The sequence below is a fragment of the Schistocerca americana genome, chromosome 2, assembly GCF_021461395.2.
Source record: "Schistocerca americana isolate TAMUIC-IGC-003095 chromosome 2, iqSchAmer2.1, whole genome shotgun sequence".
Taxonomy (NCBI): Eukaryota; Metazoa; Arthropoda; class Insecta; order Orthoptera; family Acrididae; genus Schistocerca; species Schistocerca americana.
Window position 1 is genome coordinate 878,877,902 of NC_060120.1, and position 72,089 is coordinate 878,949,990.

Consider the following 72,089-nt stretch of genomic DNA (forward strand, 5'->3'; position numbering starts at 1 on the left):
TCAGAATCCCCTCTTTGTCTCCTCTGCCAGCAACTGGACACTGATGAACACCGTCTGACATGCGCCTCATCGCAAGATGTATGGCGCTTCGTGCAGCAAATCATTGCCTGCTATCTCCGGGTGCCACCAGACACAGTCGAGCCTCGAATGTTTCTATACCCGGAGGACCAACATTTTCCCGCCGCCAAATGTCATGCTATTACGTGGGTCAAAGGGTGGGCGGTCGCTTATCTCTTTCATGAGGGACCTAAATCCCGCCTCGACTTCTGGACCTATTTACGAACAGCCCATGCAGCTCTCGAAAACACGCCACGTTACCGAACATTATTTGCTAACTATCTTCGAGCGGTCCTTGTTAGACCTCCACTGAGTTGGGAGGTGCCTGGCACAGAGGGCACCCTCCCCTCCTCCCCCGGCGGTGTCAGAGTTTCAACCGCCTACGATCTATTCTACTTCTGACCTCCGCGGATGGGAGAGCGCGTCGCAGATTGCGCGGATCTTATTTCCTTTTGCTTTTCCTTTCTTTTTCTTTACCTAGAATTTATATTTCTTTATCTTTCGCATATGTGTTCCCATAATTTCATGCTATTAGTGAATATTACAAAAACACATGCAAATAAATAAATAACAACGCCTTCCACTACTGTTGATTCCTGTTTCCCCCACTTCCCTAAGCACCACAGGCTCAGTGGTGGTGCGGGGGACACTGTGGCCAGGCCTCAGGTTTCGACCCCTGCCCACTTTGCCCCCCGAGCCCCCACCGGTCCACTAAAAAAAAAAAAAAAAAATAAAAAAAAAGAGGAGTCTTGGGCGACCAGGTTAGCTAAGGAGGGGTGCACCGGGCCAGGCAGGAAACTGAGCAGCCAAAAGTCCCCGTGGCGGTTAGCAGAGGGATAGCGTCAGAGAGTGGGAACTGTGTAGCAGCCTGTCCAATACGACCAGACCTACACCGAACTCTTTTTAGTCTCACTTGCTCTTACTTTCGGTATTCGCTCATATTCCTACGATTTCTTCCTAGATCAAACAATTACGCACACATTATTTGCTAGAGAGTGTCATCCTCTCTTCGAATTCCGCATTCGTCCTTTACAAAGTTCAGACACATACCTCATGACTGGACTACCTGTTTTTCCATGAATTGTATTTGCACTTGCTAACTGAGATGAACTGCTTCACTAGTGACTTCAAAAAATAAGGAAGGCTGGATTTGACACACTTTAAAACTGTCATCTCTCAGTATATATGTCTGTCGAAATTTATTTCCAAGTATTGGACATGTGTGTTTCTTGCACGCAAGTGGTCAGTATAAAGGCACAAAGGAGAAAACCTTCTGGAGTGATTGCTTCTCAAAGTAATAGATAATTCGTGACTCACAGGCGGTGCTTGACGTCCTGTCATCCGCATCAAGAACATGGATAATACTGACGAGGCACGTCACTCTCCTTGAAGGGCTAAGATTTAAACATGCGCTGTGTAGCGTTTGAGACATCTCTGTTTCACAGTTGAAGGCAGAGAGGACGAGGGAGATTACGAATGGTAGACATAAACCACGACGTGAGTGTAAGAAATTATCGTTGCGCAGCCTGTAATCGAAATTATGTTAGAAAATGTGGCACACAGGAGATGTAAATGCAAAATTTTCGGCATTCGTTATAAATATAATAATGACACATGCAGATTTGAATACTTACTTTAGATGATTCCACATTTTCGACAAAATAAAATGGTACTCAATGAGCATACTAGATGTGTTTCTAAAGGCCTAATTTCCTTATTCAATGTAAAATAACTGCAGTAAAGAATAGAGTAATGTGTTGACGTTATCGAGTGCATTATTTTCTTCGCACCTCTACCAAGAGAGGGTACATCTGACTGCTAGAGACGTTACCATTAGTTACCAAAGTGGTTTTTTCTTTCTCTAAGTGATGGAAGGAATTGCATTCGTCATTGAAACTGCAACGTGGATCCACAAGGTAACAACAGTTCGTCTCATATTCGGCAGTGTACTTTCTCGTCGAAACGGAAAGTAAGAAATAAATAAGTACACTATACACATCAGATTTCGTTTAAAATCGGCGAGTAAGCTGTGAGTATGGAAAAAAAATAGTTCGCTGACATCGCAGATTGTAGGTAAAGTAGCTGTAGAATGGATTACACTGGCGGCTGGGAGTGGTGGCGTGCTCCTGTAATCCAGCGACCTGGAGGCCGGGTGTAGTGGATAGTCTGAGGATGGGAGTAATGTTTCGCAGCGTCCTGTGTTGATCTGGCGTCCGCACTGAGATCGCCATCAATATGGTCGCTTAAGAGTAGTCTTGGGCGACCAGGTTAGCTAAGGAGGGGTGCACCGGGCCAGGCAGGAAACTGAGCAGCCAAAAGTCCCCGTGGCGGTTAGCAGAGGGATAGCGTCAGAGAGTGGGAACTGTGTAGCAGCCTGTCCGATACGACCAGACCTACACCCAACTCTTTTTAGTCTCACTTGCTCTTACTTTCGGTATTCGCTCATATTCCTACGATTTCTTCCTAGATCAAACAATTACGCACACATTATTTGCTAGAGAGTGTCATCCTTTCTTCGAATTCCGCATTCGTCCTTTACAAAGTTCAGACACATACCTCATGACTGGACTACCTGTTTTTCCATGAATTGTATTTGCACTTGCTAACTGAGCTGAACTGCTTCACTAGTGACTTCAAAAAATAAGGAAGGCTAGATTTGACACACTTTACAACTGTCATCTCTCAGTGTATATGTCTGTCGAAATTTATTTCCAAGTATTGGACATGTGTGTTTCTTGCACGCAAGTGGTCAGTATAAAGGCACAAATGAGAAAACCTTCTGGAGTGATTGCTTCTCAAAGTAAGAGATAATTCGTGACTCACAGGCGGTGCTTGACGTCCTGTCATCCGCATCAAGAACATGGATAATACTGACGAGGCACGTCACTCTCCTTGAAGGGCTAAGATTTAAACATGCGCTGTGTAGCGTTTGAGACATCTCTGTTTCACAGTTGAAGGCAGAGAGGACGAGGGAGATTACGAATGGTAGACATAAACCACGACGTGAGTGTAAGAAATTATCGTTGCGCAGCCTGTAATCGAAATTATGTTAGAAAATGTGGCACACAGGAGATGTAAATGCAAAATTTTCGGCATTCGTTATAAATATAATAATGACACATGCAGATTTGAATACTTACTTTACATGATTCCACATTTTCGACAAAATAAAATGGTACTCAATGAGCATACTAGATGTGTTTCTAAAGGATGAATTTCCTTATTCAATGTAAAATAACTGCATTAAAGAATAGAATAATGTGTTGACGTTATCGAGTGCATTATTTTCTTCGCACCTCTACCAAGAGAGGGTACATCTGACTGCTAGAGACGTTACCATTAGTTACCAAAGTGGTTTTTTCTTTCTCTAAGTGATGGAAGGAATTGCATTCGTGATTGAAACTGCAACGTGGATCCACAAGGTAACAACAGTTCGTCTCATATTCGGCAGTGTACTTTCTCGTCGAAACGGAAAGTAAGAAATAAATAAGTACACTATACACATTAGTTTTCGTGTTAAATCGGCGAGTAAGCTGTGAGTATGGAAAAAAAATAGTTCGCTGACATCGCAGATTGTAGGTAAAGTAGCTGTAGAATGGATTACACTGGCGGCTGCGAGTGGTGGCGTGCTCCTGTAATCCAGCGACCTGGAGGCCGGGTGTAGTGGATAGTCTGAGGATGGGAGTAATGTTTCGCAGCGTCCTGTGTTGATCTGGCGTCCGCACTGAGATCGCCATCAATATGGTCGCTTAAGAGTAGTCTTGGGCGACCAGGTTAGCTAAGGAGGGGTGCACCGGGCCAGGCAGGAAACTGAGCAGCCAAAAGTCCCCGTGGCGGTTAGCAGAGGGATAGCGTCAGAGAGTGGGAACTGTGTAGCAGCCTGTCCGATACGACCAGACCTACACCCAACTCTTTTTAGTCTCACTTGCTCTTACTTTCGGTATTCGCTCATATTCCTACGATTTCTTCCTAGATCAAACAATTACGCACACATTATTTGCTAGAGAGTGTCATCCTTTCTTCGAATTCCGCATTCGTCCTTTACAAAGTTCAGACACATACCTCATGACTGGACTACCTGTTTTTCCATGAATTGTATTTGCACTTGCTAACTGAGCTGAACTGCTTCACTAGTGACTTCAAAAAATAAGGAAGGCTAGATTTGACACACTTTACAACTGTCATCTCTCAGTGTATATGTCTGTCGAAATTTATTTCCAAGTATTGGACATGTGTGTTTCTTGCACGCAAGTGGTCAGTATAAAGGCACAAATGAGAAAACCTTCTGGAGTGATTGCTTCTCAAAGTAAGAGATAATTCGTGACTCACAGGCGGTGCTTGACGTCCTGTCATCCGCATCAAGAACATGGATAATACTGACGAGGCACGTCACTCTCCTTGAAGGGCTAAGATTTAAACATGCGCTGTGTAGCGTTTGAGACATCTCTGTTTCACAGTTGAAGGCAGAGAGGACGAGGGAGATTACGAATGGTAGACATAAACCACGACGTGAGTGTAAGAAATTATCGTTGCGCAGCCTGTAATCGAAATTATGTTAGAAAATGTGGCACACAGGAGATGTAAATGCAAAATTTTCGGCATTCGTTATAAATATAATAATGACACATGCAGATTTGAATACTTACTTTACATGATTCCACATTTTCGACAAAATAAAATGGTACTCAATGAGCATACTAGATGTGTTTCTAAAGGATGAATTTCCTTATTCAATGTAAAATAACTGCATTAAAGAATAGAATAATGTGTTGACGTTATCGAGTGCAGAGTGCATTATCATCTTCGCACCTCTACCAAAAGAGGGTACATCTGACTGCTAGAGACGTTACCATTAGTTACCAAAGTGGTTTTTTCTTTCTCTAAGTGATGGAAGGAATTGCATTCGTGATTGAAACTGCAACGTGGATCCACAAGGTAACAACAGTTCGTCTCATATTCGGCAGTGTACTTTCTCGTCGATACGGAAAGTACGAAATAAATAAGTACACTATACACATTAGTTTTCGTGTTAAATCGGCGAGTAAGCTGTGAGTATGGAAAAAAAATAGTTCGCTGACATCGCAGATTGTAGGTAAAGTAGCGGTAGAATGGATGACACTGGCGGCTGGGAGTGGTGGCGTGCTCCTGTAATCCAGCGACCTGGAGGCTGGGTGTAGTGGATAGTCTGAGAATGGGAGTACTGTTTCGCAGCATCCTGTGTTGATCTGGCGTCCGCACTGCGATCGCCACCAATATGGTCGCTTAAGGGGAGTCTTGGGCGACCAGGTTAGCTAAGGAGGGGTGCATCGGGCCAGGCAGGAAACTGAGCAGCCAAAAGTCCCCGTGGCGGTTAGCAGAGGGATAGCGTCAGAGAGTGGGAACTGTGTAGCAGCCTGTCCGATACGACCAGACCTACACCCAACTCATTTTAGTCTCACTTGCTCTTACTTTCGGTATTCGCTCATATTCCTACGATTTCTTCCTAGATCAAACAATTACGCACACATTATTTGCTAGAGAGTGTCATCCTTTCTTCGAATTCCGCATTCGTCCTTTACAAAGTTCAGACACATACCTCATGACTGGACTACTTGTATTTCCATGAATTGTATTTACACTTGCTAACTGAGATGAACTGCTTCACTAGTGACTTCAAATAATAAGGAAGGCTAGATTTGACACACTTTAAAACTGTCATCTCTCAGTATATATGTCTGTCGAAATTTATTTCCAAGTATTGGACATGTGTGTTTCTTGCACGCAAGTGGTCAGTATAAAGGCACAAAGGAGAAAACCTTCTGGAGTGATTGCTTCTTAAAGTAAGAGATAATTCGTCACTCACAGGCGCTGCTTGACGTCCTGTCATCCGCATCAAGAACATGGATAATACTGACGAGGCACGTCACTCTCCTTGAAGGGCTAAGATTTAAACGTGCGCTGTGTAGCGTTTGAGACATCTCTGTTTCACAGTTGAAGGCAGAGAGGACGAGGGAGATTACGAGTGGTAGACATAAACCACGACGTGAGTGTAAGAAATTATCGTTGCGCAGCCTGTAATCGAAATTATGTTAGAAAATGTGGCACACAGGAGATGTAAATGCAAAATTTTCGGCATTCGTTATAAATATAATAATGACACATGCACATTTGAATACTTACTTTACATGATTCCACATTTTCGACAAAATAAAATGGTACTCAATGAGCATACTAGATGAGTTTCTAAAGGATGAATTTCCTTATTCAATGTAAAATAACTGCATTAAAGAATAGAATAATGTGTTGACGTTATCGAGTGCATTATTTTCTTCGCACCTCTACCAAGAGAGGGTACATCTGACTGCTAGAGACGTTACCATTAGTTACCAAAGTGGTTTTTTCTTTCTCTAAGTGATGGAAGGAATTGCATTCGTGATTGAAACTGCAACGTGGATCCACAAGGTAACAACAGTTCGTCTCATATTCGGCAGTGTACTTTCTCGTCGAAACGGAAAGTAAGAAATAAATAAGTACACTATACACATTAGTTTTCGTGTTAAATCGGCGAGTAAGCTGTGAGTATGGAAAAAAAATAGTTCGCTGACATCGCAGATTGTAGGTAAAGTAGCGGTAGAATGGATTACACTGGCGGCTGGGAGTGGTGGCGTGCTCCTGTAATCCAGCGACCTGGAGACCGGGTGTAGTGGATAGTCTGAGGATGGGAGTAATGTTTCGCAGCATCCTGTGTTGATCTGGCGTCCGCACTGAGATCGCCATCAATATGGTCGCTTAAGTGGAGTCTTGGGCGACCAGGTTAGTTAAGGAGGGGTGCACCGGGCCAGGCAGGAAACTGAGCAGCCAAAAGTCCTCGTGGCGGTTAGCAGAGGGATAGCGTCAGAGAGTGGGAACTGTGTAGCAGCCTGTCCGATACGACCGGACCTACCCCAACTCTTTTTAGTCTCACTTGCTCTTACTTTCGGTATTCGCTCATATTCCTACGATTTCTTCCTAGATCAAACAATTACGCACACATTATTTGCTAGAGAGTGTCATCCTTTCTTCGAATTCCGCATTCGTCCTTTACAAAGTTCAGACACATACCTCATGACTGGACTACTTGTATTTCCATGAATTGTATTTGCACTTGCTAACTGAGATGAACTGCTTCACTAGTGACTTCAAATAATAAGGAAGGCTAGATTTGACACACTTTAAAACTGTCATCTCTCAGTATATATGTCTGTCGAAATTTATTTCCAAGTATTGGACATGTGTGTTTCTTGCACGCAAGTGGTCAGTATAAAGGCACAAAGGAGAAAACCTTCTGGAGTGATTGCTTCTCAAAGTAAGAGATAATTCGTGACTCACAGGCGCTGCTTGACGTCCTGTCATCCGCATCAAGAACATGGATAATACTGACGAGGCACGTCACTCTCCTTGAAGGGCTAAGATTTAAACGTGCGCTGTGTAGCGTTTGAGACATCTCTGTTTCACAGTTGAAGGCAGAGAGGACGAGGGAGATTACGAATGGTAGACATAAACCACGACGTGAGTGTAAGAAATTATCGTTGCGCAGCCTGTAATCGAAATTATGTTAGAAAATGTGGCACACAGGAGATGTAAATGCAAAATTTTCGGCATTCGTTATAAATATAATAATGACACATGCAGATTTGAATACTTACTTTACATGATTCCACATTTTCGACAAAATAAAATGGTACTCAATGAGCATACTAGATGTGTTTCTAAAGGATGAATTTCCTTATCAATGTAAAATAACTGCATTAAAGAATAGAATAATGTGTTGACGTTATCGAGTGCATTATTTTCTTCGCACCTCTACCAAGAGAGGGTACATCTGACTGCTAGAGACGTTACCATTAGTTACCAAACTGGTTTTTTCTTTCTCTAAGTGATGGAAGGAATCGCATTCGTGATTGAAACTGCAACGTGGATCCACAAGGTAACAACAGTTCGTCTCATATTCGGCAGTGTACTTTCTCGAGGAAACGGAAAGTAAGAAATAAATAAGTACACTATACACATTAGTTTTCGTGATAAATCGGCGAGTAAGCTGTGAGCATGGAAAAAAAAATAGTTCGCTGACATCGCAGATTGTAGATAAAGTAGCGGTAGAATAGATTACACTGGCGGCTGGGAGTGGTGTCGTGCTCCTGTAATCCAGCGACCTGGAGGCCGGTGTAGTGGATAGTCTGAGGATGGGAGTACTGTTTCGCAGCATCACTGAGATCGCCATCAATATGGTCGCTTACAGTCTGCCTTCGGCAGGGCAACAGAGCGGACGCGTACGTGTTGACTTCGTGCGGCGCGCGAGCTCGCCTTGTTTACTTTATGACGGCCGTTGCTTAAGTGCCGGCTTACCTTGTACGATCCATGGCGAACCGTTACCGTAAATCAACACTCCGATTTACTTTCTGCAACGATTATGCCCGACCCAAAGCACTTGAGGTGGAGCGTTTTCTGCGAGAGGAAGTGAAGATCCCGGCGACCGATATTATAGGTATACATTTGTCCATCGTGAGCAGCACGGTCTATGTGAAAATCATTAACGACGCGGCGTGCGAACGCATACTACGTGAGACCAAACAGGGGCTCCGCTTCTGTCACGCTGATGGCAATGTGGGAGAGGTAACCGTCGACCACGCAGGCTTAGGTATGCGAACGATACGCATTTTCGAATTGCCATTCGAACTTCCAGCTGAGGAAGTCGTCGCGGCACTACGCCCATACGGCACAGTCCACGGCCACACTGCGGAGAAGTGGACACAGTTTCGGACGTATCCTGTCCTAAACGGGGTCCGACAGGTCACCATTGATCTCCGAAGCCACGTCCCGTCCTACTTAGAGATCGGCGGATGCCGTGCCATAATTATATACGATGGCCAGCCTCGGACCTGTTCCGGGTGCGGCAAAGAAGGCCACCTTAGATCCGAATGCCTACAACGGCGTATTACGCAACTTCCAGCTGCCGAAAAACCACCCACGTCGCAACCTACAGTGCTACCGGTGACCTATGCCGCTGCTCTGGCTTCTCCTACCACTTTGCAACGTCGCCCGGTCACCACAAACGACGCCACCAACGAGCCCGACCAGACACTGACGGAGAGCGCCTCGGACGACCCGCCGCCTCGGCCGGCCATTGACGCCGCTCCGAAGATGTCGACGCAACCAGACGCTGACCCTGATCTCGGACACACGATGGAGATCGACTCGCTCATCGTTCCTACAGCGGCCTTTCTGCCAGAACGACGTGACTCCCTTCCGTCGTCGGACACGGAGGGTCGCACAAGGAAACAACGTTCCCCGAAACGTCGCAAGCGAAGACGTCGCACCGTTTCCGGCCAAGAGGAGACGTTACAAGTCGAGGAGGACGTACCCGTCGACCAGCACGAAGCCTCAGAACCCGCTACTGCTGACGAAGACGTCATGAGCGCGGAGACATCTATCGGTGTGCCTGCACCCCGTGCTGACGCTGAACTAAATCATGAACGTCTCACAGGCGACACGACACCACGCACAATTACAACATCTTCTGACGACAAAATGGACGATACACCAGTTTCCGCTTCCACGGCGTGGCACGAGGAGGAGGTCACGGAGCAGGAGCCGTTACGGGACCCTGCGCCGTCACGGCCGCACCACTAATCATACTCTCCCCAGACTCCCCTGCGGCCCAGCGGGATAACGTTCCGCTGCGACGCCCACACCCTTGCGCGGACGGCGGAGTGGACCAGCCACCAGCAATCCGACACCAGGCCTACCGGATAGCAACCATCAACACCAACAACATCCGTTCCAGGGTGAAAATCCGCCTTATGCAGGAGATGTTCTGGGCTTCGGATATTGATTTCGCCCTTCTGCAGGAAGTTCACTTGGCTAGTCTCCCGGATAATAATGGCTATACCGCCCACGCCTCTGCGAGTGATCCTATGGGCCGCGGGATTTCTGTGACCGATGTCGCCTTCCTTCCATCAGCTAGGGGCATGGCACTCACTGCCATGGGGACACGCATCATTAATGTCTACGCTCCCTCAGGCACCGAACGACGGCGTGAAAGAGCCCAGTTTTATTCCGAGGAAATCGCTCCCCTGTTTTTAGGGCGTTATGACCATTGCCTACTAGGAGGTGACTTTAACAGCGTTCTGCATCCTAAAGATCAGATTCCCCACTATACTACATGCCAGGAGCTACGTATAGTGGTGCGAGACCTCCTGCTTCACGATACCTGGGAAGTACAACACGGCGACCTTTCTGGCCATACCTTTCTTACAAGTCATTCCGCGAGCCGACTAGACAGGATATATGTCTCACAAACTCTTAGATCTGCGATACGGGGCGCCGAACGCTGGCCGCTGGCCTTTTCCGACCATTGCGCTTACATCTGTACGGTCCTCCTTCCGCCGCAATCAGTATGGCGCAGCCGTGCGCCATGGAAACTCAATACCTCACACTTGCATGACCAGGCGTGTCGCCAACAAGTCACTGACACGTGGACAGCCTGCGAACGACGCCTTCGCCGCTACCGCTCGACATTGACATGGTGGTTGGACTGCGCCAAGCCGGCAATCCGGAGGACACTGATGAGATACGGGAAGGACATGGCCGACTGGCATCGCACCACTGTTGACTTCTATTACGCGATTCTCCGAGATCTGGATGCTCAACCGCCAACCCCGGACAACCAGTTGGAACGGCAAAGAACTAAGGCGAAGATAATTGCGCTGGCACGCCGGAAATTGCAAGGGGTCGTGATACGGACGCGGCGCCACGATCACGCGGATTTAGAAATTCCATCCATGCATGATATAGTGTCCGACAACCGAAGGCGTCGTCGGCAGATCATCAGCACGTTGACAACGCCTCATGGAACGCAGGTGACCACTCAAAATGACATCGTCCGCGCATTCGTCGAGCACTGCCGTCGTACTTATAGTGATGACGACTCTGAAACTGCAGCAGACGACTCCATTTTGAATTACGTCACGCTCACCCTCCCCCACACGGAGGCGGATGCTTTGACAGTGGCGGTCACGCTAGACGAAGTCAACAACGCAATCGCCAAAGGTGCAGTCAACAGATTGACCGGCATTGACGGCTTACCGATTGAGTTTTACCGTACCTTTCGGGACCTCATGGCCCCACGGTGGACGACTATGTATCAAGAACTGATAACATCTGACCAAGCAATCCCACCCGCCTTTGCTGAGGGCATCATTATACCAGTCCACAAACCAGCCCGTGGTTCGATGGTCACGAGTTACAGACCGCTCACCCTCCTCAATGCCGATTACAAGATTTTCGCGCGCTTACTGGCAATGCGGCTCCGAACTACACTCCCTCATATCCTCTCGCCAGAACAAACGACGCCTGGCGGACAGATTAACATACAGACTGCCACAGGGGAATGCCGCGACTTAATTGCGATAGCGGCGGCCTGCAGGCTCCGGGCAGCGGTCGTCGCTATAGACTTCGACAGCGCCTTCGATAAAGTGCGTCATCGTTTCCTGTTTTCGGTGGCAGCCCGAATGGGCATCCCCCCTCCGTTTCTCGATGTCATCCCGCGTCTTTACGACAGTGCCGTTTCACGTGTCCAAGTCAATGGACGTATAGCAGGGCCGGTACCTATCTGCCGTTCGATACGGCAGGGGTGCCCCCTCTCTACCCTCCTGTATGCTATTGCCCTTGAGCCCCTTATTGGGGGCTTGACGACCAAGCTTTCTGGCCTCACCCTACGCCAACACACTTTTCGCTGTCGGGCATATGCTGATGACCTCCTCCTCCTCATTCGCTCCGGCTCTGAGATTCGGGATGTCCTCGACTTGATTACCCGTTATGGGGCTGCCGCTGGCAGTGCCATGAATGTCGCCAAATCTTCTGCAATGCACATTGGACGAGGCCTCCAGGAGGGTGAAGTGGCACCACTGCCGCTTGTGCGGACTTTCCGGTACCTGGGCATTACCTTTACCCCCACGGTCACACGCACGGCGGCAACGAATTTCCGTCGCCTGTTACACGTCATCCGCAACGACGTCCGCCAGAACCTCTTGCGCCGCCAGGACACACTTCAAAGGGTTGCGTTTATTAATCTTTATGTGGCATCAAAATTGGTTCACATCGCGCAAGTTCTCCCTCTGCCAACTGCAATTGGGCGCAACCTTCAGGCGGCTTTTGGCTATTACCTCACGGCTGGTTCAATGTTTAAAGTCCGTTATGAGACACTTACCCTGCCCACACGGTATGGTGGCGTTGGGCTCGTCAATGTCCGTATGCGATCTGCAGCCTTGTACATGAGTACCATGAGAAAACAGTGGATGGGCCAGGGTACATCTCTAACACGCAGCTTGCTTGAGGTCCTCCTACCAGCTTCCACCTCACCACCAGTGTCTGTCGGCCATATCGTGCCTCATTTGTCCCATCTTTCGACCTTTTTCGTCGACTACAGTTATATACATACCAGTCTCCCAGATACACGCCCACCTAGGACTAAGGATTTTTACAGCCTGTTGCTGCGCTGTGTTCCCCGGAATGTGATGGAGACCAAACACCCCTCCATCCAGTGGCCCATAGTATGGACTACCGTCCACCAGCCCTCCCTCCCTACGAACGTCCGGGCGCTGTGGTATCACATAGTCAACAGGAAATTTGCCACGAAGCAGCGCCTGCACAACATTGGCTTGTCAGAATCCCCTCTTTGTCTCCTCTGCCAGCAACTGGACACTGATGAACACCGTCTGACATGCGCCTCATCGCAAGATGTATGGCGCTTCGTGCAGCAAATCATTGCCTGCTATCTCCGGGTGCCACCAGACACAGTCGAGCCTCGAATGTTTCTATACCCGGAGGACCGACATTTTCCCGCCGCCAAATGTCATGCTATTACGTGGGTCAAAGGGTGGGCGGTCGCTTATCTCTTTCATGAGGGACCTAAATCCCGCCTCGACTTCTGGACCTATTTACGAACAGCCCATGCAGCTCTCGAAAACACGCCACGTTACCGAACATTATTTGCTAACTATCTTCGAGCGGTCCTTGTTAGACCTCCACTGAGTTGGGAGGTGCCTGGCACAGAGGGCACCCTCCCCTCCTCCCCCGGCGGTGTCAGAGTTTCAACCGCCTACGATCTATTCTACTTCTGACCTCCGCGGATGGGAGAGCGCGTCGCAGATTGCGCGGATCTTATTTCCTTTTGCTTTTCCTTTCTTTTTCTTTACCTAGAATTTATATTTCTTTATCTTTCGCATATGTGTTCCCATAATTTCATGCTATTAGTGAATATTACAAAAACACATGCAAATAAATAAATAACAACGCCTTCCACTACTGTTGATTCCTGTTTCCCCCACTTCCCTAAGCACCACAGGCTCAGTGGTGGTGCGGGGGACACTGTGGCCAGGCCTCAGGTTTCGACCCCTGCCCACTTTGCCCCCCGAGCCCCCACCGGTCCACTAAAAAAAAAAAAAAAAGAGGAGTCTTGGGCGACCAGGTTAGCTAAGGAGGGGTGCACCGGGCCAGGCAGGAAACTGAGCAGCCAAAAGTCCCCGTGGCGGTTAGCAGAGGGATAGCGTCAGAGAGTGGGAACTGTGTAGCAGCCTGTCCAATACGACCAGACCTACACCGAACTCTTTTTAGTCTCACTTGCTCTTACTTTCGGTATTCGCTCATATTCCTACGATTTCTTCCTAGATCAAACAATTACGCACACATTATTTGCTAGAGAGTGTCATCCTCTCTTCGAATTCCGCATTCGTCCTTTACAAAGTTCAGACACATACCTCATGACTGGACTACCTGTTTTTCCATGAATTGTATTTGCACTTGCTAACTGAGATGAACTGCTTCACTAGTGACTTCAAAAAATAAGGAAGGCTGGATTTGACACACTTTAAAACTGTCATCTCTCAGTATATATGTCTGTCGAAATTTATTTCCAAGTATTGGACATGTGTGTTTCTTGCACGCAAGTGGTCAGTATAAAGGCACAAAGGAGAAAACCTTCTGGAGTGATTGCTTCTCAAAGTAATAGATAATTCGTGACTCACAGGCGGTGCTTGACGTCCTGTCATCCGCATCAAGAACATGGATAATACTGACGAGGCACGTCACTCTCCTTGAAGGGCTAAGATTTAAACATGCGCTGTGTAGCGTTTGAGACATCTCTGTTTCACAGTTGAAGGCAGAGAGGACGAGGGAGATTACGAATGGTAGACATAAACCACGACGTGAGTGTAAGAAATTATCGTTGCGCAGCCTGTAATCGAAATTATGTTAGAAAATGTGGCACACAGGAGATGTAAATGCAAAATTTTCGGCATTCGTTATAAATATAATAATGACACATGCAGATTTGAATACTTACTTTAGATGATTCCACATTTTCGACAAAATAAAATGGTACTCAATGAGCATACTAGATGTGTTTCTAAAGGCCTAATTTCCTTATTCAATGTAAAATAACTGCAGTAAAGAATAGAGTAATGTGTTGACGTTATCGAGTGCATTATTTTCTTCGCACCTCTACCAAGAGAGGGTACATCTGACTGCTAGAGACGTTACCATTAGTTACCAAAGTGGTTTTTTCTTTCTCTAAGTGATGGAAGGAATTGCATTCGTCATTGAAACTGCAACGTGGATCCACAAGGTAACAACAGTTCGTCTCATATTCGGCAGTGTACTTTCTCGTCGAAACGGAAAGTAAGAAATAAATAAGTACACTATACACATCAGATTTCGTTTAAAATCGGCGAGTAAGCTGTGAGTATGGAAAAAAAATAGTTCGCTGACATCGCAGATTGTAGGTAAAGTAGCTGTAGAATGGATTACACTGGCGGCTGGGAGTGGTGGCGTGCTCCTGTAATCCAGCGACCTGGAGGCCGGGTGTAGTGGATAGTCTGAGGATGGGAGTAATGTTTCGCAGCGTCCTGTGTTGATCTGGCGTCCGCACTGAGATCGCCATCAATATGGTCGCTTAAGAGTAGTCTTGGGCGACCAGGTTAGCTAAGGAGGGGTGCACCGGGCCAGGCAGGAAACTGAGCAGCCAAAAGTCCCCGTGGCGGTTAGCAGAGGGATAGCGTCAGAGAGTGGGAACTGTGTAGCAGCCTGTCCGATACGACCAGACCTACACCCAACTCTTTTTAGTCTCACTTGCTCTTACTTTCGGTATTCGCTCATATTCCTACGATTTCTTCCTAGATCAAACAATTACGCACACATTATTTGCTAGAGAGTGTCATCCTTTCTTCGAATTCCGCATTCGTCCTTTACAAAGTTCAGACACATACCTCATGACTGGACTACCTGTTTTTCCATGAATTGTATTTGCACTTGCTAACTGAGCTGAACTGCTTCACTAGTGACTTCAAAAAATAAGGAAGGCTAGATTTGACACACTTTACAACTGTCATCTCTCAGTGTATATGTCTGTCGAAATTTATTTCCAAGTATTGGACATGTGTGTTTCTTGCACGCAAGTGGTCAGTATAAAGGCACAAATGAGAAAACCTTCTGGAGTGATTGCTTCTCAAAGTAAGAGATAATTCGTGACTCACAGGCGGTGCTTGACGTCCTGTCATCCGCATCAAGAACATGGATAATACTGACGAGGCACGTCACTCTCCTTGAAGGGCTAAGATTTAAACATGCGCTGTGTAGCGTTTGAGACATCTCTGTTTCACAGTTGAAGGCAGAGAGGACGAGGGAGATTACGAATGGTAGACATAAACCACGACGTGAGTGTAAGAAATTATCGTTGCGCAGCCTGTAATCGAAATTATGTTAGAAAATGTGGCACACAGGAGATGTAAATGCAAAATTTTCGGCATTCGTTATAAATATAATAATGACACATGCAGATTTGAATACTTACTTTACATGATTCCACATTTTCGACAAAATAAAATGGTACTCAATGAGCATACTAGATGTGTTTCTAAAGGATGAATTTCCTTATTCAATGTAAAATAACTGCATTAAAGAATAGAATAATGTGTTGACGTTATCGAGTGCATTATTTTCTTCGCACCTCTACCAAGAGAGGGTACATCTGACTGCTAGAGACGTTACCATTAGTTACCAAAGTGGTTTTTTCTTTCTCTAAGTGATGGAAGGAATTGCATTCGTGATTGAAACTGCAACGTGGATCCACAAGGTAACAACAGTTCGTCTCATATTCGGCAGTGTACTTTCTCGTCGAAACGGAAAGTAAGAAATAAATAAGTACACTATACACATTAGTTTTCGTGTTAAATCGGCGAGTAAGCTGTGAGTATGGAAAAAAAATAGTTCGCTGACATCGCAGATTGTAGGTAAAGTAGCTGTAGAATGGATTACACTGGCGGCTGCGAGTGGTGGCGTGCTCCTGTAATCCAGCGACCTGGAGGCCGGGTGTAGTGGATAGTCTGAGGATGGGAGTAATGTTTCGCAGCGTCCTGTGTTGATCTGGCGTCCGCACTGAGATCGCCATCAATATGGTCGCTTAAGAGTAGTCTTGGGCGACCAGGTTAGCTAAGGAGGGGTGCACCGGGCCAGGCAGGAAACTGAGCAGCCAAAAGTCCCCGTGGCGGTTAGCAGAGGGATAGCGTCAGAGAGTGGGAACTGTGTAGCAGCCTGTCCGATACGACCAGACCTACACCCAACTCTTTTTAGTCTCACTTGCTCTTACTTTCGGTATTCGCTCATATTCCTACGATTTCTTCCTAGATCAAACAATTACGCACACATTATTTGCTAGAGAGTGTCATCCTTTCTTCGAATTCCGCATTCGTCCTTTACAAAGTTCAGACACATACCTCGTGACTGGACTACCTGTTTTTCCATGAATTGTATTTGCACTTGCTAACTGAGCTGAACTGCTTCACTAGTGACTTCAAAAAATAAGGAAGGCTAGATTTGACACACTTTACAACTGTCATCTCTCAGTGTATATGTCTGTCGAAATTTATTTCCAAGTATTGGACATGTGTGTTTCTTGCACGCAAGTGGTCAGTATAAAGGCACAAATGAGAAAACCTTCTGGAGTGATTGCTTCTCAAAGTAAGAGATAATTCGTGACTCACAGGCGGTGCTTGACGTCCTGTCATCCGCATCAAGAACATGGATAATACTGACGAGGCACGTCACTCTCCTTGAAGGGCTAAGATTTAAACATGCGCTGTGTAGCGTTTGAGACATCTCTGTTTCACAGTTGAAGGCAGAGAGGACGAGGGAGATTACGAATGGTAGACATAAACCACGACGTGAGTGTAAGAAATTATCGTTGCGCAGCCTGTAATCGAAATTATGTTAGAAAATGTGGCACACAGGAGATGTAAATGCAAAATTTTCGGCATTCGTTATAAATATAATAATGACACATGCAGATTTGAATACTTACTTTACATGATTCCACATTTTCGACAAAATAAAATGGTACTCAATGAGCATACTAGATGTGTTTCTAAAGGATGAATTTCCTTATTCAATGTAAAATAACTGCATTAAAGAATAGAATAATGTGTTGACGTTATCGAGTGCATTATTTTCTTCGCACCTCTACCAAGAGAGGGTACATCTGACTGCTAGAGACGTTACCATTAGTTACCAAAGTGGTTTTTTCTTTCTCTAAGTGATGGAAGGAATTGCATTCGTGATTGAAACTGCAACGTGGATCCACAAGGTAACAACAGTTCGTCTCATATTCGGCAGTGTACTTTCTCGTCGAAACGGAAAGTAAGAAATAAATAAGTACACTATACACATTAGTTTTCGTGTTAAATCGGCGAGTAAGCTGTGAGTATGGAAAAAAAATAGTTCGCTGACATCGCAGATTGTAGGTAAAGTAGCTGTAGAATGGATTACACTGGCGGCTGCGAGTGGTGGCGTGCTCCTGTAATCCAGCGACCTGGAGGCCGGGTGTAGTGGATAGTCTGAGGATGGGAGTAATGTTTCGCAGCGTCCTGTGTTGATCTGGCGTCCGCACTGAGATCGCCATCAATATGGTCGCTTAAGAGTAGTCTTGGGCGACCAGGTTAGCTAAGGAGGGGTGCACCGGGCCAGGCAGGAAACTGAGCAGCCAAAAGTCCCCGTGGCGGTTAGCAGAGGGATAGCGTCAGAGAGTGGGAACTGTGTAGCAGCCTGTCCGATACGACCAGACCTACACCCAACTCTTTTTAGTCTCACTTGCTCTTACTTTCGGTATTCGCTCATATTCCTACGATTTCTTCCTAGATCAAACAATTACGCACACATTATTTGCTAGAGAGTGTCATCCTTTCTTCGAATTCCGCATTCGTCCTTTACAAAGTTCAGACACATACCTCATGACTGGACTACCTGTTTTTCCATGAATTGTATTTGCACTTGCTAACTGAGCTGAACTGCTTCACTAGTGACTTCAAAAAATAAGGAAGGCTAGATTTGACACACTTTACAACTGTCATCTCTCAGTGTATATGTCTGTCGAAATTTATTTCCAAGTATTGGACATGTGTGTTTCTTGCACGCAAGTGGTCAGTATAAAGGCACAAAGGAGAAAACCTTCTGGAGTGATTGCTTCTCAAAGTAATAGATAATTCGTGACTCACAGGCGGTGCTTGACGTCCTGTCATCCGCATCAAGAACATGGATAATACTGACGAGGCACGTCACTCTCCTTGTAGGGCTAAGATTTAAACATGCGCTGTGTAGCGTTTGAGACATCTCTGTTTCACAGTTGAAGGCAGAGAGGACGAGGGAGATTACGAATGGTAGACATAAACCACGACGTGAGTGTAAGAAATTATCGTTGCGCAGCCTGTAATCGAAATTATGTTAGAAAATGTGGCACACAGGAGATGTAAATGCAAAATTTTCGGCATTCGTTATAAATATAATAATGACACATGCAGATTTGAATACTTACTTTACATGATTCCACATTTTCGACAAAATAAAATGGTACTCAATGAGCATACTAGATGTGTTTCTAAAGGACGAATTTCCTTATTCAATGTAAAATAACTGCATTAAAGAATAGAATAATGTCTTGACGTTATCGAGTGCATTATTTTCTTCGCATCTCTACCAAGAGAGGGTACATCTGACTGCTAGAGACGTTACCATTAGTTACCAAAGTGGTTTTTTCTTTCTCTAAGTGATGGAAGGAATTGCATTCGTGATTGAAACTGCAACGTGGATCCACAAGGTAACAACAGTTCGTCTCATATTCGGCAGTGTACTTTCTCGTCGAAACGGAAAGTAAGAAATAAATAAGTACACTATACACATTAGTTTTCGTGTTAAATCGGTGACTAAGCTGTGAGTATGGAAAAAAAATAGTTCGCTGACATCGCAGATTGTAGGTAAAGTAGCGGTAGAATGGATTACACTGGCGGCTGGGAGTGGTGGCGTGCTCCTGTAATCCAGCGACCTGGAGGCCGGGTGTAGTGGATAGTCTGAGGACGGGAGTACTGTTTCGCTGCATCCTGTGTTGATCTGGCGTCCGCACTGAGATCGCCATCAATATGGTCGCATAAGAGGAGTCTTGGGCGACCAGGTTAGCTAAGGAGGGGTGCACCGGGCCAGGCAGGAAACTGAGCAGCCAAAAGCCCCCGTGGCGGTTAGCAGAGGGATAGCGTCAGAGAGTGGGAACTGCGTAGCAGCCTGTCCGATACGACCAGACCTACACCCAACTCTTTTTAGTCTCACTTGCTCTTACTTTCGGTATTCGCTCATATTCCTACGATTTCTTCCTAGATCAAACAATTACGCACACATTATTTGCTAGAGTTTTGTCATCCTTTCTTCGAATTCCGCGTTTGTCCTTTACAAAGTTCAGACACATACCTCATGACTGGACTACCTGTTTTTCCATGAATTGTATTTGCACTTGCTAACTGAGATGAACTGCTTCACTAGTGACTTCAAAAATCAAGGAAGGCTAGATTTGACACACTTTAAAACTGTCATCTCTCAGTATATATGTCTGTCGAAATTTATTTCCAAGTATTGGACATGTGTGTTTCTTGCACGCAAGTGGTCAGTATAAAGGCACAAAGGAGAAAACCTTCTGGAGTGATTGCTTCTCAAAGTAAGAGATAATTCGTGACTCACAGGCGGTGCTTGACGTCCTGTCATCCGCATCAAGAACATGGATAATACTGACGAGGCACGTCACTCTCCTTGAAGGGCTAAGATTTAAACATGCGCTGTGTAGCGTTTGAGACATCTCTGTTTCACAGTTGAAGGCAGAGAGGACGAGGGAGATTACGAATGGTAGACATAAACCACGACGTGAGTGTAAGAAATTATCGTTGCGCAGCCTGTAATCGAAATTATGTTAGAAAATGTGGCACACAGGAGATGTAAATGCAAAATTTTCGGCATTCGTTATAAATATAATAATGACACATGCAGATTTGAATACTTACTTTACATGATTCCACATTTTCGACAAAATAAAATGGTACTCAATGAGCATACTAAATGTGTTTCTAAAGGATGAATTTCCTTATTCAATGTAAAATAACTGCATTAAAGAATAGAATAATGTGTTGACGTTATCGAGTGCATTATTTTCTTCGCACCTCTACCAAGAGAGGGTACATCTCACGTTACCATTAGTTACCAAAGTGGTTTTTTCTTTCTCTAAGTTATGGAAGGAATTGCATTCGTGATTGGAACTGCAACGTGGATCCACAAGGTAACAACAGTTCGTCTCATATTCGGCAGTGTACTTTCTCGTTGAAACGGAAAGTAAGAAATAAATAAGTACACTATACACATTAGTTTTCGTGTTAAATCGGCGAGTAAGCTGTGAGTATGGAAAAAAAATAGTTCGCTGACATCGCAGATTGTAGGTAAAGTAGCGGTAGAATGGATTACACTGGCGGCTGGGAGTGGTGGCGTGCTCCTGTAATCCAGCGACATGGAGGCCGGGTGTAGTGGATAGTCTGAGGATGGGAGTACTGTTTCGCAGCATCCTGTGTTCATCTGGCGTCCGCACTGAGATCGCCATCCATATGGTCGCTTAAGAGGAGTCTTAGGCGACCAGGTTAGCTAAGGAGGGGTGCACCGGGCCAGGCAGGAAACTGAGCAGCCAAAAGTCGCCGTGGCGGTTAGCAGAGGGATAGCGTCAGAGAGTGGGAACTGTGTAGCAGCCTGTCCGATACGACCAGACCTACACCCAACTCTTTTTAGTCTCACTTGCTCTTACTTTCGGTATTCGCTCATATTCCTACGATTTCTTCCTAGATAAAACAATTACGCACACATTATTTGCTAGAGAGTGTCATCCTTTCTTCGAATTCCGCGTTCGTCCTTTACAAAGTTCAGACACATACCTCATGACTGGACTACCTGTTTTTCCATGAATTGTATTTGCACTTGCTAACTGAGATGAACTGCTTCACTAGTGACTTCAAAAAATAAGGAAGGCTGGATTTGACACACTTTAAAACTGTCATCTCTCAGTATATATGTCTGTCGAAATTTATTTCCAAGTATTGGACATGTGTGTTTCTTGCACGCAAGTGGTCAGTATAAAGGCACAAAGGAGAAAACCTTCTGGAGTGATTGCTTCTCAAAGTAATAGATAATTCGTGACTCACAGGCGGTGCTTGACGTCCTGTCATCCGCATCAAGAACATGGATAATACTGACGAGGCACGTCACTCTCGTTGAAGGGCTAAGATTTAAACATGCGCTGTGTAGCGTTTGAGACATCTCTGTTTCACAGTTGAAGGCAGAGAGGACGAGGGAGATTGCGAATGGTAGACATAAACCACGACGTGAGTGTAAGAAATTATCGTTGCGCAGCCTGTAATCGAAATTATGTTAGAAAATGTGGCACACAGGAGATGTAAATGCAAAATTTTCGGCATTCGTTATAAATATAATAATGACACATGCAGATTTGAATACTTACTTTACATGATTCCACATTTTCGACAAAATAAAATGGTACTCAATGAGCATACTAGATGTGTTTCTAAAGGATGAATTTCCTTATTCAATGTAAAATAACTGCATTAAAGAATAGAATAATGTGTTGACGTTATCGAGTGCATTATTTTCTTCGCGTCTCTACCAAGAGAGGGTACATCTGACTGCTAGAGACGTTACCATTAGTTACCAAAGTGGTTTTTTCTTTCTCTAAGTGATGGAAGGAATTGCATTCGTGATTGAAACTGCAACGTGGATCCACAAGGTAACAACAGTTCGTCTCATATTCGGCAGTGTACTTTCTCGTCGAAACGGAAAGTAAGAAATAAATAAGTACACTATACACATTAGTTTTCGTGTTAAATCGGTGACTAAGCTGTGAGTATGGAAAAAAAATAGTTCGCTGACATCGCAGATTGTAGGTAAAGTAGCGGTAGAATGGATTACACTGGCGGCTGGGAGTGGTGGCGTGCTCCTGTAATCCAGCGACCTGGAGGCCGGGTGTAGTGGATAGTCTGAGGACGGGAGTACTGTTTCGCTGCATCCTGTGTTGATCTGGCGTTCGCACTGAGATCGCCATCAATATGGTCGCATAAGAGGAGTCTTGGGCGACCAGGTTAGCTAAGGAGGGGTGCACCGGGCCAGGCAGGAAACTGAGCAGCCAAAAGTCCCCGTGGCGGTTAGCAGAGGGATAGCGTCAGAGAGTGGGAACTGTGTAGCAGCCTGTCCGATACGACCAGACCTACACCCAACTCATTTTAGTCTCACTTGCTCTTACTTTCGGTATTCGCTCATATTCCTACGATTTCTTCCTAGATCAAACAATTACGCACACATTATTTGCTAGAGAGTGTCATCCTTTCTTCGAATTCCGCGTTCGTCCTTTACAAAGTTCAGACACATACCTCATGACTGGACTACCTGTTTTTCCATGAATTGTATTTGCACTTGCTAACTGAGATGAACTGCTTCACTAGTGACTTCAAAAAATAAGGAAGGCTAGATTTGACACACTTTAAAACTGTCATCTCTCAGTATATATGTCTGTCGAAATTTATTTCCAAGTATTGGACATGTGTGTTTCTTGCACGCAAGTGGTCAGTATAAAGGCACAAAGGAGAAAACCTTCTGGAGTGATTGCTTCTCAAAGTAAGAGATAATTCGTGACTCACAGGCGGTGCTTGACGTCCTGTCATCCGCATCAAGAACATGGATAATACTGACGAGGCACGTCACTCTCGTTGAAGGGCTAAGATTTAAACATGCGCTGTGTAGCGTTTGAGACATCTCTGTTTCACAGTTGAAGGCAGAGAGGACGAGGGAGATTACGAATGGTAGACATAAACCACGACGTGAGTGTAAGAAATTATCGTTGCGCAGCCTGTAATCGAAATTATGTTAGAAAATGTGGCACACAGGAGATGTAAATGCAAAATTTTCGGCATTCGTTATAAATATAATAATGACACATGCAGATTTGAATACTTACTTTACATGATTCCACATTTTCGACAAAATAAAATGGTACTCAATGAGTATACTAAATGTGTTTCTAAAGGATGAATTTCCTTATTCAATGTAAAATAACTGCATTAAAGAATAGAATAATGTGTTGACGTTATCGAGTGCATTATTTTCTTCGCACCTCTACCAAGAGAGGGTACATCTGACTGCTAGAGACGTTACCATTAGTTACCAAAGTGTTTTTTTCTTTCTCTAAGCTATGGAAGGAATTGCATTCGTGATTGGAACTGCAACGTGGATCCACAAGGTAACAACAGTTCGTCTCATATTCGGCAGTGTACTTTCTCGTTGAAACGGAAAGTAAGAAATAAATAAGTACACTATACACATTAGTTTTCGCGTTAAATCGGCGAGTAAGCTGTGAGTATGGAAAAAAAATAGTTCGCTGACATCGCAGATTGTAGGTAAAGTAGCGGTAGAATGGATTACACTGGCTGCTGGGAGTGGTGGCGTGCTCCTGTAATCCAGCGACCTGGAGGCCGGGTGTAGTGGATAGTCTGAGGATGGGAGTACTGTTTCGCAGCATCCTGTGTTGATCTGGCGTCCGCACTGAGATCGCCATCAATATGGTCGCTTACAGTCTGCCTTCGGCAGGGCAACAGAGCGGACGCGTACGTGTTGACTTCGTGCGGCGCGCGAGCTCGCCTTGTTTACTTTATGACGGCCGTTGCTTAAGTGCCGGCTTACCTTGTACGATCCATGGCGAACCGTTACCGTAAATCAACACACCGATTTACTTTCTGCAACGATTATGCCCGACCCAAAGCACTTGAGGTGGAGCGTTTTCTGCGAGAGGAAGTGAAGATCCCGGCGACCGATATTATAGGCATACATTTGTCCATCGTGAGCAGCACGGTCTATGTGAAAATCATTAACGACGCGGCGTGCGAACGCATACTACGTGAGACCAAACAGGGGCTCCGCTTCTGTCACGCTGATGGCAATGTGGGAGAGGTAACCGTCGACCACGCAGGCTTAGGTATGCGAACGATACGCATTTTCGAATTGCCATTCGAACTTCCAGCTGAGGAAGTCGTCGCGGCACTACGCCCATACGGCACAGTCCACGGCCACACTGCGGAGAAGTGGACACAGTTTCGGACGTATCCTGTCCTAAACGGGGTCCGACAGGTCACCATTGATCTCCGAAGCCACGTCCCGTCCTACTTACAGATCGGCGGATGCCGTGCCATAATTATATACGATGGCCAGCCTCGGACCTGTTCCGGGTGCGGCAAAGAAGGCCACCTTAGATCCGAATGCCTACAACGGCGTATTACGCAACTTCCAGCTGCCGAAAAACCACCCACGTCGCAACCTACAGTGCTACCGGTGACCTATGCCGCTGCTCTGGCTTCTCCTACCACTTTGCAACGTCGCCCGGTCACCACAAACGACGCCACCAACGAGCCCGACCAGACACTGACGGAGAGCGCCTCGGACGACCCGCCGCCTCGGCCGGCCATTGACGCCGCTCCGAAGATGTCGACGCAACCAGACGCTGACCCTGATCTCGGACACACGATGGAGATCGACTCGCTCATCGTTCCTACAGCGGCCTTTCTGCCAGAACGACGTGACTCCCTTCCGTCGTCGGACACGGAGGGTCGCACAAGGAAACAACGTTCCCCGAAACGTCGCAAGCGAAGACTTCGCACCGTTTCCGGCCAAGAGGAGACGTTACAAGTCGAGGAGGACGTACCCGTCGACCAGCACGAAGCCTCAGAACCCGCTACTGCTGACGAAGACGTCATGAGCGCGGAGACATCTATCGGTGTGCCTGCACCCCGTGCTGACGCTGAACTAAATCATGAACGTCTCACAGGCGACACGACACCACGCACAATTACAACATCTTCTGACGACAAAATGGACGATACACCAGTTTCCGCTTCCACGGCGTGGCACGAGGAGGAGGTCACGGAGCAGGAGCCGTTACGGGACCCTGCGCCGTCACGGCCGCACCACTAATCATACTCTCCCCAGACTCCCCTGCGGCCCAGCGGGATAACGTTCCGCTGCGACGCCCACACCCTTGCGCGGACGGCGGAGTGGACCAGCCACCAGCAATCCGACACCAGGCCTACCGGATAGCAACCATCAACACCAACAACATCCGTTCCAGGGTGAAAATCCGCCTTATGCAGGAGATGTTCTGGGCTTCGGATATTGATTTCGCCCTTCTGCAGGAAGTTCACTTGGCTAGTCTCCCGGATAATAATGGCTATACCGCCCACGCCTCTGCGAGTGATCCTATGGGCCGCGGGATTTCTGTGACCGATGTCGCCTTCCTTCCATCAGCTAGGGGCATGGCACTCACTGCCATGGGGACACGCATCATTAATGTCTACGCTCCCTCAGGCACCGAACGACGGCGTGAAAGAGCCCAGTTTTATTCCGAGGAAATCGCTCCCCTGTTTTTAGGGCGTTATGACCATTGCCTACTAGGAGGTGACTTTAACAGCGTTCTGCATCCTAAAGATCAGATTCCCCACTATACTACATGCCAGGAGCTACGTATAGTGGTGCGAGACCTCCTGCTTCACGATACCTGGGAAGTACAACACGGCGACCTTTCTGGCCATACCTTTCTTACAAGTCATTCCGCGAGCCGACTAGACAGGATATATGTCTCACAAACTCTTAGATCTGCGATACGGGGCGCCGAACGCTGGCCGCTGGCCTTTTCCGACCATTGCGCTTACATCTGTACGGTCCTCCTTCCGCCGCAATCAGTATGGCGCAGCCGTGCGCCATGGAAACTCAATACCTCACACTTGCATGACCAGGCGTGTCGCCAACAAGTCACTGACACGTGGACAGCCTGCGAACGACGCCTTCGCCGCTACCGCTCGACATTGACATGGTGGTTGGACTGCGCCAAGCCGGCAATCCGGAGGACACTGATGAGATACGGGAAGGACATGGCCGACTGGCATCGCACCACTGTTGACTTCTATTACGCGATTCTCCGAGATCTGGATGCTCAACCGCCAACCCCGGACAACCAGTTGGAACGGCAAAGAACTAAGGCGAAGATAATTGCGCTGGCACGCCGGAAATTGCAAGGGGTCGTGATACGGACGCGGCGCCACGATCACGCGGATTTAGAAATTCCATCCATGCATGATATAGTGTCCGACAACCGAAGGCGTCGTCGGCAGATCATCAGCACGTTGACAACGCCTCATGGAACGCAGGTGACCACTCAAAATGACATCGTCCGCGCATTCCTCGAGCACTACCGTCGTACTTATAGTGATGACGACTCTGAAACTGCAGCAGACGACTCCATTTTGAATTACGTCACGCGCACCCTCCCCCACACGGAGGCGGATGCTTTGACAGTGGCGGTCACGCTAGACGAAGTCAACAACGCAATCGCCAAAGGTGCAGTCAACAGATCGCCCGGCATTGACGGCTTACCGATTGAGTTTTACCGTACCTTTCGGGACCTCATGGCCCCACGGTGGACGACTATGTATCAAGAACTGATAACATCTGACCAAGCAATCCCACCCGCCTTTGCTGAGGGCATCATTATACCAGTCCACAAACCAGCCCGTGGTTCGATGGTCACGAGTTACAGACCGCTCACCCTCCTCAATGCCGATTACAAGATTTTCGCGCGCTTACTGGCAATGCGGCTCCGAACTACACTCCCTCATATCCTCTCGCCAGAACAAACGACGCCTGGCGGACAGATTAACATACAGACTGCCACAGGGGAATGCCGCGACTTAATTGCGATAGCGGCGGCCTGCAGGCTCCGGGCAGCGGTCGTCGCTATAGACTTCGACAGCGCCTTCGATAAAGTGCGTCATCGTTTCCTGTTTTCGGTGGCAGCCCGAATGGGCATCCCCCCTCCGTTTCTCGACGTCATCCGGCGTCTTTACGACAGTGCCGTTTCACGTGTCCAAGTCAATGGACGTATAGCAGGGCCGGTACCTATCTGCCGTTCGATACGGCAGGGGTGCCCCCTCTCTACCCTCCTGTATGCTATTGCCCTTGAGCCCCTTATTGGGGGCTTGACGACCAAGCTTTCTGGCCTCACCCTACGCCAACACACTTTTCGCTGTCGGGCATATGCTGATGACCTCCTCCTCCTCATTCGCTCCGGCTCTGAGATTCGGGATGTCCTCGACTTGATTACCCGTTATGGGGCTGCCGCTGGCAGTGCCATGAATGTCGCCAAATCTTCTGCAATGCACATTGGACGAGGCCTCCAGGAGGGTGAAGTGGCACCACTGCCGCTTGTGCGGACTTTCCGGTACCTGGGCATTACCTTTACCCCCACGGTCACACGCACGGCGGCAACGAATTTCCGTCGCCTGTTACACGTCATCCGCAACGACGTCCGCCAGAACCTCTTGCGCCGCCAGGACACACTTCAAAGGGTTGCGTTTATTAATCTTTATGTGGCATCAAAATTGGTTCACATCGCGCAAGTTCTCCCTCTGCCAACTGCAATTGGGCGCAACCTTCAGGCGGCTTTTGGCTATTACCTCACGGCTGGTTCAATGTTTAAAGTCCGTTATGAGACACTTACCCGGCCCACACGGTATGGTGGCGTCGGGCTCGTCAATGTCTGTATGCGATCTGCAGCCTTGTACATGAGTACCATGAGAAAACAGTGGATGGGCCAGGGTACATCTCTAACACGCAGCTTGCTTGAGGTCCTCCTACCAGCTTCCACCTCACCACCAGTGTCTGTCGGCCATATCGTGCCTCATTTGTCCCATCTTTCGACCTTTTTCGTCGACTACAGTTATATACATACCAGTCTCCCAGATACACGCCCACCTAGGACTAAGGATTTTTACAGCCTGTTGCTGCGCTGTGTTCCCCGGAATGTGATGGAGACCAAACACCCCTCCATCCAGTGGCCCATAGTATGGACTACCGTCCACCAGCCCTCCCTCCCTACGAACGTCCGGGCGCTGTGGTATCACATAGTCAACAGGAAATTTGCCACGAAGCAGCGCCTGCACAACATTGGCTTGTCAGAATCCCCTCTTTGTCTCCTCTGCCAGCAACTGGACACTGATGAACACCGTCTGACATGCGCCTCATCGCAAGATGTATGGCGCTTCGTGCAGCAAATCATTGCCTGCTATCTCCGGGTGCCACCAGACACAGTCGAGCCTCGAATGTTTCTATACCCGGAGGAACGACATTTTCCCGCCGCCAAATGTCATGCTATTACGTGGGTCAAAGGGTGGGCGGTCGCTTATCTCTTTCATGAGGGACCTAAATCCCGCCTCGACTTCTGGACCTATTTACGAACAGCCCATGCAGCTCTCGAAAACACGCCGCGTTACCGAACATTATTTGCTAACTATCTTCGAGCGGTCCTTGTTAGACCTCCACTGAGTTGGGAGGTGCCTGGCACAGAGGGCACCCTCCCCTCCTCCCCCGGCGGTGTCAGAGTTTCAACCGCCTACGATCTATTCTACTTCTGACCTCCGCGGATGGGAGAGCGCGTCGCAGATTGCGCAGATCTTATTTCCTTTTGCTTTTCCTTTTTCCTTTCTTTTTCTTTACCTAGAATTTATATTTCTTTATCTTTCGCGTATGTGTTCCCACAATTTCATGCTATCAGTGAATATTACAAAAACACATGCAAATAAATAAATAACAACGCCTTCCACTACTGTTGATTCCTGTTTCCCCCACTTCCCTAAGCACCACAGGCTCGGTGGTGGTGCGGGGGACACTGTGGCCAGGCCTCAGGTTTCGACCCCTGCCCACTTTGCCCCCCGAGCCCCCACCGGTCCACTAAAAAAAAAAAAAAAAAAAAAAAAAAAAAGAGGAGTCTTGGGCGACCAGGTTAGCTAAGGAGGGGTGCACCGGGCCAGGCAGGAAACTGAGCAGCCAAAAGTCCCCGTGGCGGTTAGCAGAGGGATAGCGTCAGAGAGTGGGAACTGTGTAGCAGCCTGTCCGATACGACCAGACCTACACCCAACTCTCTTTAGTCTCACTTGCTCTTACTTTCGGTATTCGCTCATATTCCTACGATTTCTTCCTAGATCAAACAATTACGCACACATTATTTGCTAGAGAGTGTCATCATTTCTTCGAATTCCGCATTCGTCCTTTACAAAGTTCAGACACATACCTCATGACTGGACTACCTGTTTTTCCATGAATTGTATTTGCACTTGCTAACTGAGATGAACTGCTTCACTAGTGACTTCAAAAAATAAGGAAGGCTAGATTTGACACACTTTAAAACTGTCATCTCTCAGTATATATGTCTGTCGAAATTTATTTCCGAGTATTGGACATGTGTGTTTCTTGCACGCAAGTGGTCAGTATAAAGTCACAAAGGAGAAAACCTTCTGGAGTCATTGCTTATCGAAGTAAGAGATAATTCGTGACTCACAGGCGGTGCTTGACGTCCTGTCATCCGCATCAAGAACATGGAGAATACTGACGAGGCACGTCACTCTCGTTGAAGGGCTAAGATTTAAACATGCGCTGTGTAGCGTTTGAGACATCTCTGTTTCACAGTTGAAGGCAGAGAGGACGAGGGAGATTACGAATGGTAGACATAAACCACGACGTGAGTGTAAGAAATTATCGTTGCGCAGCCTGTAATCGAAATTATGTTAGAAAATGTGGCACACAGGAGATGTAAATGCAAAATTTTCGGCATTCGTTATAAATATAATAATGACACACGCAGATTTGAAAACTTACTTTACATGATACCACATTTTCGACAAAATAAAATGGTACTCAATGAGCATACTAGATGTGTTTCTAAAGGATGAATTTCCTTATTCAATGTAAAATAACTGCATTAAAGAATAGAGTAATGTGTTGACGTTATCGAGTACATTATTTTCTTCGCACCTCTACCAAGAGAGGGTACATCTGACTGCTAGAGACGTTACCATTAGTTACCAAAGTGGTTTTTTCTTTCTCTAAGTGATGGAAGGAATTGCATTCGTGATTGAAACTGCAACGTGGATCCACAAGGTAACAACAGTTCGTCTCATATTCGGCAGTGTACTTTCTCGTCGAAACGGAAAGTAAGAAATAAATAAGTACACTATACACATTAGTTTTCGTGTTAAATCGGCGAGTAAGCTGTGAGTATGGAAAAAAAATAGTTCGCTGACATCGCAGATTGTAGGTAAAGTAGCGGTAGAATGGATTACGCTTGCGGCTGGGAGTGGTGGCGTGCTCCTGTAATCCAGCGACCTGGAGGCCGGGTGTAGTGGATAGTCTGAGGATGGGAGTACTGTTTCGCAACATCCTGTGTTGATCTGGCGTCCGCACTGAGATCGCCATAAATATGGTCGCTTAAGAGGAGTCTTGGGCGACCAGGTTAGCTAAGGAGGGGTGCACCGGGCCAGGCAGGAAACTGAGCAGCCAAAAGTCCCCGTGGCGGTTAGCAGAGGGATAGCGTCAGAGAGTGGGAAATGTGTAGCAGCCTGTCCGATACGACCAGACCTACACCCAACTCTCTTTAGTCTCACTTGCTCTTACTTTCGGTATTCGCTCATATTCCTACGATTTCTTCCTAGATCAAACAATTACAAACACATTATTTGCTAGAGAGTGTCATCCTTTCTTCGAATTCCGCGTTCGTCCTTTACAAAGTTCAGACACATACCTCATGACTGGACTACCTGTTTTTCCATGAATTGTATTTGCACTTGCTAACTGAGATGAACTGCTTCACTACTGACTTCAAAAAATAAGGAAGGCTAGATTTGACACACTTTAAAACTGTCATCTCTCAGTATATATGTCTGTCGAAATTTATTTCCAAGTATTGGACATGTGTGTTTCTTGCACGCAAGTGGTCAGTATAAAGGCACAAAGGAGAAAACCTTCTGGAGTGATTGCTTCTCAAAGTAAGATATAATTCGTGACTCACAGGCGGTGCTTGATGTCCTGTCATCCGCATCTAGAACATGGATAATACTGACGAGGCACGTCACTCTCCTTGAAGGGCTAAGATTTAAACATGCGCTGTGTAGCGTTTGAGACATCTCTGTTTCACAGTTGAAGGCAGAGAGGACGAGGGATATTACGAATGGTAGACATAAACCACGACGTGAGTGTAAGAAATTATCGTTGCGCAGCCTGTAATCGAAATTATGTTAGAAAATGTGGCACACAGGAGATGTAAATGCAAAATTTTCGGCATTCGTTATAAATATAATAATGACACATGCAGATTTGAATACTTACTTTACATGATTCCACGTTTTCGACAAAATAAAATGGTACTCAATGAGCATACAAGATGTGTTTCTAAAGGATGATTTCCTTATTCAATGTAAAATAACTGCATTAAAGAATAGAATAATGTGTTGACGTTATCGAGTGCATTATTTTCTTCGCACCTCTACCAAGAGAGGGTACATCTGACTGCTAGAGACGTTACCATTAGTTACCAAAGTGGTTTTTTCTTTCTCTAAGTGATGGAAGGAATTGCATTCGTGATTGGAACTGCAACGTGGATCCACAAGGTAACAACAGTTCGTCTCATATTCGGCAGTGTACTTTCTCGTCGAAACGGAAAGTAAGAAATAAATAAGTACACTATACACATTAGTTTTCGTGTTAAATCGGCGAGTAAGCTGTGAGTATGGAAAAAAAATAGTTCGCTGACATCGCAGATTGTAGGTAAAGTAGCGGTAGAATGGATTACACTGGCGGCTGGGAGTGGTGGCGTGCTCCTGTAATCCAGCGACCTGGAGGCCGGGTTGTAGTGGATAGTCTGAGGATGGGAGTACTGTTTCGCAGCATCCTGTGTTCATCTGGCGTCCGCACTGAGATCGCCATCAATATGGTCGCTTAAGAGGAGTCTTGAGCGATCAGGTTAGCTAAGGAGGGGTGCACCGGGCCAGGCAGGAAACTGAGCAGCCAAAAGTCCCCGTGGCGGTTAGCAGAGGGATAGCGTCAGAGAGTGGGAACTGTGTAGCAGCCTGTCCGATACGACCAGACCTACACCCAACTGTTTTTAGTCTCACTTGCTCTTACTTTCGGTATTCGCTCATATTCCTACGATTTCTTCCTAGATCAAACAATTACGCACACATTATTTGCTAGAGAGTGTCATCATTTCTTCGAATTCCGCATTCGTCCTTTACAAAGTTCAGACACATACCTCATGACTGGACTACCTGTTTTTCCATGAATTGTATTTGCACTTGCTAACTGAGATGAACTGCTTCACTAGTGACTTCAAAAAATGAGGAAGGCTAGATTTGACACACTTTAAAATTGTCATCTCTCAGTATATATGTCTGTCGAAATTTATTTCAAAGTATTGGACATGTGTGTTTCTTGCACGCAAGTGGTCAGTATAAAGGCACAAATGAGAAAACCTTCTGGAGTGATTGCTTCTCAAAGTAAGAGATAATTCGTGACTCACAGGCGGTGCTTGATGTCCTGTCATCCGCATCTAGAACATGGATAATACTGACGAGGCACGTCACTCTCCTTGAAGGGCTAAGATTTAAACATGCGCTGTGTAGCGTTTGAGACATCTCTGTTTCACAGTTGAAGGCAGAGAGGACGAGGGAGATTACGAATGGTAGACATAAACCACGACGTGAGTGTAAGAAATTATCGTTGCGCAGCCTGTAATCGAAATTATGTTAGAAAATGTGGCACACAGGAGATGTAAATGCAAAATTTTCGGCATTCGTTATAAATATAATGATGACACATGCAGATTTGAATACTTACTTTACATGATTCCACGTTTTCGACAAAATAAAATGGTACTCAATGAGCATACAAGATGTGTTTCTAAAGGATGAATTTCCTTATTCAATGTAAAATAACTGCATTAAAGAATAGAATAATGTGTTGACGTTATCGAGTGCATTATTTTCTTCGCACCTCTACCAAGAGAGGGTACATCTGACTGCTAGAGACGTTACCATTAGTTACCAAAGTGGTTTTTTCTTTCTCTAAGTGATGGAAGGAATTGCATTCGTGATTGGAACTGCAACGTGGATCCACAAGGTAACAACAGTTCGTCTCATATTCGGCAGTGTACTTTCTCGTCGAAACGGAAAGTAAGAAATAAATAAGTACACTATACACATTAGTTTTCGTGTTAAATCGGCGAGTAAGCTGTGAGTATGGAAAAAAAATAGTTCGCTGACATCGCAGATTGTAGGTAAAGTAGCGGTAGAATGGATTACACTGGCGGCTGGGAGTGGTGGCGTGCTCCTGTAATCCAGCGACCTGGAGGCCGGGTTGTAGTGGATAGTCTGAGGATGGGAGTACTGTTTCGCAGCATCCTGTGTTCATCTGGCGTCCGCACTGAGATCGCCATCAATATGGTCGCTTAAGAGGAGTCTTGAGCGATCAGGTTAGCTAAGGAGGGGTGCACCGGGCCAGGCAGGAAACTGAGCAGCCAAAAGTCCCCGTGGCGGTTAGCAGAGGGATAGCGTCAGAGAGTGGGAACTGTGTAGCAGCCTGTCCGATACGACCAGACCTACACCCAACTCTTTTTAGTCTCACTTGCTCTTACTTTCGGTATTCGCTCATATTCCTACGATTTCTTCCTAGATCAAACAATTACGCACACATTATTTGCTAGAGAGTGTCATCATTTCTTCTAATTCCGCATTCGTCCTTTACAAAGTTCAGACACATACCTCATGACTGGACTACCTGTTTTTCCATGAATTGTATTTGCACTTGCTAACTGAGATGAACTGCTTCACTAGTGACTTCAAAAAATAAGGAAGGCTAGATTTGACACACTTTAAAATTGTCATCTCTCAGTATATATGTCTGTCGAAATTTATTTCAAAGTATTGGACATGTGTGTTTCTTGCACGCAAGTGGTCAGTATAAAGGCACAAAGGAGAAAACCTTCTGGAGCGATTGCTTCTCAAAGTAAGAGATAATTCGTGACTCACAGGCGGTGCTTGATGTCCTGTCATCCGCATCTAGAACATGGATAATACTGACGAGGCACGTCACTCTCCTTGAAGGGCTAAGATTTAAACATGCGCTGTGTAGCGTTTGAGACATCTCTGTTTCACAGTTGAAGGCAGAGAGGACGAGGGAGATTACGAATGGTAGACATAAACCACGACGTGAGTGTAAGAAATTATCGTTGCGCAGCCTGTAATCGAAATTATGTTAGAAAATGTGGCACACAGGAGATGTAAATGCAAAATTTTCGGCATTCGTTATAAATATAATAATGACACATGCAGATTTGAATACTTACTTTACATGATTCCACGTTTTCGACAAAATAAAATGGTACTCAATGAGCATACAAGATGTGTTTCTAAAGGATGAATTTCCTTATTCAATGTAAAATAACTGCATTAAAGAATAGAATAATGTGTTGACGTTATCGAGTGCATTATTTTCTTCGCACCTCTACCAAGAGAGGGTACATCTGACTGCTAGAGACGTTACCATTAGTTACCAAAGTGGTTTTTTCTTTCTCTAAGAGATGGAAGGAATTGCATTCGTGATTGAAACTGCAACGTGGATCCACAAGGTAACTACAGTTCGTCTCATATTCGGCAGTGTACTTTCTCGTCGAAACGGAAAGTAAGAAATAAATAAGTACACTATACACATTAGTTTTCGTGTTAAATCGGCGAGTAAGCTGTGAGTATGGAAAAAAAATAGTTCGCTGACATCGCAGATTGTAGGTAAAGTACGGTAGAATGGATTACACTGGCGGCTGGGAGTGGTGGCGTGCTCCTGTAATCCAGCGACCTGGAGGCCGGGTGTAGTGGATAGTCTGAGGATGGGAGTACTGTTTCGCAGCATCCTGTGTTCATCTGGCGTCCGCACTGAGATCGCCATCAATATGGTCGCCTAAGAGGAGTCTTGGGCGACCAGGTTAGCTAAGGAGGGGTGCACCGGGCCAGGCAGGAAACTGAGCAGCCAAAAGTCCCCGTGGCGGTTAGCAGAGGGATAGCGTCAGAGAGTGGGAACTATGTAGCAGCCTGTCCGATACGACCAGACCTACACCCAACTCTTTTTAGTCTCACTTGCTCTTACTTTCGGTATTCGCTCATATTCATAAGATTTCTTCCTAGATCAAACAATTACGCACACATTATTTGCTAGAGAGTGTCATCCTTTCTTCGAATTCCGCATTCGTCCTTTACAAAGTTCAGACACATACCTCATGACTGGACTACCTGTTTTTCCATGAATTGTATTTGCACTTGCTAACTGAGATGAACTGCTTCACTAGTGACTTCAAAAAATAAGGAAGGCTAGATTTGACACACTTTAAAACTGTCATCTCTCAGTATATATGTCTGTCGAAATTTATTTCCAAGTATTGGACATGTGGGTTTCTTGCACGCAAGTGGTCAGTATAAAGGCACAAAGGAGAAAACCTTCTGGAGTGATTGCTTCTCAAAGTAAGAGATAATTCGTGACTCACAGGCGGTGCTTGACGTCCTGTCATCCGCATCAAGAACATGGATAATACTGACGAGATACGTCACTCTCCTTGAAGGGCTAAGATTTAAACATGCGCTGTGTAGCGTTTGAGACATCTCTGTTTCACAGTTGAAGGCAGAGAGGACGAGGGAGATTACGAATGGTAGACATAAACCACGACGTGAGTGTAAGAAATTATCGTTGCGCAGCCTGTAATCGAAATTATGTTAGAAAATGTGGCACACAGGAGATGTAAATGCAAAATTTACGGCATTCGTTATAAATATAATAATGACACATGCAGATTTGAATACTTACTTTACATGATTCAACATTTTCGACAAAATAAAATGGTACTCAATGACCATACTAGATGTGTTTCTAAAGGATGAATTTCCTTATTCGATGTAAAATAACTGCATTAAAGAATAGAATAATGTGTTGACGTTATCGAGTGCATTATTTTCTTCGCACCTCTACCAAGAGAGGGTACATCTGACTGCTAGAGACGTTACCATTAGTTACCAAAGTGGTTTTTTCTTTCTCTAAGTGATGGAAGGAATTGCATTCGTGATTGGAACTGCAACGTGGATCCACAAGGTAACAACAGTTCGTCTCATATTCGGCAGTGTACTTTCTCGTTGAAACGGAAAGTAAGAAATAAATAAGTACACTATACACATTAGTTTTCGTGTTAAATCGGTGAGTAAGCTGTGAGTATGGAAAAAAAATAGTTCGCTGACATCGCAGATTGTAGGTAAAGTAGCGGTAGAATGGATTACACTGGCGGCTGGGAGTGGTGGCGTGCTTCTGTAATCCAGCGACCTGGAGGCCGGGTGTATTGGATAGTCTGAGGATGGGAGTACTGTTTCGCAGCATCCTGTGTTGATCTGGCGTCCGCACTGAGATCGCCATCAATATGGTCGCTTAAGAGGAGTCTTGGGCGACCAGGTTAGCTAAGAAGGGGTGCACCGGGCCAGGCAGGAAACTGAGCAGCCAAAAGTCCCCGTGGCGGTTAGCAGAGGGATAGCGTCAGAGAGTGGGAACTGTGTAGCAGCTTGTCCGATACGACCAGACTTACACCCAACTCTTTTTAGTCTCACTTGCTCTTACTTCCGGTATTCGCTCATATTCCTACGATTTCTTCCTAGATCAAACAATTACGCACACATTATTTGCTAGAGGGTGTCATCCTTTCTTCGAATTCCGCATTCGTCCTTTACAAAGTTCAGACACATACCTCATGACTGGTTTACCTGTTTTTCCATGAATTGTATTTGCACTTGCTAACTGAGATGAACTGCTTCACTACTGACTTCAAAAAATAAGGAAGGCTAGATTTGACACACTTTAAAACTGTCATCTCTCAGTATATATGTCTGTCGAAATTTATTTCCGAGTATTGGACATGCGTGTTTCTTGCACGCAAGTGGTCAGTATAAAGGCACAAAGGAGAAAACCTTCTGGAGTCATTGCTTATCGAAGTAAGAGATAATTCGAGACTCACAGGCGGTGCTTGACGTCCTGTCATCCGCATCAAGAACATGGAGAATACTGACGAGGCACGTCACTGTCGTTGAAGGGCTAAGATTTAAACATGCGCTGTGTAGCGTTTGAGACATCTCTGTTTCACAGTTGAAGGCAGAGAGGACGAGGGAGATTACGAATGGTAGACATAAACCACGACGTGAGTGTAAGAAATTATCGTTGCGCAGCCTGTAATCGAAATTATGTTAGAAAATGTGGCACACAGGAGATGTAAATGCAAAATTTACGGCATTCGTTATAAATATAATAATGACACATGCAGATTTGAATACTTACTTTACATGATTCCACATTTTCGACAAAATAAAATGGTACTCAATGAGCATACTAGATGTGTTTCTAAAGGATGAATTTCCTTATTCAATGTAAAATAACTGCATTAAAGAATAGAGTAATGTGTTGACGTTATCGAGTGCATTATTTTCTTCGCACCTCTACCAAGAGAGGGTACATCTGACTGCTAGAGACGTTACCATTAGTTACCAAAGTGGTTTTTTCTTTCTCTAAGTGATGGAAGGAATTGCATTCGTGATTGAAACTGCAACGTGGATCCACAAGGTAACAACAGTTCGTCTCATATTCGGCAGTGTACTTTCTCGTCGAAACGGAAAGTAAGAAATAAATAAGTACACTATACACATTAGTTTTCGTGTTAAATCGGCGAGTAAGCTGTGAGTATGGAAAAAAAATAGTTCGCTGACATCGCAGATTGTAGGTAAAGTAGCGGTAGAATGGGTTACACTGGCGGCTGGGAGTGGTGGCGTGCTCCTGTAATCCAGCGACCTGGAGGCCGGGTGTATTGGATAGTCTGAGGATGGGAGTACTGTTTCGCAGCATCCTGTGTTGATCTGGCGTCCGCACTGAGATCGCCATCAATATGGTCGCTTAAGAGGAGTCTTGGGCGACCAGGTTAGCTAAGGAGGGGTGCACCGGGCCAGGCAGGAAACTGAGCAGCCAAAAGTCCCCGTGGCGGTTAGCAGAGGGATAGCGTCAGAGAGTGGGAACTGTGTAGCAGCCTGTCCGATACGACCAGACTTACACCCAACTCTTTTTAGTCTCACTTGCTCTTACTTTCGGTATTCGCTCATATTCCTACGATTTCTTCCTAGATCAAACAATTACGCACACATTACTTGCTAGAGAGTGTCATCCATTCTTCGAATTCCGCATTCGTCCTTTACAAAGTTCAGACACATACCTCATGACTGGACTACCTGTTTTTCCATGAATTGTATTTGCACTTGCTAACTGAGATGAACTGCTTCACTAGTGACTTCAAAAAATCAGGAAGGCTAGATTTGACACACTTTCAAACTGTCATCTCTCAGTATATATGTCTGTCGAAATTTATTTTCAAGTATTGGACATGTGTGTTTCTTGCACGCAAGTGGTCAGTATAAAGGCACAAAGGAGAAAACCTTCTGGAGTGATTGCTTCTCAAAGTAAGAGATAATTCGTGACTCACAGGCGGTGCTTGACGTCCTGTCATCCGCATCAAGACCATAGATAATACTGACGAGGCACGTCACTCTCCTTGAAGGGCTAAGATTTAAACATGCGCTGTGTAGCGTTTGAGACATCTCTGTTTCACAGCTGAAGGCAGAGAGGACGAGGGAGATTACGAATGGTAGACATAAACCACGACGTGAGTGTAAGAAATTATCGTTGCGCAGCCTGTAATCGAAATTATGTTAGAAAATGTGGCACACAGGAGATGTAAATGCAAAATTTACGGCATTCGTTATAAATATAATAATGACACATGCAGATTTGAATACTTACTTTACATGATTCAACATTTTCGACAAAATAAAATGGTACTCAATGACCATACTAGATGTGTTTCTAAAGGATGAATTTCCTTATTCGATGTAAAATAACTGCATTAAAGAATAGAATAATGTGTTGACGTTATCGAGTGCATTATTTTCTTCGCACCTCTACCAAGAGAGGGTACATCTGACTGCTAGAGACGTTACCATTAGTTACCAAAGTGGTTTTTTCTTTCTCTAAGTGATGGAAGGAATTGCATTCGTGATTGGAACTGCAACGTGGATCCACAAGGTAACAACAGTTCGTCTCATATTCGGCAGTGTACTTTCTCGTTGAAACGGAAAGTAAGAAATAAATAAGTACACTATACACATTAGTTTTCGTGTTAAATCGGTGAGTAAGCTGTGAGTATGGAAAAAAAATAGTTCGCTGACATCGCAGATTGTAGGTAAAGTAGCGGTAGAATGGATTACACTGGCGGCTGGGAGTGGTGGCGTGCTTCTGTAATCCAGCGACCTGGAGGCCGGGTGTATTGGATAGTCTGAGGATGGGAGTACTGTTTCGCAGCATCCTGTGTTGATCTGGCGTCCGCACTGAGATCGCCATCAATATGGTCGCTTAAGAGGAGTCTTGGGCGACCAGGTTAGCTAAGAAGGGGTGCACCGGGCCAGGCAGGAAACTGAGCAGCCAAAAGTCCCCGTGGCGGTTAGCAGAGGGATAGCGTCAGAGAGTGGGAACTGTGTAGCAGCTTGTCCGATACGACCAGACTTACACCCAACTCTTTTTAGTCTCACTTGCTCTTACTTCCGGTATTCGCTCATATTCCTACGATTTCTTCCTAGATCAAACAATTACGCACACATTATTTGCTAGAGGGTGTCATCCTTTCTTCGAATTCCGCATTCGTCCTTTACAAAGTTCAGACACATACCTCATGACTGGACTACCTGTTTTTCCATGAATTGTATTTGCACTTGCTAACTGAGATGAACTGCTTCACTACTGACTTCAAAAAATAAGGAAGGCTAGATTTGACACACTTTAAAACTGTCATCTCTCAGTATATATGTCTGTCGAAATTTATTTCCGAGTATTGGACATGCGTGTTTCTTGCACGCAAGTGGTCAGTATAAAGGCACAAAGGAGAAAACCTTCTGGAGTCATTGCTTATCGAAGTAAGAGATAATTCGAGACTCACAGGCGGTGCTTGACGTCCTGTCATCCGCATCAAGAACATGGAGAATACTGACGAGGCACGTCACTGTCGTTGAAGGGCTAAGATTTAAACATGCGCTGTGTAGCGTTTGAGACATCTCTGTTTCACAGTTGAAGGCAGAGAGGACGAGGGAGATTACGAATGGTAGACATAAACCACGACGTGAGTGTAAGAAATTATCGTTGCGCAGCCTGTAATCGAAATTATGTTAGAAAATGTGGCACACAGGAGATGTAAATGCAAAATTTACGGCATTCGTTATAAATATAATAATGACACATGCAGATTTGAATACTTACTTTACATGATTCCACATTTTCGACAAAATAAAATGGTACTCAATGAGCATACTAGATGTGTTTCTAAAGGATGAATTTCCTTATTCAATGTAAAATAACTGCATTAAAGAATAGAGTAATGTGTTGACGTTATCGAGTGCATTATTTTCTTCGCACCTCTACCAAGAGAGGGTACATCTGACTGCTAGAGACGTTACCATTAGTTACCAAAGTGGTTTTTTCTTTCTCTAAGTGATGGAAGGAATTGCATTCGTGATTGAAACTGCAACGTGGATCCACAAGGTAACAACAGTTCGTCTCATATTCGGCAGTGTACTTTCTCGTCGAAACGGAAAGTAAGAAATAAATAAGTACACTATACACATTAGTTTTCGTGTTAAATCGGCGAGTAAGCTGTGAGTATGGAAAAAAAATAGTTCGCTGACATCGCAGATTGTAGGTAAAGTAGCGGTAGAATGGGTTACACTGGCGGCTGGGAGTGGTGGCGTGCTCCTGTAATCCAGCGACCTGGAGGCCGGGTGTATTGGATAGTCTGAGGATGGGAGTACTGTTTCGCAGCATCCTGTGTTGATCTGGCGTCCGCACTGAGATCGCCCTCAATATGGTCGCTTAAGAGGAGTCTTGGGCGACCAGGTTAGCTAAGGAGGGGTGCACCGGGCCAGGCAGGAAACTGAGCAGCCAAAAGTCCCCGTGGCGGTTAGCAGAGGGATAGCGTCAGAGAGTGGGAACTGTGTAGCAGCCTGTCCGATACGACCAGACTTACACCCAACTCTTTTTAGTCTCACTTGCTCTTACTTTCGGTATTCGCTCATATTCCTACGATTTCTTCCTAGATCAAACAATTACGCACACATTACTTGCTAGAGAGTGTCATCCATTCTTCGAATTCCGCATTCGTCCTTTACAAAGTTCAGACACATACCTCATGACTGGACTACCTGTTTTTCCATGAATTGTATTTGCACTTGCTAACTGAGATGAACTGCTTCACTAGTGACTTCAAAAAATCAGGAAGGCTAGATTTGACACACTTTCAAACTGTCATCTCTCAGTATATATGTCTGTCGAAATTTATTTTCAAGTATTGGACATGTGTGTTTCTTGCACGCAAGTGGTCAGTATAAAGGCACAAAGGAGAAAACCTTCTGGAGTGATTGCTTCTCAAAGTAAGAGATAATTCGTGACTCACAGGCGGTGCTTGACGTCCTGTCATCCGCATCAAGACCATAGATAATACTGACGAGGCACGTCACTCTCCTTGAAGGGCTAAGATTTAAACATGCGCTGTGTAGCGTTTGAGACATCTCTGTTTCACAGCTGAAGGCAGAGAGGACGAGGGAGATTACGAATGGTAGACATAAACCACGACGTGAGTGTAAGAAATTATCGTTGCGCAGCCTGTAATCGAAATTATGTTAGAAAATGTGGCACACAGGAGATGTAAATGCAAAATTTACGGCATTCGTTATAAATATAATAATGACACATGCAGATTTGAATACTTACTTTACATGATTCCACATTTTCGACAAAATAAAATGGTACTCAATGAGCATACTAGATGTGTTTCTAAAGGATGAATTTCCTTATTCAATGTAAAATAACTGCATTAAAGAATAGAGTAATGTGTTGACGTTATCGAGTGCATTATTTTCTTCGCACCTCTACCAAGAGAGGGTACATCTGACTGCTAGAGACGTTACCATTAGTTACCAAAGTGGTTTTTTCTTTCTCTAAGTGATGGAAGGAATTGCATTCGTGATTGAAACTGCAACGTGGATCCACAAGGTAACAACAGTTCGTCTCATATTCGGCAGTGTACTTTCTCGTCGAAACGGAAAGTAAGAAATAAATAAGTACACTATACGCATTAGTTTTCGTGTTAAATCGGCGAGTAAGCTGTGAGTATGGAAAAAAAATAGTTCGCTGACATCGCAGATTGTAGGTAAAGTAGCGGTAGAATGGGTTACACTGGCGGCTGGGAGTGGTGGCGTGCTCCTGTAATCCAGCGACCTGGAGGCCGGGTGTATTGGATAGTCTGAGGATGGGAGTACTGTTTCGCAGCATCCTGTGTTGATCTGGCGTCCGCACTGAGATCGCCATCAATATGGTCGCTTAAGAGGAGTCTTGGGCGACCAGGTTAGCTAAGGAAGGGTGCACCGGGCCAGGCAGGAAACTGAGCAGCCAAAAGTCCCCGTGGCGGTTAGCAGAGGGATAGCGTCAGAGAGTGGGAACTGTGTAGCAGCCTGTCCGATACGACCAGACTTACACCCAACTCTTTTTAGTCTCACTTGCTCTTACTTTCGGTATTCGCTCATATTCCTACGATTTCTCCCTAGATCAAACAATTACGCACACATTACTTGCTAGAGAGTGTCATCCATTCTTCGAATTCCGCATTCGTCCTTTACAAAGTTCAGACACATACCTCATGACTGGACTACCTGTTTTTCCATGAATTGTATTTGCACTTGCTAACTGAGATGAACTGCTTCACTAGTGACTTCAAAAAATCAGGAAGGCTAGATTTGACACACTTTCAAACTGTCATCTCTCAGTATATATGTCTGTCGAAATTTATTTTCAAGTATTGGACATGTGTGTTTCTTGCACGCAAGTGGTCAGTATAAAGGCACAAAGGAGAAAACCTTCTGGAGTGATTGATTCTCAAAGTAAGAGATAATTCGTGACTCACAGGCGGTGCTTGACGTCCTGTCATCCGCATCAAGAACATGGATAATACTGACGAGGCACGTCACTCTCCTTGAAGGGCTAAGATTTAAACATGCGCTGTGTAGCGTTTGAGACATCTCTGTTTCACAGTTGAAGGCAGAGAGGACGAGGGAGATTACGAATGGTAGACATAAACCACGACGTGAGTGTAAGAAATTATCGTTGCGCAGCCTGTAATCGAAATTATGTTAGAAAATGTGGCACACAGGAGATGTAAATGCAAAATTTTCGGCATTCGTTATAAATATAATAATGACACATGCAGATTTGAATACTTACTTTACATGATTCCACATTTTCGACAAAATAAAATGGTACTCAATGAGCATACTAGATGTGTTTCTAAAGGATGAATTTCCTTATTCAATGTAAAATAACTGCATTAAAGAATAGAATAATGTGTTGACGTTATCGAGTGAATTATTTTCTTCGCACCTCTACCAAGAGAGGGTACATCTGACTGCTAGAGACGTTACCATTAGTTACCAAAGAGGTTTTTTCTTTCTCTAAGAGATGGAAGGAATTGCATTCGTGATTGAAATTGCAACGTGGATCCACAAGGTAACTACAGTTCGTCTCATATTCGGCAGTGTACTTTCTCGTCGAAACGGAAAGTAAGAAATAAATAAGTACACTATACACATTAGTTTTCGTGTTAAATCGGCGAGTAAGCTGTGAGTATGGAAAAAAAATAGTTCGCTGACATCGCAGATTGTAGGTAAAGTAGCGGTAGAATGGATTACGCTGGCGGCTGGGAGTGGTGGCGTGCTCCTGTAATCCAGAGACCTGGAGGCCGGGTGTAGTGGATAGTCTGAGGATGGGAGTACTGTTTCGCAGCATCCTGTGTTGATCTGGCGTCCGCACTGAGATCGCCATCAATATGGTCGCTTAAGTGGAGTCTTGGGCGACCAGGTTAGCTAAGGAGGGGTGCACCTGGCCAGGCAGGAAACTGAGCAGCCAAAAGTCCCCGTGGCGGTTGGCAGAGGGATAGCGTCAGAGAGTGGGAACTGTGTAGCAGCCTGTCCGATACGACCAGACATACACCCAACTCTTTTTAGTCTCACTTGCTCTTACTTCCGGTATTCGCTCATATTCCTACGATTTCTTCCTAGATCAAACAATTACGCACACATTATTTGCTAGAGAGTGTCATCCTTTCTTCTAATTCCGCATTCGTCCTTTACAAAGTTCAGACAAATACCTCATGACTGGACTACCTGTTTTTCCATGAATTGTATTTGCACTTGCTAACTGAGATGAACTGCTTCACTAGTGACTTCAAAAAATAAGGAAGGCTAGATTTGACACACTTTAAAATTGTCATCTCTCAGTATATATGTCTGTCGAAATTTATTTCCAAGTATTGGACATGTGTGTTTCTTGCACGCAAGTGGTCAGTATAAAGGCACAAAGGAGAAAACCTTCTGGAGTGATTGATTCTCAAAGTAAGAGATAATTCGTGACTCACAGGCGGTGCTTGACGTCCTGTCATCCGCATCAAGAACATGGATAATACTGACGAGGCACGTCACTCTCCTTGAAGGGCTAAGATTTAAACATGCGCTGTGTAGCGTTTGAGACATCTCTGTTTCACAGTTGAAGGCAGAGAGGACGAGGGAGATTACGAATGGTAGACATAAACCACGACGTGAGTGTAAGAAATTATCGTTGCGCAGCCTGTAATCGAAATTATGTTAGAAAATGTGGCACACAGGAGATGTAAATGCAAAATTTTCGGCATTCGTTATAAATATAATAATGACACATGCAGATTTGAATACTTACTTTACATGATTCCACATTTTCGACAAAATAAAATGGTACTCAATGAGCATACCAGATGTGTTTCTAAAGGATGAATTTCCTTATTCAATGTAAAATAACTGCATTAAAGAATAGAATAATGTGTTGACGTTATCGAGTGCATCATTTTTTTCGCACCTCTACCAAGAGAGGGTACATCTGACTGCTAGAGACGTTACCATTAGTTACCAAAGAGGTTTTTTTTTTCTCTAAGAGATGGAAGGAATTGCATTCGTGATTGAAACTGCAACGTGGATCCACAAGGTAACTACAGTTCGTCTCATATTCGGCAGTGTACTTTCTCGTCGAAACGGAAAGTAAGAAATAAATAAGTACACTATACACATTAGTTTTCGTGTTAAATCGGCGAGTAAGCTGTGAGTATGGAAAAAAAATAGTTCGCTGACATCGCAGATTGTAGGTAAAGGAGCGGTAGAATGGATTACACTGGCGGCTGGGAGTGGTGGCGTGCTCCTGTAATCCAGCGACCTGGAGGCCGGGTGTAGTGGATAGTCTGAGGATGGGAGTACTGTTTCGCAGCATCCTGTGTTGATCTGGCGTCCGCACTGAGATCGCCATCAATATGGTCGCTTAAGTGGAGTCTTGGGCGACCAGGTTAGCTAAGGAGGGGTGCACCGGGCCAGGCAGGAAACTGAGCAGCCAAAAGTCCCCGTGGCGGTTGGCAGAGGGATAGCGTCAGAGAGTGGGAACTGTGTAGCAGCCTGTCCGATACGACCAGACATACACCCAACTCTTTTTAGTCTCACTTGCTCTTACTTCCGGTATTCGCTCATATTCCTACGATTTCTTCCTAGATCAAACAATTACGCACACATTATTTGCTAGAGAGTGTCATCATTTCTTCGAATTCCGCATTCGTCCTTTACAAAGTTCAGACACATACCTCATGACTGGACTACCTGTTTTTCCAATAATTGTATTTGCACTTGCTAACTGAGATGAACTGCTTCACTAGTGACTTCAAAAAATAAGGAAGGCTAGATTTGACACACTTTAAAATTGTCATCTCTCAGTATATATGTCTGTCGAAATTTATTTCCAAGTATTGGACATGTGTGTTTCTTGCACGCAAGTGGTCAGTATAAAGGCACAAAGGAGAAAACCTTCTGGAGTGATTGATTCTCAAAGTAAGAGATAATTCGTGACTCACAGGCGGTGCTTGACGTCCTGTCATCCGCATCAAGAACATGGATAATACTGACGAGGCACGTCACTCTCCTTGAAGGGCTAAGATTTAAACATGCGCTGTGTAGCGTTTGAGACATCTCTGTTTCACAGTTGAAGGCAGAGAGGACGAGGGAGATTACGAATGGTAGACATAAACCACGACGTGAGTGTAAGAAATTATCGTTGCGCAGCCTGTAATCGAAATTATGTTAGAAAATGTGGCACACAGGAGATGTAAATGCAAAATTTACGGCATTCGTTATAAATATAATAATGACACATGCAGATTTGAATACTTACTTTACATGATTCCACATTTTCGACAAAATAAAATGGTACTCAATGAGCATACTAGATGTGTTTCAAAAGGAAGAATTTCCTTATTCAATGTAAAATAACTGCATTAAAGAATAGAGTAATGTGTTGACGTTATCGAGTGCATTATTTTCTTCGCACCTCTACCAAGAGAGGGTACATCTGACTGCTAGAGACGTTACCATTAGTTACCAAAGTGGTTTTTTCTTTCTCTAAGTGATGGAAGGAATTGCATTCGTGATTGAAACTGCAACGTGGATCCACAAGGTAACAACAGTTCGTCTCATATTCGGCAGTGTACTTTCTCGTCGAAACGGAAAGTAAGAAATAAATAAGTACACTATACACATTAGTTTTCGTGTTAAATCGGCGAGTAAGCTGTGAGTATGGAAAAAAAATAGTTCGCTGACATCGCAGATTGTAGGTAAAGTAGCGGTAGAATGGGTTACACTGGCGGCTGGGAGTGGTGGCGTGCTCCTGTAATCCAGCGACCTGGAGGCCGGGTGTATTGGATAGTCTGAGGATGGGAGTACTGTTTCGCAGCATCCTGTGTTGATCTGGCGTCCGCACTGAGATCGCCATCAATATGGTCGCTTAAGAGGAGTCTTGGGCGACCAGGTTAGCTAAGGAAGGGTGCACCGGGCCAGGCAGGAAACTGAGCAGCCAAAAGTCCCCGTGGCGGTTAGCAGAGGGATAGCGTCAGAGAGTGGGAACTGTGTAGCAGCCTGTCCGATACGACCAGACTTACACCCAACTCTTTTTAGTCTCACTTGCTCTTACTTTCGGTATTCGCTCATATTCCTACGATTTCTTCCTAGATCAAACAATTACGCACACATTATTTGCTAGAGAGTGTCATCCTTTCTTCGAATTCCGCATTCGTCCTTTACAAAGTTCAGACACATACCTCATGACTGGACTACCTGTTTTTCCATGAATTGTATTTGCACTCGCTAACTGAGATGAACTGCTTCACTAGTGACTTCAAAAAATCAGGAAGGCTAGATTTGACACACTTTCAAACTGTCATCTCTCAGTATATATGTCTGTCGAAATTTATTTTCAAGTATTGGACATGTGTGTTTCTTGCACGCAAGTGGTCAGTATAAAGGCACAAAGGAGAAAACCTTCTGGAGTGATTGCTTCTCAAAGTAAGAGATAATTCGTGACTCACAGGCGGTGCTTGACGTCCTGTCATCCGCATCAAGAACATAGATAATACTGACGAGGCACGTCACTCTCCTTGAAGGGCTAAGATTTAAACATGCGCTGTGTAGCGTTTGAGACATCTCTGTTTCGCAGTTGAAGGCAGAGAGGACGAGGGAGATTACGAATGGTAGACATAAACCACGACGTGAGTGTAAGAAATTATCGTTGCGCAGCCTGTAATCGAAATTATGTTAGAAAATGTGGCACACAGGAGATGTAAATGCAAAATTTACGGCATTCGTTATAAATATAATAATGACACATGCAGATTTGAATACTTACTTTACATGATTCCACATTTTCGACAAAATAAAATGGTACTCAATGAGCATACTAGATGTGTTTCTAAAGGATGAATTGCCTTATTCAATGTAAAATAACTGCATTAAAGAATAGAGTAATGTGTTGACGTTATCGAGTGCATTATTTTCTTCGCACCTCTACCAAGAGAGGGTACATCTGACTGCTAGAGACGTTACCATTAGTTACCAAAGTGGTTTTTTCTTTCTCTAAGTGATGGAAGGAATTGCATTCGTGATTGAAACTGCAACGTGGATCCACAAGGTAACAACAGTTCGTCTCATATTCGGCAGTGTACTTTCTCGTCGAAACGGAAAACAAGAAATAAATAAGTACACTATACACATTAGTTTTCGTGTTAAATCGGCGAGTAAGCTGTGAGTATGGAAAAAAAATAGTTCGCTGACATCGCAGATTGTAGGTAAAGTAGCGGTAGAATGGATTACACTGGCGGCTGGGAGTGGTGGCGTGCTCCTGTAATCCAGCGACCTGGAGGCCGGGTGTAGTGGATAGTCTGAGGATGGGAGTACTGTTTCGCAGCATCCTGTGTTGATCTGGCGTCCGCACTGAGACCGCCATCAATATGGTCGCTTAAGTGGAGTCTTGGGCGACCAGGTTAGCTAAGGAGGGGTGCACCTGGCCAGGCAGGAAACTGAGCAGCCAAAAGTTCCCGTGGCGGTTGGCAGAGGGATAGCGTCAGAGAGTGGGAACTGTGTAGCAGCCTGTCCGATACGACCAGACCTACACCCAACTCTTTTTAGTCTCACTTGCTCTTACTTCCGGTATTCGCTCATATTCCTACGATTTCTTCCTAGATCAAACAATTACGCACACATTATTTGCTAGAGAGTGTCATCATTTCTTCGAATTCCGCATTCGTCCTTTACAAAGTTCAGACACATACCTCATGACTGGACTACCTGCTTTTCCATGAATTGTATTTGCACTTGCTAACTGAGATGAACTGCTTCACTAGTGACTTCAAAAAATAAGGAAGGCTAGATTTGACACACTTTAAAATTGTCATCTCTCAGTATATATGTCTGTCGAAATTTATTTCCAAGTATTGGACATGTGTGTTTCTTGCACGCAAGTGGTCAGTATAAAGGCACAAAGGAGAAAACCTTCTGGAGTGATTGCTTCTCAAAGTAAGAGATAATTCGTGACTCACAGGCGGTGCTTGACGTCCTGTCATCCGCATCAAGAACATGGATAATACTGACGAGGCACTTTACTCTCCTTGAAGGGCTAAGATTTAAACATGCGCTGTGTAGCGTTTGAGACATCTCTGTTTCACAGTTGAAGGCAGAGAGGACGAGGGAGATTACGAATGGTAGACATAAACCACGACGTGAGTGTAAGAAATTATCGTTGCGCAGCCTGTAATCGAAATTATGTTAGAAAATGTGGCACACAGGAGATGTAAATGCAAAATTTTCGGCATTCGTTATAAATATAATAATGACACATGCAGATTTGAATACTTACTTTACATGATTCCACATTTTCGACAAAATAAAATGGTACTCAATGAGCATACTAGATGTGTTTCTAAAGGATGAATTTCCTTATTTGATGTAAAATAACTGCATTAAAGAATAGAATAATGTGTTGACATTATCGAGTGCATTATTTTCTTCGCACCTCTACCAAGAGAGGGTACATCTGACTGCTAGAGACGTTACCATTAGTTACCAAAGTGGTTTTTTCTTTCTCTAAGTGATGGAAGGAATTGCATTCGTGATTGAAACTGCAACGTGGATCCACAAGGTAACAACAGTTCGTCTCATATTCGGCAGTGTACTTTCTCGTCGAAACGGAAAGTAAGAAATAAATAAGTACACTATACACATTAGTTTTCGTGTTAAATCGGCGAGTAAGCTGTGAGCATGGAAAAAAAATAGTTTGCTGACATTGCAGATTGTAGGTAAAGTAGCGGTAGAATGGATTACACTGGCGGCTGGGAGTGGTGACGTGCTCCTATAATCCAGCGACCTGGAGGCAGGGTGTAGTGGATAGTCTGAGGATGGGAGTACTGTTTCGCAGCATCCTGTGTTGATCTGGCGTCCGCACTGAGATCGCCATAAATATGGTCGCTTAAGAGGAGTCTTGGGCGACCAGGTTAGCTAAGGAGGGGTGCACCGGGCCAGGTAGGAAACTGAGCAGCCAAAAGTCCCCGTGGCGGTTAGCAGAGGGATAGCGTCAGACAGTGGGAACTGTGTAGCAGCCTGTCCGATACGACCAGACCTACACCCAACTCTTTTTAGTCTCACTTGCTCTTACTTTCGGTATTCGCTCATATTTCTACGATTTCTTCCTAGATCAAACAATTACGCACACATTATTTGCTAGAGAGTGTCACCCTTTCTTCGAATTCCGCGTTCGTCCTTTACAAAGTTCAGACACATACCTCATGACTGGACTACCTGTTTTTCCATGAATTGTATTTGCACTTGCTAACTGAGATGAACTGCTTCACTAGTGACTTCAAAAAATAAGGAAGGCTAGATTTGACACAATTTAAAACTGTCATCTCTCAGTGTATATGTCTGTCGAAATTTATATCCAAGTATTGGACATGTGTGTTTCTTGCACGCAAGTGGTCAGTATAAAGGCACAAAGGAGAAAACCTTCTGGAGTGATTGCTTCTCAAAGTAAGAGATAATTCGTGACTCACAGGCGGTGCTTGACGTCCTGTCATCCGCATCAAGAACATGGATAATACTGACGAGGCACGTCACTCTCGTTGAAGGGCTAAGATTTAAACATGCGCTGTGTAGCGTTTGAGACTTCTCTGTTTCACAGTTGAAGGCAGAGAGGACGAGGGAGATTACGAATGGTAGACATAAACCACGACGTGAGTGTAAGAAATTATCGTTGCGCAGCCTGTAATCGAAATTATGTTAGAAAATGTGGCACACAGGAGATGTAAATGCAAAGTTTTCGGCATTCGATATAAATATAATAATGACACATGCAGATTTGAATACTTACTTTACATGATTCCACATTTTCGACAAAATAAAATGGTACTCAATGAGCATACTAGATGTGTTTCTAAAGGATGAATTTCCTTATTCAATGTAAAATAACTGCATTAAAGAATAGAATAATGTGTTGACGTTATCGAGTGCATTATTTTCTTCGCACCTCTACCAAGAGAGGGTACATCTGACTGCTAGAGACGTTACCATTAGTTACCAAAGTGGTTTTTTCTTTCTCTAAGTGATGGAAGGAATTGCATTCGTGATTGAAACTGCAACGTGGATCCACAAGGTAACAACAGTTCGTCTCATATTCGGCAGTGTACTTTCTCGTCGAAACGGAAAGTAAGAAATAAATAAGTACACTATACACATTAGTTTTCGTGTTAAATCGGCGAGTAAGCTGTGAGTATGGAAAAAAAATAGTTCGCTGACATCGCAGATTGTAGGTAAAGTAGCGGTAGAATGGACTACACTGGCGGCTGGGAGTGGTGGCGTGCTCCTGTAATCCAGCGACCTGGAGGCCGGGTGTAGTGGATAGTCTGAGGATGGGAGTACTGTTTCGCAGCATCCTGTGTTAATCTGGCGTCCGCACTGAGATCGCCATAAATATGGTCGCTTAAGAGGAGTCTTGGGCGACCAGGTTAGCTAAGGAAGGGTGCACCGGGCCAGGCAGGAAACTGAGCAGCCCAAAGTCCCCGTGGCGGTTAGCAGAGGGATAGCGTCAGAGAGTGGGAACTGTGTAGCAGCCTGTCCGATACGACCAGACCTACACCCAACTCTTTTTGGTCTCACTTGCTCTTACTTTAGGTATTCGCTCATATTCCTACGATATCTTCCTAGATCAAACAATTACGCACACATTATTTGCTAGAGAGTGTCATCCTTTCTTCGAATTCCGCGTTCGTCCTTTACAAAGTTCAGACACATACCTCATGACTGGACTACCTGTTTTTCCATGAATTGTATTTGCACTTGCTAACTGAGATGAACTGCTTCACTAGTGACTTCAAAAAATAAGGAAGGCTAGATTTGACACAATTTAAAACTGTCATCTCTCAGTGTATATGTCTGTCGAAATTTATTTCCAAATATTGGACATGTGTATTTCTTGCACGCAAGTGGTCAGTATAAAGGCACAAAGGAGAAAACCTTCTGGAGTGATTGCTTCTCAAAGTAAGAGATAATTCGTGACTCACAGGCGGTGCTTGACGTCCTGTCATCCGCATCAAGAACATGGATAATACTGACGAGGCACGTCACTCTCCTTGAAGGGCTAAGATTTAAACATGCGCTGTGTAGCGTTTGAGACTTCTCTGTTTCACAGTTGAAGGCAGAGAGGACGAGGGAGATTACGAATGGTAGACATAAACCACGACGTGAGTGTAAGAAATTATCGTTGCGCAGCCTGTAATCGAAATTATGTTAGAAAATGTGGCACACAGGAGATGTAAATGCAAAGTTTTCGGCATTCGATATAAATATAATAATGACACATGCAGATTTGAATACTTACTTTACATGATTCCACATTTTCGACAAAATAAAATGGTACTCAATGAGCATACTAGATGTGTTTCTAAAGGATGAATTTCCTTATTCAATGTAAAATAACTGCATTAAAGAATAGAATAATGTGTTGACGTTATCGAGTGCATTATTTTCTTCGCACCTCTACCAAGAGAGGGTACATTTGACTGCTAGAGACGTTACCATTAGTTACCAAAGTGGTTTTTTCTTTCTCTAAGTGATGGAAGGAATTGCATTCGTGATTGAAACTGCAACGTGGATCCACAAGGTAACAACAGTTCGTCTCATATTCGGCAGTGTACTTTCTCGTCGAAACGGAAAGTAAGAAATAAATAAGTACACTATACACATTAGTTTTCGTGTTAAATCGGCGAGTAAGCTGTGAGTATGGAAAAAAAATAGTTCGCTGACATCGCAGATTGTAGGTAAAGTAGCGGTAGAATGGATTACACTGGCGGCTGGGAGTGGTGGCGTGCTCCTGTAATCCAGCGACCTGGAGGCCGGGTGTAGTGGATAGTCTGAGGATGGGAGTACTGTTTCGCAGCATCCTGTGTTGATCTGGCGTCCGCACTGAGATCGCCATCAATATGGTCGCTTAAGAGGAGTCTTGGGCGACCAGGTTAGCTAAGGAGGGGTGCACCGGGACAGGCAGGAAACTGAGCAGCCAGAAGTCCCCGTGGCGGTTAGCAGAGGGATAGCGTCAGAGAGTGGGAACTGTGTAGCAGCCTGTCCGATACGACCAGACCTACACCCAACTCTTTTTAGTCTCACTTGCTCTTACTTTCGGTATTCGCTCATATTTCTACGATTTCTTCCTAGATCAAACAATTACGCACACATTATTTGCTAGAGAGTGTCACCCTTTCTTCGAATTCCGCGTTCGTCCTTTACAAAGTTCAGACACATACCTCATGACTGGACTACCTGTTTTTCCATGAATTGTATTTGCACTTGCTAACTGAGATGAACTGCTTCACTAGTGACTTCAAAAAATAAGGAAGGCTAGATTTGACACAATTTAAAACTGTCATCTCTCAGTGTATATGTCTGTCGAAATTTATTTCCAAGTATTGGACATGTGTGTTTCTTGCACGCAAGTGGTCAGTATAAAGGCACAAAGGAGAAAACCTTCTGGAGTGATTGCTTCTCAAAGTAAGAGATAATTCGTGACTCACAGGCGGTGCTTGACGTCCTGTCATCCGCATCAAGAACATGGATAATACTGACGAGGCACGTCACTCTCCTTGAAGGGCTAAGATTTAAACATGCGCTGTGTAGCGTTTGAGACTTCTCTGTTTCACAGTTGAAGGCAGAGAGGACGAGGGAGATTACGAATGGTAGACATAAACCACGACGTGAGTGTAAGAAATTATCGTTGCGCAGCCTGTAATCGAAATTATGTTAGAAAATGTGGCACACAGGAGATGTAAATGCAAAGTTTTCGGCATTCGATATAAATATAATAATGACACATGCAGATTTGAATACTTACTTTACATGATTCCACATTTTCGACAAAATAAAATGGTACTCAATGAGCATACTAGATGCGTTTCTAAAGGATGAATTTCCTTATTCAATGTAAAATAACTGCATTAAAGAATAGAATAATGTGTTGACGTTATCGAGTGCATTATTTTCTTCGCACCTCTACCAAGAGAGGGTACATCTGACTGCTAGAGACGTTACCATTAGTTACCAAAGTGGTTTTTTCTTTCTCTAAGTGATGGAAGGAATTGCATTCGTGATTGAAACTGCAACGTGGATCCACAAGGTAACAACAGTTCGTCTCATATTCGGCAGTGTACCTTCTCGTCGAAACGGAAAGTAAGAAATAAATAAGTACACTATACACATTAGTTTTCGTGTTAAATCGGCGAGTAAGCTGTGAGTATGGAAAAAAAATAGTTCGCTGACATCGCAGATTGTAGGTAAAGTAGCGGTAGAATGGATTACACTGGCGGCTGGGAGTGGTGGCGTGCTCCTGTAATCCAGCGACCTGGAGGCCGGGTGTAGTGGATAGTCTGAGGATGGGAGTACTGTTTCGCAGCATCCTGTGTTGATCTGGCGTCCGCACTGAGATCGCCATCAATATGGTCGCTTAAGAGGAGTCTTGGGCGACCAGATTAGCTAAGGAGGGGTGCACCGGGCCAGGCAGGAAACTGAGCAGCCAAAAGTCCCCGTGGCGGTTAGCAGAGGGATAGCGTCAGACAGTGGGAACTGTGTAGCAGCCTGTCCGATACGACCACACCTACACCCAACTCTTTTTAGTCTCACTTGCTCTTACTTTCGGTATTCGCTCATATTCCTACGATTTCTTCCTAGATCAAACAATTACGCACACATTATTTGCTAGAGAGTGTCATCCTTTCTTCGAATTCCGCGTTCGTCCTTTACAAAGTTCAGACACATACCTCATGACTGGACTACCTGTTTTTCCATGAATTGTATTTGCACTTGCTAACTGAGATGAACTGCTTCACTACTGACTTCAAAAAATAAGGAAGGCTAGATTTGACACACTTTAAAACTGTCATCTCTCAGTATATATGTCTGTCGAAATTAATTTCCGAGTATTGGACATGTGTGTTTCTTGCACGCAAGTGGTCAGTATAAAGGCACAAAGGAGAAAACCTTCTGGAGTGATTGCTTCTCAAAGTAAGAGATAATTCGTGACTCACAGGCGGTGCTTGACGTCCTGTCATCCGCATCTAGAACATAGATAATACTGACGAGGCACGTCATTCTCCTTGAAGGGCTAAGATTTAAACATGCGCTGTGTAGCGTTTGAGACATCTCTGTTTCACAGTTGAAGGCAGAGAGGACGAGGGAGATTACGAATGGTAGACATAAACCACGACGTGAGTGTAAGAAATTATCGTTGCGCAGCCTGTAATCGAAATTATGTTAGAAAATGTGGCACACAGGAGATGTAAATGCAAAGTTTTCGGCATTCGATATAAATATAATAATGACACATGCAGATTTGAATACTTACTTTACATGATTCCACATTTTCGACAAAATAAAATGGTACTCAATGAGCATACTAGATGTGTTTCTAAAGGATGAATTTCCTTATTCAATGTAAAATAACTGCATTAAAGAATAGAATAATGTGTTGACGTTATCGAGTGCATTATTTTCTTCGCACCTCTACCAAGAGAGGGTACATCTGACTGCTAGAGACGTTACCATTAGTTACCAAAGTGGTTTTTTCTTTCTCTAAGTGATGGAAGGAATTGCATTCGTGATTGAAACTGCAACGTGGATCCACAAGGTAACAACAGTTCGTCTCATATTCGGCAGTGTACCTTCTCGTCGAAACGGAAAGTAAGAAATAAATAAGTACACTATACACATTAGTTTTCGTGTTAAATCGGCGAGTAAGCTGTGAGTATGGAAAAAAAATAGTTCGCTGACATCGCAGATTGTAGGTAAAGTAGCGGTAGAATGGATTACACTGGCGGCTGGGAGTGGTGGCGTGCTCCTGTAATCCAGCGACCTGGAGGCCGGGTGTAGTGGATAGTCTGAGGATGGGAGTACTGTTTCGCAGCATCCTGTGTTGATCTGGCGTCCGCACTGAGATCGCCATCAATATGGTCGCTTAAGAGGAGTCTTGGGCGACCAGATTAGCTAAGGAGGGGTGCACCGGGCCAGGCAGGAAACTGAGCAGCCAAAAGTCCCCGTGGCGGTTAGCAGAGGGATAGCGTCAGACAGTGGGAACTGTGTAGCAGCCTGTCCGATACGACCAGACCTACACCTAACTCTTTTTAGTCTCACTTGCTCTTACTTTCGGTATTCGCTCATATTCCTACGATTTCTTCCTAGATCAAACAATTACGCACACATTATTTGCTAGAGAGTGTCATCCTTTCTTCGAATTCCGCGTTCGTCCTTTACAAAGTTCAGACACATACCTCATGACTGGACTACCTGTTTTTCCATGAATTGTATTTGCACTTGCTAACTGAGATGAACTGAATCACTAGTGACTTCAAAAAATAAGGAAGGCTAGATTTGACACACTTTAAAACTGTCATCTCTCAGTATATATGTCTGTCGAAATTAATTTCCGAGTATTGGACACGTGTGTTTCTTGCACGCAAGTGGTCAGTATAAAGGCACAAAGGATAAAACCTTCTGGAGTGATTGCTTCTCAAAGTAAGAGATAATTCGTGACTCACAGGCGGTGCTTGACGTCCTGTCATCCGCATCTAGAACATAGATAATACTGACGAGGCACGTCATTCTCCTTGAAGGGCTAAGATTTAAACATGCGCTGTGTAGCGTTTGAGACATCTCTGTTTCACAGTTGAAGGCAGAGAGGACGAGGGAGATTACGAATGGTAGACATAAACCACGACGTGAGTGTAAGAAATTATCGTTGCGCAGCCTGTAATCGAAATTATGTTAGAAAATGTGGCACACAGGAGATGTAAATGCAAAATTTACGGCATTCGTTATAAATATAATAATGACACATGCAGATTTGAATACTTACTTTACATGATTCCACATTTTCGACAAAATAAAATGGTACACAATGAGCATACTAGATGTGTTTCTAAAGGATGAATTTCCTTATTCAATGTAAAATAACTGCATTAAAGAATAGAATAATGTGTTGACGTTATCGAGTGCATTATTTTCTTCGCACCTCTACCAAGAGAGGGTACATCTGACTGCTAGAGACGTTACCATTAGTTACCAAAGTGGTTTTTTCTTTCTCTAAGAGATGGAAGGAATTGCATTCGTGATTGAAACTGCAACGTGGATCCACAAGGTAACAACAGTTCGTCTCATATTCGGCAGTGTACTTTCTCGTCGAAACGGAAAGTAAGAAATAAATAAGTACACTATACACATTAGTTTTCGTGTTAAATCGGCGAGTAAGCTGTGAGTATGGAAAAAAAATAGTTCGCTGACATCGCAGATTGTAGGTAAAGTAGCGGTAGAATGGATTACACTGGCGGCTGGGAGTGGTGGCGTGCTCCTGTAATCCAGCGACCTGGAGGTCGGGTGTATTGGATAGTCTGAGGATGGGAGTACTGTTTCGCAGAATCCTGTGTTGATCTGGCGTCCGCACTGAGATCGCCATCAATATGGTCGCTTAAGAGGAGTCTTGGGCGACCAGGTTAGCTAAGGAGGGGTGCACCGGGCCAGGCAGGAAACTGAGCAGCCAAAAGTCCCCGTGGCGGTTAGCAGAGGGATAGCGTCAGACAGTGGGAACTGTGTAGCAGCCTGTCCGATACGACCACACCTACACCCAACTCTTTTTAGTCTCACTTGCTCTTACTTTCGGTATTCGCTCATATTCCTACGATTTCTTCCTAGATCAAACAATTACGCACACATTATTTGCTAGAGAGTGTCATCCTTTCTTCGAATTCCGCATTCGTCCTTTACAAAGTTCAGACACATACCTCATGACTGGACTACCTGTTTTTCCATGAATTGTATTTGCACTTGCTAACTGAGATGAACTGCTTCACTACTGACTTCAAAAAATAAGGAAGGCTAGATTTGACACACTTTAAAACTGTCATCTCTCAGTATATATGTCTGTCGAAATTTATTTCCAAGTATTGGACATGTGTGTTTCTTGCACGCAAGTGGTCAGTATAAAGGCACAAAGGAGAAAACCTTCTGGAGTGATTGCTTCTCAAAGTAAGAGATAATTCGTGACTCACAGGCGGTGCTTGACGTCCTGTCATCCGCATCAAGAACATAGATAATACTGACGAGGCACGTCACTCTCCTTGAAGGGCTAAGATTTAAACATGCGCTGTGTAGCGTTTGAGACATCTCTGTTTCACAGTTGAAGGCAGAGAGGACGAGGGAGATTACGAATGGTAGACATAAACCACGACGTGAGTGTAAGAAATTATCGTTGCGCAGCCTGTAATCGAAATTATGTTAGAAAATGTGGCACACAGGAGATGTAAAAGCAAAATTTACGGCATTCGTTATAAATATAATAATGACACATGCAGATTTGAATACTTACTTTACATGATTCCACATTTTCGACAAAATAAAATGGTACTCAATGAGCATACTAGATGTGTTTCTAAAGGATGAATTTCCTTATTCAATGTAAAATAACTGCATTAAAGAATAGAGTAATGTGTTGACGTTATCGAGTGCATTATTTTCTTCGCACCTCTACCAAGAGAGGGTACATCTGACTGCTAGAGACGTTACCATTAGTTACCAAAGTGGTTTTTTCTTTCTCTAAGTGATGGAAGGAATTGCATTCGTGATTGAAACTGCAACGTGGATCCACAAGGTAACAACAGTTCGTCTCATATTCGGCAGTGTACTTTCTCGTCGAAACGGAAAGTAAGAAATAAATAAGTACACTATACACATTAGTTTTCGTGTTAAATCGGCGAGTAAGCTGTGAGTATGGAAAAAAAATAGTTCGCTGACATCGCAGATTGTAGGTAAAGTAGCGGTAGAATGGGTTACACTGGCGGCTGGGAGTGGTGGCGTGCTCCTGTAATCCAGCGACCTGGAGTCCGGGTGTATTGGATAGTCTGAGGATGGGAGTACTGTTTCGCAGCATCCTGTGTTGATCTGGCGTCCGCACTGAGATCGCCATCAATATGGTCGCTTAAGAGGAGTCTTGGGCGACCAGGTTAGCTAAGGAGGGGTGCACCGGGCCAGGTAGGAAACTGAGCAGCCAAAAGTCCCCGTGGCGGTTAGCAGAGGGATAGCGTCAGAGAGTGGGAACTGTGTAGCAGCCTGTTCGATACGACCAGACTTACACCCAACTCTTTTTAGTCTCACTTGCTCTTACTTTCGGTATTCGCTCATATTCCTACGATTTCTTCCTAGATCAAACAATTACGCACACATTATTTGCTAGAGAGTGTCATCCTTTCTTCGAATTCCGCATTCGTCCTTTACAAAGTTCAGACACATACCTCATGACTGGACTACCTGTTTTTCCATGAATTGTATTTGCACTTGCTAACTGAGATGAACTGCTTCACTACTGACTTCAAAAAATAAGGAAGGCTAGATTTGACACACTTTAAAACTGTCATCTCTCAGTATATATGTCTGTCGAAATTTATTTCCAAGTATTGGACATGTGTGTTTCTTGCACGCAAGTGGTCAGTATAAAGGCACAAAGGAGAAAACCTTCTGGAGTGATTGCTTCTCAAAGTAAGAGATAATTCGTGACTCACAGGCGGTGCTTGACGTCCTGTCATCCGCATCAAGAACATAGATAATACTGACGAGGCACGTCACTCTCCTTGAAGGGCTAAGATTTAAACATGCGCTGTGTAGCGTTTGAGACATCTCTGTTTCACAGTTGAAGGCAGAGAGGACGAGGGAGATTACGAATGGTAGACATAAACCACGACGTGAGTGTAAGAAATTATCGTTGCGCAGCCTGTAATCGAAATTATGTTAGAAAATGTGGCACACAGGAGATGTAAAAGCAAAATTTACGGCATTCGTTATAAATATAATAATGACACATGCAGATTTGAATACTTACTTTACATGATTCCACATTTTCGACAAAATAAAATGGTACTCAATGAGCATACTAGATGTGTTTCTAAAGGATGAATTTCCTTATTCAATGTAAAATAACTGCATTAAAGAATAGAGTAATGTGTTGACGTTATCGAGTGCATTATTTTCTTCGCACCTCTACCAAGAGAGGGTACATCTGACTGCTAGAGACGTTACCATTAGTTACCAAAGTGGTTTTTTCTTTCTCTAAGTGATGGAAGGAATTGCATTCGTGATTGAAACTGCAACGTGGATCCACAAGGTAACAACAGTTCGTCTCATATTCGGCAGTGTACTTTCTCGTCGAAACGGAAAGTAAGAAATAAATAAGTACACTATACACATTAGTTTTCGTGTTAAATCGGCGAGTAAGCTGTGAGTATGGAAAAAAAATAGTTCGCTGACATCGCAGATTGTAGGTAAAGTAGCGGTAGAATGGGTTACACTGGCGGCTGGGAGTGGTGGCGTGCTCCTGTAATCCAGCGACCTGGAGTCCGGGTGTATTGGATAGTCTGAGGATGGGAGTACTGTTTCGCAGCATCCTGTGTTGATCTGGCGTCCGCACTGAGATCGCCATCAATATGGTCGCTTAAGAGGAGTCTTGGGCGACCAGGTTAGCTAAGGAAGGGTGCACCGGGCCAGGTAGGAAACTGAGCAGCCAAAAGTCCCCGTGGCGAATAGCAGAGGGATAGCGTCAGAGTGTGGGAACTGTGTAGCAGCCTGTCCGATACGACTAGACTTACACCCAACTCTTTTTAGTCTCACTTGCTCTTACTTTCGGTATTCGCTCATATTCCTACGATTTCTTCCTAGATCAAACAATTACGCACACATTATTTGCTAGAGAGTGTCATCCTTTCTTCGAATTCCGCATTCGTCCTTTACAAAGTTCAGACACATACCTCATGACTGGACTACCTGTTTTTCCATGAATTGTATTTGCACTTGCTAACTGAGATGAACTGCTTCACTACTGACTTCAAAAAATAAGGAAGGCTAGATTTGACACACTTTAAAACTGTCATCTCTCAGTATATATGTCTGTCGAAATTTATTTCCAAGTATTGGACATGTGTGTTTCTTGCACGCAAGTGGTCAGTATAAAGGCACAAAGGAGAAAACCTTCTGGAGTGATTGCTTCTCAAAGTAAGAGATAATTCGTGACTCACAGGCGGTGCTTGACGTCCTGTCATCCGCATCAAGAACATAGATAATACTGACGAGGCACGTCACTCTCCTTGAAGGGCTAAGATTTAAACATGCGCTGTGTAGCGTTTGAGACATCTCTGTTTCACAGTTGAAGGCAGAGAGGACGAGGGAGATTACGAATGGTAGACATAAACCACGACGTGAGTGTAAGAAATTATCGTTGCGCAGCCTGTAATCGAAATTATGTTAGAAAATGTGGCACACAGGAGATGTAAATGCAAAATTTTCGGCATTCGTTATAAATATAATAATGACACATGCAGATTTGAATACTTACTTTACATGATTCCACATTTTCGACAAAATAAAATGGTACTCAATGAGCATACTAGATGTGTTTCTAAAGGATGAATTTCCTTATTCAATGTAAAATAACTGCATTAAAGAATAGAGTAATGTGTTGACGTTATCGAGTGCATTATTTTCTTCGCACCTCTACCAAGAGAGGGTACATCTGACTGCTAGAGACGTTACCATTAGTTACCAAAGTGGTTTTTTCTTTCTCTAAGTGATGGAAGGAATTGCATTCGTGATTGAAACTGCAACGTGGATCCACAAGGTAACAACAGTTCGTCTCATATTCGGCAGTGTACTTTCTCGTCGAAACGGAAAGTAAGAAATAAATAAGTACACTATACACATTAGTTTTCGTGTTAAATCGGCGAGTAAGCTGTGAGTATGGAAAAAAAATAGTTCGCTGACATCGCAGATTGTAGGTAAAGTAGCGGTAGAATGGATTACACTGGCGGCTGGGAGTGGTGGCGTGCTCCTGTAATCCAGCGACCTGGAGGTCGGGTGTATTGGATAGTCTGTGGATGGGAGTACTGTTTCGCAGCATCCTGTGTTGATCTGGCGTCCGCACTGAGATCGCCATCAATATGGTCGCTTAAGAGGAGTCTTGGGCGACCAGGTTAGCTAAGGAGGGGTGCACCGGGCCAGGCAGGAAACTGAGCAGCCAAAAGTCCCCGTGGCGGTTAGCAGAGGGATAGCGTCAGACAGTGGGAACTGTGTAGCAGCCTGTCCGATACGACCAGACCTACACCCAACTCTTTTTAGTCTCACTTGCTCTTACTTTCGGTATTCGCTCATATTCCTACGATTTCTTCCTAGATCAAACAATTACGCACACATTATTTGCTAGAGAGTGTCATCATTTCTTCGAATTCCGCATTCGTCCTTTACAAAGTTCAGACACATACCTCGTGACTGGACTACCTGTTTTTCCATGAATTGTATTTGCACTTGCTAACTGAGATGAACTGCTTCACTAGTGACTTCAAAAAATAAGGAAGGCTAGATTTGACACACTTTAAAATTGTAATCTCTCAGTATATATTTCTGTCGAAATTTATTTCCAAGTATTGGACATGTGTGTTTCTTGCACGCAAGTGGTCAGTATAAAGGCACAAAGGAGAAAACCTTCTCGAGTGATTGCTTCTCAAAGTAAGAGATAATTCGTGACTCACAGGCGGTGCTTGACGTCCTGTCATCCGCATCAAGAACATGGATAATACTGACGAGGCACGTCACTCTCGTTGAAGGGCTAAGATTCAAACAAGGCGCTGTGTGGCGTTTGAGACATCTCTGTTTCACAGTTGAAGGCAGAGAGGACGAGGGAGATTACGAATGGTAGACATAAACCACGACGTGAGTGTAAGAAATTATCGTTGCGCAGCCTGTAATCGAAATTATGTTAGAAAATGTGGCACACAGGAGATGTAAATGCAAAATTTTCGGCATTCGTTATAAATATAATAATGACACATGCAGATTTGAATACTTACTTTACATGATTCCACATTTTCGACAAAATAAAATGGTACTCAATGAGCATACTAGATGTGTTTCTAAAGGATGAATTTCCTTATTCAATGTAAAATAACTGCATTAAAGAATAGAGTAATGTGTTGACGTTATCGAGTGCATTATTTTCTTCGCACCTCTACCAAGAGAGGGTACATCTGACTGCTAGAGACGTTACCATTAGTTACCAAAGTGGTTTTTTCTTTCTCTAAGTGATGGAAGGAATTGCATTCGTGATTGAAACTGCAACGTGGATCCACAAGGTAACAACAGTTCGTCTCATATTCGGCAGTGTACTTTCTCGTCGAAACGGAAAGTAAGAAATAAATAAGTACACTATACACATTAGTTTTCGTGTTAAATCGGCGAGTAAGCTGTGAGTATGGAAAAAAAATAGTTCGCTGACATCGCAGATTGTAGGTAAAGTAGCGGTAGAATGGATTACACTGGCGGCTGGGAGTGGTGGCGTGCTCCTGTAATCCAGCGACCTGGAGGTCGGGTGTATTGGATAGTCTGTGGATGGGAGTACTGTTTCGCAGCATCCTGTGTTGATCTGGCGTCCGCACTGAGATCGCCATCAATATGGTCGCTTAAGAGGAGTCTTGGGCGACCAGGTTAGCTAAGGAGGGGTGCACCGGGCCAGGCAGGAAACTGAGCAGCCAAAAGTCCCCGTGGCGGTTAGCAGAGGGATAGCGTCAGACAGTGGGAACTGTGTAGCAGCCTGTCCGATACGACCAGACCTACACCCAAATCTTTTTAGTCTCACTTGCTCTTACTTTCGGTATTCGCTCATATTCCTACGATTTCTTCCTAGATCAAACAATTACGCACGCATTATTTGCTAGAGAGTGTCATCATTTCTTCGAATTCCGCATTCGTCCTTTACAAAGTTCAGACACATACCTCGTGACTGGACTACCTGTTTTTCCATGAATTGTATTTGCACTTGCTAACTGAGATGAACTGCTTCACTAGTGACTTCAAAAAATAAGGAAGGCTAGATTTGACACACTTTAAAATTGTAATCTCTCAGTATATATTTCTGTCGAAATTTATTTCCAAGTATTGGACATGTGTGTTTCTTGCACGCAAGTGGTCAGTATAAAGGCACAAAGGAGAAAACCTTCTCGAGTGATTGCTTCTCAAAGTAAGAGATAATTCGTGACTCACAGGCGGTGCTTGACGTCCTGTCATCCGCATCAAGAACATGGATAATACTGACGAGGCACGTCACTCTCGTTGAAGGGCTAAGATTCAAACAAGGCGCTGTGTGGCGTTTGAGACATCTCTGTTTCACAGTTGAAGGCAGAGAGGACGAGGGAGATTACGAATGGTAGACATAAACCACGACGTGAGTGTAAGAAATTATCGTTGCGCAGCCTGTAATCTAAATTATGTTAGAAAATGTGGCACACAGGAGATGTAAATGCAAAATTTACGGCATTCGTTATAAATATAATAATGACACATGCAGATTTGAATACTTACTTTACATGATTCCACATTTTCGACAAAATAAAATGGTACTCAATGAGCATACTAGATGTGTTTCTAAAGGATGAATTTCCTTATTCAATGTAAAATAACTGCATTAAAGAATAGAGTAATGTGTTGACGTTATCGAGTGCAGTATTTTCTTCGCACCTCTACCAAGAGAGGGTACATCTGACTGCTAGAGACGTTACCATTAGTTACCAAAGTGGTTTTTTCTTTCTCTAAGTGATGGAATTAATTGCATTCGTGATTGAAACTGCAACGTGGATCCACAAGGTAACAACAGTTCGTCTCATATTCGGCAGTGTACTTTCTCGTCGAAACGGAAAGTAAGAAATAAATAAGTACACTATACACATTAGTTTTCGTGTTAAATCGGCGAGTAAGCTGTGAGTATGGAAAAAAATAGTTCGCTGACATCGCAGATTGTAGGTAAAGTAGCGGTAGAATGGATTACACTGGCGGCTGGGAGTGGTGGCGTGCTCCTGTAATCCAGCGACCTGGAGGTCGGGTGTATTGGATAGTCTGAGGATGGGAGTACTGTTTCGCAGCATCCTGTGTTGATCTGGCGTCCGCACTGAGATCGCCATCAATATGGTCGCTTAAGAGGAGTCTTGGGCGACCAGGTTAGCTAAGGAGGGGTGCACCGGGCCAGGCAGGAAACTGAGCAGCCAAAAGTCCCCGTGGCGGTTAGCAGAGGGATAGCGTCAGACAGTGGGAACTGTGTAGCAGCCTGTCCGATACGACCAGACGTACACCCAACTCTTTTTAGTCTCACTTGCTCTTACTTTCGGTATTCGCTCATATTCCTACGATTTCTTCCTAGATCAAACAATTACGCACACATTATTTGCTAGAGAGTGTCATCCTTTCTTCGAATTCCGCATTCGTCCTTTACAAAGTTCAGACACATACCTCATGACTGGACTACCTGTTTTTCCATGAATTGTATTTGCACTTGCTAACTGAGATGAACTGCTTCACTACTGACTTCAAAAAATAAGGAAGGCTAGATTTGACACACTTTAAAACTGTCATCTCTCAGTATATATGTCTGTCGAAATTTATTTCCAAGTATTGGACATGTGTGTTTCTTGCACGCAAGTGGTCAGTATAAAGGCACAAAGGAGAAAACCTTCTGGAGTGATTGCTTCTCAAAGTAAGAGATAATTCGTGACTCACAGGCGGTGCTTGACGTCCTGTCATCCGCATCAAGAACATAGATAATACTGACGAGGCACGTCACTCTCCTTGAAGGGCTAAGATTTAAACATGCGCTGTGTAGCGTTTGAGACATCTCTGTTTCACAGTTGAAGGCAGAGAGGACGAGGGAGATTACGAATGGTAGACATAAACCACGACGTGAGTGTAAGAAATTATCGTTGCGCAGCCTGTAATCGAAATTATGTTAGAAAATGTGGCACACAGGAGATGTAAAAGCAAAATTTACGGCATTCGTTATAAATATAATAATGACACATGCAGATTTGAATACTTACTTTACATGATTCCACATTTTCGACAAAATAAAATGGTACTCAATGAGCATACTAGATGTGTTTCTAAAGGATGAATTTCCTTATTCAATGTAAAATAACTGCATTAAAGAATAGAGTAATGTGTTGACGTTATCGAGTGCATTATTTTCTTCGCACCTCTACCAAGAGAGGGTACATCTGACTGCTAGAGACGTTACCATTAGTTACCAAAGTGGTTTTTTCTTTCTCTAAGTGATGGAAGGAATTGCATTCGTGATTGAAACTGCAACGTGGATCCACAAGGTAACAACAGTTCGTCTCATATTCGGCAGTGTACTTTCTCGTCGAAACGGAAAGTAAGAAATAAATAAGTACACTATACACATTAGTTTTCGTGTTAAATCGGCGAGTAAGCTGTGAGTATGGAAAAAAAATAGTTCGCTGACATCGCAGATTGTAGGTAAAGTAGCGGTAGAATGGGTTACACTGGCGGCTGGGAGTGGTGGCGTGCTCCTGTAATCCAGCGACCTGGAGTCCGGGTGTATTGGATAGTCTGAGGATGGGAGTACTGTTTCGCAGCATCCTGTGTTGATCTGGCGTCCGCACTGAGATCGCCATCAATATGGTCGCTTAAGAGGAGTCTTGGGCGACCAGGTTAGCTAAGGAAGGGTGCACCGGGCCAGGTAGGAAACTGAGCAGCCAAAAGTCCCCGTGGCGAATAGCAGAGGGATAGCGTCAGAGAGTGGGAACTGTGTAGCAGCCTGTCCGATACGACCAGACTTACACCCAACTCTTTTTAGTCTCACTTGCTCTTACTTTCGGTATTCGCTCATATTCCTACGATTTCTTCCTAGATCAAACAATTACGCACACATTATTTGCTAGAGAGTGTCATCCTTTCTTCGAATTCCGCATTCGTCCTTTACAAAGTTCAGACACATACCTCATGACTGGACTACCTGTTTTTCCATGAATTGTATTTGCACTTGCTAACTGAGATGAACTGCTTCACTACTGACTTCAAAAAATAAGGAAGGCTAGATTTGACACACTTTAAAACTGTCATCTCTCAGTATATATGTCTGTCGAAATTTATTTCCAAGTATTGGACATGTGTGTTTCTTGCACGCAAGTGGTCAGTATAAAGGCACAAAGGAGAAAACCTTCTGGAGTGATTGCTTCTCAAAGTAAGAGATAATTCGTGACTCACAGGCGGTGCTTGACGTCCTGTCATCCGCATCAAGAACATAGATAATACTGACGAGGCACGTCACTCTCCTTGAAGGGCTAAGATTTAAACATGCGCTGTGTAGCGTTTGAGACATCTCTGTTTCACAGTTGAAGGCAGAGAGGACGAGGGAGATTACGAATGGTAGACATAAACCACGACGTGAGTGTAAGAAATTATCGTTGCGCAGCCTGTAATCGAAATTATGTTAGAAAATGTGGCACACAGGAGATGTAAAAGCAAAATTTACGGCATTCGTTATAAATATAATAATGACACATGCAGATTTGAATACTTACTTTACATGATTCCACATTTTCGACAAAATAAAATGGTACTCAATGAGCATACTAGATGTGTTTCTAAAGGATGAATTTCCTTATTCAATGTAAAATAACTGCATTAAAGAATAGAGTAATGTGTTGACGTTATCGAGTGCATTATTTTCTTCGCACCTCTACCAAGAGAGGGTACATCTGACTGCTAGAGACGTTACCATTAGTTACCAAAGTGGTTTTTTCTTTCTCTAAGTGATGGAAGGAATTGCATTCGTGATTGAAACTGCAACGTGGATCCACAAGGTAACAACAGTTCGTCTCATATTCGGCAGTGTACTTTCTCGTCGAAACGGAAAGTAAGAAATAAATAAGTACACTATACACATTAGTTTTCGTGTTAAATCGGCGAGTAAGCTGTGAGTATGGAAAAAAAATAGTTCGCTGACATCGCAGATTGTAGGTAAAGTAGCGGTAGAATGGGTTACACTGGCGGCTGGGAGTGGTGGCGTGCTCCTGTAATCCAGCGACCTGGAGTCCGGGTGTATTGGATAGTCTGAGGATGGGAGTACTGTTTCGCAGCATCCTGTGTTGATCTGGCGTCCGCACTGAGATCGCCATCAATATGGTCGCTTAAGAGGAGTCTTGGGCGACCAGGTTAGCTAAGGAGGGGTGCACCGGGCCAGGCAGGAAACTGAGCAGCCAAAAGTCCCCGTGGCGGTTAGCAGAGGGATAGCGTCAGACAGTGGCAACTGTGTAGCAGCCTGTCCGATACGACCAGACCTACACCCAACTCTTTTTAGTCTCACTTGCTCTTACTTTCGGTATTCGCTCATATTCCTACGATTTCTTCCTAGATCAAACAATTACGCACACATTATTTGCTAGAGAGTGTCATCATTTCTTCGAATTCCGCATTCGTCCTTTACAAAGTTCAGACACATACCTCGTGACTGGACTACCTGTTTTTCCATGAATTGTATTTGCACTTGCTAACTGAGATGAACTGCTTCACTAGTGACTTCAAAAAATAAGGAAGGCTAGATTTGACACACTTTAAAATTGTCATCTCTCAGTATATATTTCTGTCGAAATTTATTTCCAAGTATTGGACATGTGTGTTTCTTGCACGCAAGTGGTCAGTATAAAGGCACAAAGGAGAAAACCTTCTCGAGTGATTGCTTCTCAAAGTAAGAGATAATTCGTGACTCACAGGCGGTGCTTGACGTCCTGTCATCCGCATCAAGAACATGGATAATACTGACGAGGCACGTCACTCTCGTTGAAGGGCTAAGATTCAAACAAGGCGCTGTGTGGCGTTTGAGACATCTCTGTTTCACAGTTGAAGGCAGAGAGGACGAGGGAGATTACGAATGGTAGACATAAACCACGACGTGAGTGTAAGAAATTATCGTTGCGCAGCCTGTAATCGAAATTATGTTAGAAAATGTGGCACACAGGAGATGTAAATGCAAAATTTACGGCATTCGTTATAAATATAATAATGACACATGCAGATTTGAATACTTACTTTACATGATTCCACATTTTCGACAAAATAAAATGGTACTCAATGAGCATACTAGATGTGTTTCTAAAGGATGAATTTCCTTATTCAATGTAAAATAACTGCATTAAAGAATAGAGTAATGTGTTGACGTTATCGAGTGCAGTATTTTCTTCGCACCTCTACCAAGAGAGGGTACATCTGACTGCTAGAGACGTTACCATTAGTTACCAAAGTGGTTTTTTCTTTCTCTAAGTGATGGAATTAATTGCATTCGTGATTGAAACTGCAACGTGGATCCACAAGGTAACAACAGTTCGTCTCATATTCGGCAGTGTACTTTCTCGTCGAAACGGAAAGTAAGAAATAAATAAGTACACTATACACATTAGTTTTCGTGTTAAATCGGCGAGTAAGCTGTGAGTATGGAAAAAAATAGTTCGCTGACATCGCAGATTGTAGGTAAAGTAGCGGTAGAATGGATTACACTGGCGGCTGGGAGTGGTGGCGTGCTCCTGTAATCCAGCGACCTGGAGGTCGGGTGTATTGGATAGTCTGAGGATGGGAGTACTGTTTCGCAGCATCCTGTGTTGATCTGGCGTCCGCACTGAGATCGCCATCAATATGGTCGCTTAAGAGGAGTCTTGGGCGACCAGGTTAGCTAAGGAGGGGTGCACCGGGCCAGGCAGGAAACTGAGCAGCCAAAAGTCCCCGTGGCGGTTAGCAGAGGGATAGCGTCAGACAGTGGGAACTGTGTAGCAGCCTGTCCGATACGACCAGACGTACACCCAACTCTTTTTAGTCTCACTTGCTCTTACTTTCGGTATTCGCTCATATTCCTACGATTTCTTCCTAGATCAAACAATTACGCACACATTATTTGCTAGAGAGTGTCATCATTTCTTCGAATTCCGCATTCGTCCTTTACAAAGTTCAGACACATACCTCATGACTGGACTACCTGTTTTTCCATGAATTGTATTTGCACTTGCTAACTGAGATGAACTGCTTCACTAGTGACTTCAAAAAATAAGGAAGGCTAGATTTGACACACTTTAAAATTGTCATCTCTCAGTATATATTTCTGTCGAAATTTATTTCAAAGTATTGGACATGTGTGTTTTTTGCACGCAAGTGGTCAGTATAAAGGCACAAAGGAGAAAACCTTCTGGAGTGATTGCTTCTCAAAGTAAGAGATAATTCGTGACTCACAGGCGGTGCTTGACGTCCTGTCATCCGCATCAAGAACATGGATAATACTGACGAGGCACTTTACTCTCCTTGAAGGGCTAAGATTTAAACATGCGCTGTGTAGCGTTTGAGACATCTCTGTTTCACAGTTGAAGGCAGAGAGGACGAGGGAGATTACGAATGGTAGACATAAACCACGACGTGAGTGTAAGAAATTATCGTTGCGCAGCCTGTAATCGAAATTATGTTAGAAAATGTGGCACACAGGAGATGTAAATGCAAAATTTTCGGCATTCGTTATAAATATAATAATGACACATGCAGATTTGAATACTTACTTTACATGATTCCACATTTTCGACAAAATAAAATGGTACTCAATGTGCATACTAGATGTGTTTCTAAAGGATGAATTTCCTTATTCGATGTAAAATAACTGCATTAAAGAATAGAATAATGTGTTGACATTATCGAGTGCATTATTTTCTTCGCCCCTCTACCAAGAGAGGGTACATCTGACTGCTAGAGACGTTACCATTAGTTACCAAAGTGGTTTTTTCTTTCTCTAAGTGATGGAAGGAATTGCATTCGTGATTGAAACTGCAACGTGGATCCACAAGGTAACAACAGTTCGTCTCATATTCGGCAGTGTACTTTCTCGTCGAAACGGAAAGTAAGAAATAAATAAGTACACTATACACATTAGTTTTCGTGTTAAATCGGCGAGTAAGCTGTGAGTATGGAAAAAAAATAGGTCGCTGACATCGCAGATTGTAGGTAAAGTAGCGGTAGAATGGATTACACTGGCGGCTGGGAGTGGTGGCGTGCTCCTGTAATCCAGCGACCTGGAGGCCGGTTGTAGTGGATAGTCTGAGGATGGGAGTACTGTTTCGCAGCATCCTGTGTTGATCTGGCGTCCGCACTGAGATCGCCATCAATATGGTCGCTTAAGAGGAGTCTTGGGCGACCAGGTTAGCTAAGGAGGGGTGCACCGGGCCAGGCAGGAAACTGAGCAGCCAAAAGTCCCCGTGGCGGTTAGCAGAGGGATAGCGTCAGAGAGTGGGAACTGTGTAGCAGCCTGTCCGATACGACCAGACCTACACCCAACTCTTTTTAGTCTCACTTGCTCTTACTTTCGGTATTCGCTCATATTCCTACGATTTCTTCCTAGATCAAACAATTACGCACACATTATTTGCTAGAGAGTGTCATCCTTTCTTCGAATTCCGCATTCGTCCTTTACAAAGTTCAGACACATACCTCATGACTGGACTACCTGTTTTTCCATGAATTGTATTTGCACTTCCTAACTGAGATGAACTGCTTCACTAGTGACTTCAAAAAATAAGGAAGGCTAGATTTGACACAATTTAAAACTGTCATCTCTCAGTATATATGTCTGTCGAAATTTATTTCAAAGTATTGGACATGTGTGTTTCTTGCACGCAAGTGGTCAGTATAAAGGCACAAAGGAGAAAACCTTCTGGAGTGATTGCTTCTCAAAGTAAGAGATAATTCGTGACTCACAGGCGGTGCTTGACGTCCTGTCATCCGCATCAAGAACATGGATAATACTTACGAGGC